The sequence below is a fragment of the Papio anubis genome, chromosome 11, assembly GCF_008728515.1.
Source record: "Papio anubis isolate 15944 chromosome 11, Panubis1.0, whole genome shotgun sequence".
Taxonomy (NCBI): Eukaryota; Metazoa; Chordata; class Mammalia; order Primates; family Cercopithecidae; genus Papio; species Papio anubis.
The window spans coordinates 39,817,012-39,889,100 of NC_044986.1; the positions used below are offsets into that span (position 1 = coordinate 39,817,012).

General features: G+C 40.3%; 1 protein-coding gene, 2 long non-coding RNA genes and 1 pseudogene across 4 annotated transcripts; 2 read left to right on the plus strand and 2 right to left on the minus strand.

Annotated features, from left to right (window-relative positions):
• Positions 1-7,515: 7,515 nt before the first annotated feature.
• On the minus strand, positions 7,516-11,555 carry LOC108580522 (annotated as a pseudogene).
• An 11,515-nt stretch (positions 11,556-23,070) lies between these two features.
• SLC35G1 (solute carrier family 35 member G1) lies at positions 23,071-31,843 on the plus strand. 2 transcript variants are annotated; one of them, XM_009214993.4, is made up of 3 exons: positions 23,071-23,313; positions 27,998-28,175; positions 30,800-31,843. In XM_009214993.4, exons 1-3 carry the CDS (start codon positions 23,136-23,138, stop codon positions 31,530-31,532), a joined length of 1,089 nt encoding a protein of 362 aa, XP_009213257.1. In that variant the 5' UTR covers positions 23,071-23,135; the 3' UTR covers positions 31,533-31,843. The 2 variants fall into 2 exon arrangements, with proteins under 2 accessions (XP_009213257.1, XP_003904068.1); XM_003904019.4 differs by having other exon boundaries at positions 27,995-28,175; positions 30,800-31,842.
• Positions 31,844-32,126: 283 nt separating this feature from the next.
• Positions 32,127-38,581, plus strand: LOC103887657. The gene is made up of 2 exons (XR_002524377.2): positions 32,127-36,769; positions 38,368-38,581. It is a non-coding gene; the product is annotated as an uncharacterized LOC103887657 (long non-coding RNA).
• A 6,002-nt stretch (positions 38,582-44,583) lies between these two features.
• Positions 44,584-45,982, minus strand: LOC108587656. Its single transcript, XR_001906521.3, has 2 exons — positions 45,580-45,982; positions 44,584-45,284 (listed from the first exon to the last, which is right to left on the minus strand). It is a non-coding gene; the product is annotated as an uncharacterized LOC108587656 (long non-coding RNA).
• Positions 45,983-72,089: the final 26,107 nt, after the last annotated feature.

The window sequence follows — 72,089 nt, forward strand, 5'->3', positions numbered from 1 at the left end:
ACATTGGGGACCATTTTAAATTACATTGTTTAGATACTGGAGTCTCTGCCTATTCTCCAGTGAGCCTGTTCGGAGTGAATTGCTCACCTGGCAATCATTTGTAACAGACAACCTTGGCAATTACGAATAAGATGGAAAGAGACATCTGGCTCCATTTTAACCAATCAGTAACCCTAGAAGCCAAGTTTAGTGGCTAAGCAATGGCTAGTTATTCTCAAGGTGCAGCTGGAAGTGAGGTGCACATAACTCCAGGAGCTGGGGTTTTTCTTCCACTCAATAGATAAGTAAAGAGAGGCAGCCTGAAGAGCGTGAAAAAAGAAGCAGATGGTCAGGGAGCCCTAGCATCAAGGAACCATCTGGCCCCAGAAAGAAAGAAGAGACTGAGAGGGTGGCTCAGCTCCAGACATTTCCTCACAGGCAGACCCTGTATCCCTGCCCTTGGGTTCTGGGACACACCCTGTATGTCCTTACTTACATCCCTGTCCACCCACCCCCCTTTCCTTGCAATATAAATATATTCATATTCACAAGTCCATTGTGTTTGGAAACCAGAATCATAGATTACTACATAAAATCTTAACATTTTTGTCTACAAACCCACTGTTTTCTTCTTTTTTAACCTTTTAAAAAATGTTCTTTAATGTAATTGACATGTAATACTTGAAACAATTTTGGGGGTACATTGTGATATTTTTATACATATGATGTATAGCGATCAGGTCATGGTAATTAGCATATCCACATCTCAAACGTCTATCATTTCTTTGTGTGAATGTGGGAACATTCAATATCTCCCTTGTAGCGAATTGAAACGATATACTATATTATTGTTCAAGTGAGTCCCATTACTTCCAATGAAAGGGTTTAAAGCTAAGATAATTAGTATTTGTATGCCTTTGTTTTCTGGTGGGGCAGCCAGTAACTGCTACGTGCCCAAGCAATGTTGCAAGATCTCAAGTTAAGATTATTCTCTGTTCAAAATGCATGCCTGTGACTCAGCAGTTTTCTTCTCAGAGTTCCTGCAAAGTCTTAGTAAATCTCAGCAAACTGCTGCCCTCTCTGTGTTCCCCAGTCAATTAGGTTGGCCACTTCTGCAGCCTTACTCTACCTGGCTTAGCGGACACACAGGTGAGTAAGTCATCGAACACATGAGGATTTAATGATGAAGACTGACCAAGTCTCTGTCCACTCAGAGCTTCTAGTTCTTGGGGGACACATTAATTAAAGACACAATTCTGTTTAAGTGTTGTTTAGCCAGGGGGAAGAAAGGATGTCAGAGAGGCACACGGCAGAGGGTGGCTAACTCAGTCAGGCGAAGTCAGAGGGGTAGGAAAGGAAGGGATTTGTTAAGAGGGAACACAATCCTGAAACATTCAAAGCCATCACTTACATAGAACTTACTGTCTGCCAGACATTGTTCTAAGCATTTTACACATGTAAGCTCATTTTATCCTCACATGGTAGTGTGGTAAATACTATTACTAGCCCTATTTTTGTAGATGATTCAAGTTCTGCACAGAGAGATTAATGAGTATGTCAAAGAACACACAACTGGCAGAGGCAGAGCCAAAATTCAAACCCAGGCAGTTTGAATAATGAATGTCTATTTATCAATTAAACAGCTACAAAATGGAAAAAGCATAACAATGCTTGTTCTCCATCCACCACCCATGTAGGTCATTTTTCTTCTGTTTTTGGTAAATCATTCAGCCCAAAATGTCACTATATGGGTCATTTTTATTTCTAAAATGTAAGTATCTTTGGCTTCAAAATGTATGTCTAGTGTGACCCAACTGTATCTGCAGAATCAATGTCAAGATTTTCAAAAAGAGCATTTTGAGGTAGTTCTGCCATGTTATCCTATCCAGATAATAATCAATAGCAATCACATTATTATCAGCAATGACCTCCACACATCGAGGAGGAGGAAAAATAAACAGGATCATTTCAAGGTTGCACCAGCTGCCAACTGAAATTACCCCATTAAAGAGAACTCCAGAAGAGTGGTTCCTGGGTGACAAGAGACGCTTGTTTACATCAAGTGCTCCTTTTAAGGAAAATCCTTCCATGCACATTTCTATTTCCTTATTTTTAAAATTGATTTTGTAGCTTCAACAGAATATGATTGCTCAGTTAACTCATTTAACAAAATGTACTACAGCAGTTACTTGTGAAAGTATTGAGAGATTAATTAATTCTAGTATGAAAGCTTATCCCTAGACATCTCAGTGCTTTAAAAAAAAAAAAAGAAAGGAGAAGCTTAATTACTAGAGTTTGTGTGGTATTTGGCAACACTATATTTTGTACTAAAAATAAGAAATCTAATATTTTTTTCCAAGGCAACCAGCCTCTATATGTTTTCTAAAAATGTATTTTTATAATTAAAATAAGGTATCCTACTTTACAGGATTTTCATTTGTTTCTGTTCTTCTTTCCTCCTGGTCTTATTTTCCTCTCCATCTTCTTTGAGCTAATATGAGTTCCATTCTTAGCCATTCTCTGTTCATTTTCCTGCTGGAAACTTTATAATATTTAAGTAAGAGAGAGTGGCCTGATTTGTGCATATGAACTTGCAGAGAGATAATGAGTCTATTTTGATGTAATCTTTCATCTCCCTTGGTATTAGCTGTGTGATAGTCGTTGTGATAGTCATTGGGGCTGCTCCCAAATGCCCAGTGCTCCTCTTTTTGGCACATGTTGGACTGTGCCTCCCATCTCCCTTGAAGCCAGATGTGATCATGTGACTTGCTTCGGCCAATAAAATGTGAGCAAGAATGATGTGACTGTATTAGGAGCATGCATAGGCAATAATAATAATAACAATAACTTTTTAGATGGAAAATAAGCATTGAGAATGTGGAGAAATTAGAACCTTCATATATTGCTGGAGGAAATAGAAAATGTTTTTTATATTAATTAGAACACTTTGGCAGTTACTCAATAAGCTAAACACAGACTTACCATATGACTCAACAATTCCACTCCTGGGTATACACCTGAAATAACTGAAAACAAGTATTACAACAAAAATTTATACACAAATATTCATAGCAGCTCAGCTCACAATAGCCAAAGATGGAAACAATGAATGTCAATCAACTGATGAATGGATAAACAAAATGAGGTATATACATACAATAAGATCTTATTCAGCCATAAATAGGAATAAAGTACTAATATGTGCTATAACACAGATGAAACTTGAGTATGTTATGCTAAGTAAAAAACACTAGAAACAAAAGGCCACATATTGTATGATTCCATTTATATGAGATGTCCAGAATAGGCAAATCCACAGAGGCAATAGAAAATTAGTGGTTGCTATTGTGGAAGACAGTGTGGCGATTCCTCAAGGATCTAGAACCAGAAATATCATTTGACCCAGCAATCCCATTACTTGGTATATACCCAAAGGATTATAAATCATTCTACTGTAAAGACACATGCACACGTATGTTTACTGCGGTACTATTCACAATAGCAAAGACTTGGAACAAACCCAAATGCCCTTCAATAATAAACTGGGTAAAGAAAATGTGGCATATATACACCTATGCAGCCATAAAAAAAGATGAGTTCATGTCCTTTGCAGGTACATGGATGAAGCTGGAAACCATCATTCTCAGCAAACTAACACACGAACAGAAAACCAAACACCACATGTTCTCACTCATAAGTGGGAGTTGAGCAATAAGAACACATGGACACAGGGAAGGAAACATCACACATGGAGACCTGTTGCAGGGTGCAAAGCTAGGGGAGGGATAGCATCAGGAGAAATACCTAATGTAGATGACAGGTTGATGGGTGCAGCAAACCACCATGGCACGTGTATACCAATGTAACAAACTTGCATGTCTGCACATGTATGCCATAACTTAAAGTAAAATAAAATAAAAAGAAAACAAAAAAGGAGATTAGTGGTTGCTGAGCTAGGGGAGGGGAGAATGGAGAGTGACTGTTTAATGAGTCATTTCCATTTGGGGTGATGAGATATCTCTGGAACTAGACAGAGGTAATGGTTGCACAACACTGTGAATACTTAATGACACTGAATTGTACACCTTGGTTAAATTGGTAAATTTTATATATATTGTGCCACAAACTTAAAAAATGAATATATGTGTGCACACACACATACACACACATACACACACACACACACAAGCACCCATAATTCTCCAGGGTGACCATAGAAGCATGAATTGATATGGAGTATTCATCAGCCTGACTGATAATAGCATGACTCAGAATTAAAGTTTTATTGGGTTTTACTTGTCACAGCAGCATAAACTAGCCCATCTTGACTGATGTAAGTTACTATATTGCACTTGGTTCACCTAACCTTTTTTCGATCCTCCTTTGTACAAGGCACTGGGAAAACAAATATGAAAAGCTTCAAGAAGTTGAAACTAGCAAGAGAGATAAATATGTTAACCAAAAGATGTGCTTAAGCATGATGGTGCCATAATAGAGGTAGATTATGAGTTACAACAAAAGTACAAAGGCTGGAATGGCCTGGAAACTCAGAGAAGTGTACTCAAGAAGGAAAAGCTTGAATTAAATTTTAAGAAGGTGTGTAGAACTTTGCCAAGTAGAGAAAGGGAGAAGTTCTCTCCAGATTGATGAAAGAGCTTGCCCTCTGTGCAATGATACAGACATGAAACAGCCTGGCATGTCACAGGAAATGCCAGTCATCAGACAGTAGGGTGTGAGGCGATGAAGATGGACTAGTGCTAGAGATGGACTAGAGAAGTTGGCAGGGGTCTGGAGTTTGGACCAAATCTTGTAGCCAGTCTTTTCTAACCATTCCATTCATACTACACATGGAAAATGGAAACACCTCTGGTACACTGGGCTGCAACACACCTGTCCAGCCATGGCCACCCTTGGCACATCTTAATCCACTGCAGCAAATTAGGGAACACCTTATGGTAATTACTACTATGGGTAATGGAGAGTCATTGAAGATATCTAAGTGAGAAAACAATATGATCAGATTTGCATTCTAAATCATGGTTTGGAAGATAGATCAGTATGAAAAACTAGATTAAAGTCAGAAAGATCCGTGAGAAGGCAGTGGCAATAATCCAGAGATGGCAGAAGCCTAAATCAGAATAGTGGCTGTGAAATTAAAAGAGTGGAAAGATTCAAGACATTGTTATAAAGTAAAATTAACAAGCCTTATGGTTGATTGGATGTGGAGGGTGAAGGAAGATATAGATTTTAAAATGGCCCCTAGCTTGAGTGACTAGTAGTGGCCCCACTGGGATAGAAAAGAGAGGAAGGGGAGGACTGCGTAGACAGCAGTCAGTTCTGTTATGTTCTTGTTGAACTGATGTGCCAGTGAAGCTACCTGATACATGGTTAAATGCCAGGGCAATTACATATGGACTCAGAAAGAAGACTGGAGTAGAGTTAAAGATACAGGGGTCATGGACAGATACAAGTGTTAGAGCCAAGAGAACAGATGAGCTTGTTGAGAGAAGACATAATTAAGAAATGAAAGGGGCTGAGGGTATTTAAGGGGAACACAGAGGAAGGAAAGCCTGTGGGAAATAACACTGGCATTTCTTTGATGCATAATGGGATCTTCTCAACTGACTGAACACTGAGACTGTTTGAAAAGAGTTACTCTCTGTAATCCTTCTAAATCTGTCTAAATGATCTTTAAAATAATCTCTGGGAATTCCAGAAGATTAGTCCCCTAATACAGGCTGATGCCTTTTGTGAAACTGAATATTTTTTAAATTACATCATTTAAAGTACTTTTAATGAAGCCATAGTTATGGTTTTCTCTAACATTTTTCTACAGTATATTGTGATTATCTACTTACATGTCTACACCTTCTCACTAGATTATTAAATCCTCAAGGGCCCCCAACCCTAGTGTCTTAGCATTGTACTTGGCACATAGTACACAGTTGATAAATATTTGTGAATTAACATAAATTTGAGTTTTAGAGTTCAATATATACAGAGTGTGATACAACAGTTTTTGGAACTCAGCTCCAACAGGCTTTCCAAAGTTTTGCAATGGAAATTTGTTAAATGGCCAAGAGACACTATAGTTTTACCGTGCAATGTCCCTTATAATAGTCAACATTGATAAAGATGCATGATATATTCATACACTCTAATATCATATAGATAAAAGAATGAATCAACTAAAGCTACACACAGTAACATGGATGAATCTCACAATCAGTGACAGAAGCTGCGTGAAAAAGAATGCATACTGTACAATTCCCATCATATAAAGCTTAAAAACAAGCAAATTTAATATCTAGTTTTAGAAGTCTGGTTAGCAGTTACCTTTGGAGGGGAGTGCACCAATGGGGAGGGTCACAAGAGGGACTTTTGGGGAACTGGTCATAAGTTCTATTTCTTGATTTGGGTGTTGTTTACATGGACACGTTCACTTCATGAACACTTATTGAGCCATACACAGGATTTGTGCACTTTTCTGTACCACTATTATACTTGTGTAAAAATTTACTTCACAAAAATAATGAAACATAATCCTATAACAGAAAGTTGTAACATAAAAGAATAAGCTCTACATGTAAAGTAGGAGCAGAGCATTAAGCAAATAGTTGGAACGACACTAATCTACCAATAAAAAAGGAGAGTGAGCCCAGGCACAGTGGCTCATGCCTGTAATGCTAGTACTTTGGGAGGCCGAAGTGAGTGGATCACTTGCAGCCAGGAGTTTAAGAACAGCCTGGCCAACATGGTGAAACCCCATTTCTCCCCAAAAATACAAAAAATTAGCAGGGCATGGTGGTGTGCACTTGTAGTCCAGCTACTTGGGAGGCTGAGGTCAGAGAATTACTTGAACCCAGGATGGGAGGCAGAGATTGCAGTGAGCCGAGATCACGCCACTGCACTCCGGCCTGGGCAACAGAGTGAGACCCTGCCTCAAAAAAAAAAAAAAAAAAAAAAGAGAAAGAAAGGAGAGTGAGAGGAATAAGTAAACAAAGACTTGAGAGGATCTTCATACATATTTCTGGCATGCTTTATAGTGAAAAGGCTGCAGAAATATGTATGAAGATCCTCTCTCTATAGAGAAAAGGCTCCAGAAATATGTATGAAGATCCTCTTGAGTCTTTGTCTCTATATACTAAGCTATACTCAGCATAGGGTAAGATACCCTAGTCTAAGCAAAAAGTAAATAAATAAATAACAAACCTACTGGGAAAAGAACAACTTCCAGGGAACTATGAACTGAGGAGCTCACAATGTTTTGGATGACTTACCACAAAATCACCACAAAGAGAAATTCCAGGCTTTTTTTTTTTTTTTTTTTTTTAGACAGAGTCTTACTCTGTTGCCCAGGCTGGAGTGCAATGGCGGGATCTCGGCTCACTGCAACCTCTGCCTCCTGGATTCAAGTGATTCTGCTGCCTCAGCCTCCTGAGTAGCTGGGATTACAGGCACCCGCCACTACGTCCAGCTAAGCTTTGTATTTTTAGTAGAGATGGGTTTTCACCATGCTAGTCAGGTTGGTCTCAAACTCACCTGCCTTGGCCTCCCAAAGTGCTGGGATTACAGATGTGAGCCACTGTGTCCGGCCCCAATTCCACGTCTTATAAATAAGAATATTTAGCTTTAAGGTAAAAGCCACTGTAGACCTATCCTAGAAGAGGTTAAATTCAAGCTTTAATAGGGTCAAACTGATCCACAAATTAACTACAGGGCAGGATAAACACTTGTTAAAGGAAGACAATAAAATCTAAACTCTATCTAGCAACCAATTTAAAGAAAACTTCACTAGACACGAAAAGAAGTAGGAAAATATGACCTTTAACAAGGAGAAAAATTAGTTGAATATAGGGACCCAAAAATGAAAGAGAAGCTAGAACTGGCAGGCAAGGACTTTAAGACTGTTGTTATAAATATATTCAACAATCTAAAGGAAAACATGAACACAATAAAGAGAGAAATGGAAACAAACCAAAAAAAAAAAAGAGATCCAATTGGAAATTCTACAGGTAAAGAATACCTGAAATGAACACAGGAAATAGAAACTATCTAAACTGAAGCATGGAGAGAAAAGTGGATTTAAAAATGAATAGTGTCTCGGTGATCTGTGAAACAAAATTAGCAGTCTGACTATTGTACGATTGTAAAATTAGAAGGGAGATTAGGAGGATGGAAGGGGGCAGCAAAGAAAATCCTTCACGAAATGACTACTAATTTTCTTTTTCTAAATCCCCCCATAACTGCTTATTAGAATGTGAATATGTTCCAAATTAATAACTAAAAAATCAAGTTACAGAGCATGCAAAAATATAAACTAGCAATTCACCAATAGATAATAGTATCTTCATAACCCATACACTAAAATAATAAAATGGCTACAGAAGAAAACCCAGGTGACTGACTACAACAATGCCTTCCATATTCCCCACACACCATGAGCAAAGCAAAAGACAAAAGATTAATCATGAAACACAGTAATCTAAGCAAGCCCACCTACATATATTTTTGGGGATATCCCACTAACCTGAATAGTAGTATCATTACAGCTGATACAACTTCCAGAAAACTGCTAAGTGCTTAATATTATCCACAAGAAAGCAAAACTAAATATTAGTATGCACATTTCTGAATGAGAAACTAATTGTCCCATTGATTTTAATAATGTAGTGAAAGAAAATTATATCCAGTCTCTACAATGCCTAAATGCATTCTATTTAAACTCAAGGTGCTATTTCATTTCATATACTAAGAGAATGCATGCCTTTAAGTGGTACCATTTGAGCAGAAATTCGTCATTGTATTCTTTAGCCACACCGAAACCAAAGATTTAACTGAACCATATTCCATAATATACTGCAAAACTCAAATATCAGCATTGTCAAAATAATTATCCATGCCTGCTGGTAGATATGGTCATAAAACTAGGTTTCATTTCACTTACTGGAAGGTTTTAAGACAAAATTAACACTTCAAAATTTGATACTACCAGTATTAAACCAGTTATTGCCTGAGTAATAAAACGCCACATAATCTACTGCTGGAAAATGAGATTGCTTAAATGGTTTGGGCTGCCTGATCATTGCAACAGAGGCACCTCAGATGGGATTCCACCAGTCTTACCAGTTCCCAGCCTGATGGGAAACATTATTTAACGTATGGCCCCATAAACATACTACTCACGAAACCATAACAAATCTTTTGTGTTTGTTTAGATAATTCTTCTCCAGAAAAAAACACGCCCCCCTCTCTAATCAACTTTGATGCTTACAAAAATTAAAAAACAAAATTTACTAAACTACATAAACCTATTAAGGCATTTTAGAAATTGACTTTCAGAATAACGGAACATTTTCAAGCTCTCAAAATCCTGCTATGTTTATAGTGCCACCTTACATTTGTGGAAATATACACTGTACTGAGAGAAGAATATATTACCTATAAGCTGTTCTGTGGCAAAATGATAGCTTATTTCTACTGTCTTCTTAGTTTGATTTGATCAAGACCAATAGGTCTGAGCTTCTAGTGATCAAGTTCTATTATGTCCTGTAGTGATGGGCTTCCAGAATGAAAAGTAAACAATAATTGAGGAATCCAAACATTCCACTGATTAAGCTAAGTCTAATGAAGCCAAAGCATGAAAAAGGTTGCAATCATTCTGGATAAGCGGATAATTTTATAAAACTAAAATCAAAGCACTAAAGATATGGAAAAATTCATAAGTATGAAGTAATAAGATACAAAAATGACACAGGAATTACAAAAATATTTGCCAGGCCAGGTATCAGAGCCCCAGCATCAAGAAGTGGTTGACTCATGGGTTGGTAAGAAGAATTTACTGACAATAGTATAGGTTTGAAAAAGGAAACCACTATTAGAAAGTTGCCAGAGAGTGCAGCAGGCACCTCAGTGAAAGGATGGAGTGCACCGTGGTGGATTTTTCCTTAGGAGTAGTTATGAACTTTAAGGCAGAAGCTTGAGGGTAATTGAGACCATACTAGCCACATAGGTCATAATAAATGATTACATTTATAGTAATTTTGGTGCCTTAATGTCAAGCAAGGATTACACAGTGACTTTTGACATGGCATTCTGGAGATGTATACAAAGTCTAGTTACTTACAAACTTTAAGTTGAAAAGAGACCTGGAACCAGATGCCAACTTTGGATACTAGGGAAGTTTAATTACTTCTAAATTCTTCAGATAAGTTTTGCCTGTTTTGTGGTCAACAGTTGGTCTTTGCTCCCTTCTAAATTCCTCAGTTAAGAAGTATTTGTCTCCAGGGCCTATTACTGGGTGGTTTTTGTTCTCCTCAATATTTAAATCTCAGACTTGAGAAACGGGCTATACATTGCCTTCCAGGGGAGAAGAGAAATGCCTTAGATGTTCTGAGAGCATTGCACTTTTGGTTTGTTTTCAGTGATTGGTGGAACATGAATAGGAACCACATTACTGCTTGGGGACATGTCGTTTTCCGCTCTGTCTGATATTTGCTTCTGAGAAACAATGTGGGATATCTCTGTTAGAATTGTCTGAAAAGTAGCTTCTACATTTGTAGAGTCTAGAGCAGATGTCTCATTGAATGACAAATCATTTTTTTCTGCCAAAGCTCTTGCTTCAACTATAGGAACTTCCCTGAGATGACGTAAATCACCCTTATTTGTCCATGATAACATGACGACAATGTTACTATCAGTGTGATCTCTCAGTTCTTTCAGCAATCGTTCTATATTTTCGTATGTGAGATGTTTAGCAATGTCTTAACCCAATAAGGCACCTACATCTCTATGATAATACGCTTATGTTATAGCTTGGTATTACTCTTGCCCTGCTCTGTCCCATACCTGTGCCTTTATTGTTTCCCTATCAATCTGGATGCTTCTTGTTGCAAACTACTCCAATGGTGCTCTTGCTTTCCAGATTAAACTCATTTTGAGTAAATAAAGATAGGAGATTATTCTTTCCAACACCAGAATCTCCAATAAGGATAACATTAAAGAGGTACTCATTCTCATTGTTGCACGTGCCCATTGCACAACTGAGGAGTGAAGGGGTCGGAGCAGCAGGGGCATCTGTGAGACTAGGGAGGCATTGCTGCTCCTAATTTTCTACATTTGATGAAAAGTACCAATCCCGAGATCCAAGAATCTCAATGATCCTCAGGCAGAATAAAAACAGAGAAAATTACAAATTATATCAACACATATTGATGAAAACTAATGATAAAAAGTTGCCAGGCAGTGACTAAAGACTTAGATTACAACACTCAATTCCCTTTGAATACTTGGAAAATTTTCTCAGGAAGGAAGGATATAAACAATCCTACACTGCAAGGATTAGAAAAAAATAAATATTTATTTAATGCCTAGCCATTGACAAACATTCACAAGCATCAGTACTATCCAGGAAAGCATGACCTCACTAAACAAACTAAATAAGGCAGCAGTGACAAGTTTCAGAGTGACAGAGATATGTAACCTTTCTGACAGAGAATTCAAAATAGCTGTTTTGAGGAAGCTCAATGAAATCCAAGATAAAACAAAGAAGAAATTCAGAATCCTATCAGATAAATTTAATGAAGAGACTAAAATAATTAAAAAGCAGAAATAATTGTCAGGCAGAAATTCTGGAGCTAGACAATGCAACTGATAAACTGAAAAATGCATCAGAATCTCTCAACAGCAAAACTGATCAAGCAGAAGAAAGAACTAGTGAGCTTGAAGACGGGCTATTTGAAAATACAGAGTCAGTGGAGTCAAAAGAAAAAAGAATAAAAAAATAATGAAGCATGCTTACTTGGTCTAGAAAATAGCCTCAAAAGGGCAAATCTAAATTATTGGCCTTAAAGAGGTGGTAGAGAGAGAGAATAGGGTAATTTAATCAAAGAGATAATAACAAAGAACTTTCCAAACCTAAAGAAAGATGTCAATATTCAAGTACAAGAAGGTTATAGAACACCAAGCAGATTTAACCCAAATAAGACTACCTCAAGTGATTTAATAATCAAACTCCCAAAGGTCAAGGATAAAGAAAAGATCCTAAAAGCACCAAGACAAAAGAAATAAGTAACATATAAGGCAGCTCCAATATGTCTGGCAGCAGATTTCTCAGTGGAAACCTTACAGGCCAGAAGAGTAGTATGATATTTAAAGTGCTGAAAAAAACCCTTTTACCCGGAATATTATATCCAGCAAAAATATCTTTCAAACATGAAGGAGAAATAAATACTTTATCAGACAAACAAAAATTGAGTGATTTTTTAAACACGAGACCTGTCCTATAAGAAATGCTAACGGGAATTCAATCTGAAAGAAAGGGACATTAATGAGAAATAAGAAATCATCTAAAGGTACAAAACTTACTGGTAAGTAACAATAAGTACACAAATAAAGAATATCATAACAGTGTAATTGTGGTGTGCAAACTACTTATATCTTGAGTGGGAAGACTAAAAAAGATGAACTATCAAAAATAATAACTGCAACAATTTTTAAGACACAGAGAGTATTATAAGGTATAAACAGAAACAAAAACATAAGAGAGGAGATGAAGTTAAAGTATTGAATTTGTATTAGTTTTCTCCTTGCTTATTTGTTAGTTTCTGTGTTCAATTTTGCAATCAGAGTTAAGTTGTCATCAGCTTAAAATAATGGGCTACAAGATGTTATTTGCAAGCCCCATGGTAACCTCAAATCAAATACCTACAACAGTTACACACACACAAAAAAGAAAAAATCAAAACACACCACCAGAAGAAAATCATTTCCAAAAAAAGCAAGACAGGAAGGAAAAAAGGAAGAGAAGACCACAAAACAACCAGAAAACAAATAATAAAATGGCAAGAGTAAGTATTTACTTATCGTTAACAACACTGAATGTAAATGGACTAAACGCTCCAATCTAAAGACATAGACTGGCTACATGGATTAAAAACACAAAACAAAACAATACCCAGTAATCTGTTGCCTAAAAAAAACACACTTTACCTATAAAGACACACACAGACTGAAAACAAAGGGATGGAAAAAGATATTCCATGCAAATGAAAACCAGAAAAACAGCAGGAGTAGCTATACCTATATCAGATAAAATAGATTTCAAGACAAAAACTATAAATAGAGACAAAGATGGTCATTATATAATGGAAAAAGGATCAATTCAACAACAGGATATAACAATTGTAAATATAAATACACTCGACACTGGAGCACCCAGATACGTAAAGTCAATATTTGTCTATTTATTTATTTATTGAGACAGGGTCTTACTCTGTTGCCAGGCTGGAGTACAGGGGTATGACCAAGGCTCACTGTAATGGGTCACTGTAGCCTTGACCTCCCAGGGTCAGGTGATCTTTCCACTTCAGCCTCCTGGGTAGCTGGGACTACAATCACACACCACTATGCCCAGCTAATTCTTTGTAATTTGTTGTAGAGACATGGTTTTACCATGTTTCCCAGACTGGTCCCAAACTCTGAACTCAAGTGGCCCACCTGCCTTGGCCTCCGAAAGTGCTAGCATTACAGGTGTGAGCTACCACATCCAGCCTAATGTCTTAAAACATTAAAAACAAAACAAAACAAAACAAAACTGAAATCATATAAAATATCTTCTCTGACCACAATCGACTAAAACTAGAAATCAATAACAAGAAGAACTTGGAAACTATACAAACACATGAAAATTAAATAATATGCTCCTGAATGACCAGTGGGCCAATGAAGAAATTAAGAAGAAAACTGAAAAATTCCCGGAAACAAACGGATACTCACTGTCACCACTGTTACTCAACATAGGACTGAAAGTCCTAGTAAGAGCAATCAGACAAGAGAAAGAAGTAAAGGGCACGAGAATTGAAAAGGAAGAAGTCAAATTATCTCTGTTTGCAAATGTTATAATCCTATGTTTAAAGAACCTAAAGACACCACCAAAAAACTATTGGAGCTGATAAACAAATTCAGTGAACTTACAGGATACAAAATCAACATACAAAAATCAGTAGTATTTATTTATTTATTTATTTATTTATTTATTTATTTATTTATAGAGACAGAGTCTCGCTCTGTTCCCCAGGCTGGAGTGCAGTGGCATGATCTCGGCTCACTGCAACCTCCACCTCCCAGGTTCACACCATTCTCCTGCCTCAGCCTCCCAAGTAGCTGGGTCTACAGACACCCACCACCATGCCTGGCTAATTTTTTTGTATTTTTTTAGTAGAGATGGCGTTTCACCATGTTGGCCAGGATGGTCTCGATCTCCTGACCTTGTGATCCACTCACCTCGGCCTCCCAAAGTGCTGGGATTATGGGCATGAGCCACCGCGCCTGGCCGAAAATCAGTAGCATTTCTATATGCCAACAGCAACAGTCTGAAAAAGAAATTGAGAAAGTAATTCCATTTACAACAGCTATAAATAAAATACTTAGGAATAAACTTAACCAAAGAAGAGAAAGATCTCTACAATGAAAACTATAAAACATTGATGCAAGAAATTAAACAGGGCATAATAAAAACAGAAAGATATTCCATGTTCATGGATTGAATGAATCAATATTATTAAAATGTCCATACTACCCTAAGCAGTCTACAGATTCAATATAATCCCTATCAAAATACCAATGACATTTTTTATAGATATAGAAAAAGCAATCCTAAAATTTATATGGAACCACAAAAGGCCCAGAATAGCCAAAGCCATCCTGAACAAAAAGAACAAAACTAGACGAATCATATTACCTGACTTCAAATTAAACTACAGAGCTATAGTAACCAAAACAGCATGGTACTTGCATAAAAATGGACACGTAGATCAATGGAACAGAATAGAGAACCCAGAAATAAGTCCATACATCTACAGTGAACTCATTTTTGACAAAGTTGCGAAAAACACACAATAGGGAAAAGACAGTCTCTTCAATAAATGATGCAATAAATATACAGAAGAATGAAACTAGACCCCTATCTCTCACCATATAGAAAAATAAAATCAAAATGGATTAAAGACTTAAATTTAATACCCAAAACTTTGAAACTACTAAAATAAAACTTTGGAGAAACTCTCCAGGACATTGGTCTCAGCAGAAATTTCTTGAGCAGTACCCCAAAAGCACAGGCTGCCAGAGCAACAAAGGACAAAGAGGATCACATCAAGTTAAAAAGCTTCTGCACAACAAAGGAAATAATCATCATAGTGAAGAGATGACCCACAGAATGGGTGGAAATATTTGTAAACTACCCATCTGGCAAGGGATTAATAAGCCAAATATATAAGGAGCTCAAACAACTTAATAGGAAACAAAACAAATTTAATAGTCTGATTTTAAAATGAGCTTAAGATCTGAATAGACATTTCTTGAAAGAAGACATCAAATGGCAAACAGGTATATGAAAATGTGCTCAAAATCACTGATCATCACAGAAGTGCAAATTAAACCTACTATGAAATATCATCTCACCCCAGTTAAAATATTTTTTATCAAAAAGACAGGCAATAACAAATGGGGGTGAAGACGTGGAGAAACAGAAATCCTCATACAACATTGGTGGGAATGTAAATTAGTACAGCCGCTATAAAAACAGTATGAGGTTCCTCAACAAACTAAAATAGAACTCCCATATGATCCAACAACCCCACTGCTAAGTTTATACCCAAAAGGAAGAAAATTAACATATCAAAGAGATATCTATACTCCCATGTTTATTGCAGCACTATTCACAATAGCCAGGATTTGGAATCAAACGAAGTGCCCATCAACAAATGAATGGATAAAGAAAATGTGGTACATATACACAGTGGAATATTTTTCAGTCATAAAAAAGAATAAGATTCTGTCATTTGCAGTGACATAGATGGAACTTGAGGACATTATGTTAAGTGAAATAAGCCAGGCACAGAAAGACAAACTTCATATGTTCTCACTCATTTGTGGGAGCTAAATTTAAAACAATTGAACTCATGGAGACAGACAGAGGAGGATGGTTACCAGAGGCTGGGAAGGGTAGTGGGGGCAGGGGTAGGAAAAGGGGATGGTGAGTAGGTACAAAAATATACTTAGATACAATGAATATGATCTCATATTTGATAGCACAAAAGGGTGACAGTAAGCAATAATTTGTTACACATTTTGGAATTACTGAGGGGGTATAATCGAAATGTTAGTAACACAAAGAAATGATGAATTCTTAAGGTGATGGATTTACCCTGATGGGAGTATTACATATTAGGTGCCTGTATCAAAATATCTCATGTACTCCATCAATATATACACCTACTATGTACCCATAAAAATTAAAAATAAAAAAGTTAAAAATATAAAATATACATGACACAAGGTTGATCACCTTTAAAAAAAAAGTTACCAGAGAAAACAGTGGGACAGAGATAATATTAACACTGATTTATCATCAGAGACAAGTCAGCCAGAAGAAAATAGAACAAGATTTTTAAGGTCTCGAAAGAAAAAAACTGTCAACCTGTAACTGTATATCCAACACATATATTCCTCAAAACACAAAATATAAATACCTTTTTTACTCTATAAGATCTACTCTACAAGAAATGTTTTAAAAGTTCCTCAGGCTGAAGGAAAATGATACCACATGTATCACATATAGTTCTAGACAAAGGAATGAAGAGTTTCAGAAGAGGTAAACATTTGAGTATACATAAAAGATTTTTCTCCTCATTTTTTAAATCTCCTTAAAAGGTAACTGACTGTCCTAAACAAAATACTAACAATGCATATATTTAAAGAATGCATATATTTAAAGAAACTTATAACCTATTTCCTCCTCTCTATCCTTCAAGCAAGCTATTGTTATATTTGTCATACATTTTATCTAAATGTATGACAAATATGAATACACACACACTATGGAAGCTGAAGGAAATATTGCCCTTGTCAAACCAGAATTGCCTAAAAGCATTGGTTGTTTTAGGGCAGTAATGGTTAAGAACTTGGGTTTGGGGCCAGTCACAGTGGTTCACGCCCAGCACCTTCAGGAGGCGGAGGTGGAAGGATTACTTGAGGCCAGGAGTTTGAGACCGGCTTGGGCAATATAGTGAGACTTTGTCTCTACAAGGAATTGCAAAATTAGCCAGATGTGTTGGAACGTGCCTGTAGTCCCAGCTAATATACAAATATACAAAGCAAATATATATGGTTTTGTATGTAAATGGAACTTCTTGAGTGCTTTCTATCCTTACTACCACTGAAGGTGAAATTGCTGCTGCTCCTTTAGGGGACTAGAACTGGCTTCTCTTATTGGGTTGTGGTAGCCAAGCACTGTGTGTGTGTGTGTGTGTGTGTGTGTGTACATATGTTTGTCTGTAGAGTAAATCATGCTTTGTAGTTTGGTATTGGAATTCTCTGCTCACTGACACTTGGCTTAAGCCTTCTTCCTCCTCGAGGTCTCATCTTAGTAGAAATTAACGTTTGCCCTTTTTGTTCCACAGAATCAGGAGTTGGAGGAACATCCAGTAATGGGTACAGAGAAATGGAGCAGAGAGCAAGAAGGAGCAGAGGGAGAGTAACAGAGTGCCTGAGGCACGCAGACGATTCAGGAAGGGACTAACATTAGGTCCGAGTTATACGAAGGTGTTTACGTTGCAAATTGCCTATGAACAGCCTCCATCCCCTGTGGGACCCAGCTGGGACCCACAGTTTGGACAGCAGAAGTGAGTTAGGAAGAGATCAGAGCTGTAGACACTGGAATATGACTGCTCTCATAGCAGGTTAAGACAGAGGTTGGCTTCTGTTAACATGATAAAAATTATTTTTCTTCTTTATTTCATAGCATTTTACTCTAGGAAAGTTAAGATGCTAGAGAGACACCATAAGCCTAGTGCACACCACACAGCACCACTATAGTGTGGAAAGTTGTCATTGAGTATTGCCATCGCAATGGTCTCAGGGTTCAAACCAGAACACTGAGTGAAAGAAACTATGCTTTAATGAGGTCCTCTCAGAAACCAGCAACCCTGGCAATTCAGCTCTCTGGGCAAAAAATAAGAGCAGAGTCATCAGGACCACCCACCTAGGCATCTGATGATCCTGCGTTTCAATCCTACCTATGCCCTTCACTATCAGTTTAACTTTGGGCAACTGGTTTAACATCTCTGAGTCTCAATTTTCTCATTTATAAAATGAGGATGATAAAATGCATACTTTTTAAAAAAGAGTACTTAGTGTCAGGTACTCTACAAGTATTATCTCATTTTATCCCCGCAACAGCTAGATACTATTATTATTCTATTTTATAGGTGTGAAAATAGAGGCTCAGAGCAATGGGCTGTCATGTGTCGGAAGTCACAAGGCTGGTCAGTGACTCCAGAGCTCTGGGCATTCTGACTCCAGAGCTCTGCTTTTAACTATTAAGCAAAACTGCCAGATAAAGCTCTCCTGAGTATTAAATGAGCTGATGAGCTCAACAGTGCCTGGCACATTTTGATTCTTTCATAAATGGTAATTATCAAAATGAGAGTTGAATGAAATCCAAATCTCAAGTCACGACAAATCTGGGGTTAATGTGAGTTCTGTAGCAACATCCAGGGCCAAGTCTAAAGCTCAGGCATCCTCACTCTCAGAGAATCTGTAAACAGAAAGTTCTCAAAGAAAAATACAAGTTCCCTGGGGTGTCAGAGATCATTTATACAGAAGCTGCCTTTTGCAGCATGGGAACAGATCAGAGAGTAGGAAAGCAACGAAGAACTGGAGAATGTCCTGGCCACATCGTCAGAGCTCCTTTGAAAGGGAGCATCCTGACTCCCAGCCCAATTTGTCCAACAGGAGAGAGCAGAAAGCCGGGAGCTAAACGAGTGCCACACCTCTGGTGCATGGATTTTGCAGGATGCTAGGTAATGCTAGCATCATTTCTCCATTTCTCCATCATCCCTCACCCAATCCCCATCAGGTCCTAAGCCTTGTCTCTTTTGTTCCCCACTCCACCACTGCTAAGAACTGTAAGCTGTCCAGTGTGTGCACTCAAACAACAGTAGCTGAATGCATTACATGAAAAATGGTATGAAGATAAAAGATATATTAGGGACCAGAATGGAAAATTGTCATACCTTTTTTAAAATAGAACACAGGACTTCAAAGAAACTTCAAAAATCTGATAAGGGCTTTAAACTGTCTGCACAGATTACTGTTCAAACTCTCAGAACTGTTTTCCCTGGCATTTTTAACCCCTTAAAAATTTTAATAAAATATACATAAAATTTACCATTTTAACCATTTTAAATATACAACTCAGTGGCATTAAGTGCATTCACATGGCTGAACAACCATCACCACCATCCATCCACCGAACTCTTTCACCATCCATCCACCAAACTCCTTCACCATCCCAAACTGAAATGCCACACCCATCAAACACTAACTCCCATTCCCTCCACATCCCAGACCCTGGGAACCATCATGCTACTTTCTGTCTCATGAATCTGACTCTGCTAGGCCCCGCTAATAAATGGAATCATACAATATTTGTCCTTTTGTGTTCGGTTTATTTACTTAGCATAATGTCTTCAAAGTTCATCCATGTTGTAGCATGTCAGAATTTCATTTCTTAAGACTGAATACTATTCCACTGTATGCTTTATACCACATTTTGCTTATCTGTTCATCCACTGATGGACATTTCAGTTGTTTCCAGCTTTGGCAGTTGTGAATAATACTAATATGAAAACGAATGTACAAATATCTGTTCAATTTCCTGCTTTCACTACATCTGGGAATATATATCCAGAAGTAGAAATGCTGGATCATGTAGTAACTATGTCTAATTTTTTGAGGAGCTATTCCTGGCATTTTTTTCTGTTATATTTTCAGAGTCAGTTCCTACTTATTTGAACAGTTTATTTTGCCTCTCCAGTGTTCTATCCTACATTTATCCTAAATGACCTCTCTTTTGCTGGTCCCATCTTTCATTTACAACCAAGATTATTTAGAAACATGATCTTATGTCCCACAGTACTGATTTTTCCCAAAACAAAACATTAGAGCTGTTTGGAACAAACTGCCATTTCCCAAGTCATAAGGTCCATTAGTTTAAAAGGTTAAGAATCCATGAATTTTTTGGGGAAAAAAAGCAGTCCTTCAAATCAGTACCAACATACCAGCTTGTTATGAAAGACAGTCCCTGACTTACAAACGTCTCACTTAGGAACATCCCTGACATGCAAAGAGCAGTGGAAACCAGGAGTCTGACTCCTCCTGGAAGTACCTGGAAGTCTCCACCTGCTGCCATGGGGATGGCGAGGATCTTGGACTTTCAGTGGTTAGCAGGGACAGGTAAAAAAACCCCACCTCTTCTCCACTTTCATCTTCCTTCTTCCTTCTTGACACCAGAACTATGGCAGTGCCATCCTTGCTGTGGCTACCTGGCATCACACTGAGAGCTCCTGTTCTCACTGGAAGATTGAATCACTTCGGAAGCAGAAGAGTGTGTGCTGGAACACTGCACGATTTTGCACACAGAAACAATGCTCTTTCACATCTAGTCATCAGGTTCTGCACATTCCATCTCGTAGCCACCTCAAGATCCATCTTTCCTCTTTGCCTTCTCTACCTGGGGTCAGAATCTCATCTGGGCCACTTCAATAGGCTCTGAACTAGTCTCCTCCACAGTGGGGATTTCTGGCCCATCCTGCACACTATGGAGATCTATCTCGCACCAGCTCAACATCATTATCATCACCAAAGACCTGAAATAACAATGTTCAAGGGAGACCTTAACGGCCCCACACCTCTGCTGGGTGAAGCTTCAGGACAGCCATGTCTTCTGACTTCTAGTCTGGTCCGCATTTTTTTTTTTTTTTTTGAGACAGAGTCTCGCTCATGTTGCCCAGGATGTAGTGCAATGGTGTGATCTTGGCTCACTGCAACCTCCACCTCCCGGGTTCAAGTGATTCTCCTGCCTCAGCCTCCCGAGTAGCTAGGATTACAGGCACCCGCCATTAGACCTGGCTAATTTTTGTATTTTTAGTAGAGATAGGGTCTCGCCATATTGGCCACGCTGGTCTTAGACTCCTGACCTCAAGTGATCCGCCCTCCTCAGCCTCCCAAAGTGCTGGGATTACGGGCCGGCCTGGTCCGCACTTTTCTCATTGGTTGCCTTTTATGTCAACATGGCTCTCAGCTAAATGGGAGAATGAATATAACTGATACCATTTATATATGAAGGTCAGCAGTGGAGGGGAAGGATGTTAAAGGGAATAAACTGCACGTATGAAACCATCTCACCACCTTTAGTCACCTGGTCAACACTGGTGTAGTACCCATTTTCTTCTCTTCTTCTTCTCCCTTTTCCAGGATGGTGTTGAAAGTGTTGAAAGTGGAGCAGTCAGGGTACTTCCTTCTCAAATCATCACACTTCTTTCTTCTTTACTACACTTCCTAGCCACCATTTTCACCATTTAAGAGGAGGGGATTCTTCAAACCCTTTCCACAACTGAATCTTTGAATGCAATTGTGAAACTGCACTTGACTTTCCAGATATTTGAGGAAGCTTCCTGGTTCTTGCTTTATAATCGTGGTCTACTACCCTCACCCTCCTTCCCTGAAATTTCCCTATCTAAAACAACGACAACAAAACCTGTTACAGATATTTTTGTAAGTAGCCTTAAATTCTTTTAAAAGTATTATTATGTTTTTTTTTTTGTTTGTTTGATAGAGACAGGGTCTATGTTGTCCAGGCTGGTCTCAAACTTCTGAGCTCAAGCGATCCTCCCACCTCAGCCTCCCAAAGTGCTAGCATGACAAGCTGAGCCACCGTGCCCAGCCTTAAATTCTCTTTAAGACAAGACAAAAGTATGTGTTAATCAAGTTAGAATTCAGGTGACCATTTGTCTCAGTTTGCCTAGGACAGTCCCAGTTTATGCCTATTCCCTTGCATAACTTTTAAAAGAGCTCCTCCTTTTACTCTCAAAAAACAAAAAAAGGTCCCGTTTGGAGGATAAATTATATGCTGACCCTAGTTTAAAACACACTTTGATTTTCTAGCATAGTGCTTTCCAGGTGATATTATGCTTTTGCCCACATCATTGCATTTTATTTACGTAACTACTCTGCGAAGCAGGAAGGGAAATACTTAATCTCTATTAAATAAAGGAGGTAATCAAGGCTTTGAGGGGTACAGTGGTGACTGAGGTCACACACTCAGGGCCAGAACCTAGGATTCCTGACTTTAAGTCTAAAACTGTTTCAGCTGTGGATCACTATGTGCAAATGTCTGAGTAAAGGCAAACTTCACTCTCCTTTGGTGATCTGCTTGGCATTGGACTTAGAAGTTTAGATACGTTCACCCTTGCCTAGAGACTGTTCTTCTACATATAAAGCAAGCAAAGAGATGGAAGAATTATTAGCTAAACAAAAAGAGGCTGTTAGTGAATCCCGGGCCAAATGACATATATCTTCTACCGGATCTAATTACATCAGATTACTTGAATCTTACATCTGGCCAATTAGGATATTTCCATTTAAGAAAAGAAAACCAACGATCAATAATGCACGCCTACTCTTGCAAAGAATGCAAAGAACATATAAATGGGTTCTGGTCAGACTTACAGACATATCTTCCTATAATTACACACTAATTCTTTCTTAAAAATATTTCCCAAACCAGCAAAATTCTACCCTCCTTGGTAAGCGGCAAAGAGACAACACGGGAAACAAAACCAAACCCTAGACCATTTAAAGAAAAGCATAGTGCTTTGTAAAATCTTCGGGGTATCCCAGAGGTGCTGAAAGCGTGGCTACATCAATAAATAAACGCCCACTCTTTGAGCCTCCTGAAAAGGCGGCCACATGACAGACAGGTTGGGAACCTAGCGCCCCTCCTTGCCTGTGCCATGACAGACAGGTTCAGTGTGACTTGCCAAGGATGGCTCCAAGCAGCTGGGCCGTCCAGCCTGCCCGCAGCAGAGGGTTGGACGCCTCAGGGCCAGCTGTGGGCACCACAGAACCACCAGGGAGGTGGCAGGTCTCCCCAGGTTAAGAGGCCAGCGGAGGACGCGCGCGGTCCACTTGGGGGAGGGTGCGGGAGGGCCGGGCGCGCATGCGCACGGGCGCCACGCCCGCCGGAAGAGCCGGCAGCCCGGGCGCTGCTGCTGGCGCCAGACTGCCCTGGCCGATGGTAGATCGCGAGCCCTGAGATGCGGCCTCAGGACAGCGCCGGGGCCATGGAGCTCGAGGAGACCGGGCTGCCGCTGACGGACGATGCACCCCCGGGCGCCAGTGAGGAGCCGGCGGCCGCCGAGGCAGCGGGGGCGCCAGACAGCGGCAGGTGCTGGCTCTGCCTTTCCTCGCCGTGTTGCTCCCGCACCGAGCCGGGTGAGTGCGCGGTGTGGACCGGGCTCTGGTCTCGCTCCGGGGTCCCGAGCGGGCGCCGGCGGATTGGGGTTCCAGCAACCCGGGCACAGTGCCCACCGCGCCTCCGTCCCCACCGCGCCTCCGTCCCCACCGCGCCTCCGTCCCCACCCTGCCCGGGGCTCGGGAAACCCCTGGAGCTGTGAGCTAGGGGGGCTGCAAAGCGGAATTCCCGGCGCCCCAGCCGGCGCCAAGACGGAAGAAACTTTCCGATTGCTTGCAGTCCTTTTGGGATTCCCAGGCTGTTCCTGTATTAGTGCCGGGGCAGGGTTGTGGAGTCAGATTGCAGTTTGGCGTGCCCTCCCCGAGGTCTTAGGTGGGGGGTCAGCGAGAGAGGCCATCCTGCAGTAGGGCGAGGTTGCGAGGAAGCTGACCCTGAAAAGTGATCCCGGTGGTTGAGGGTTCTCTCCGAAAAGGAAGCTGAAAAGCATCGAGTCTAGAAAACATGTTCGTCCTAGAGTTTTAGAATCTTGGAAAGGCAGAGATAAGTGGGACCACTCGTTTTTAACCTTTAGGGATACAAGGACTTTTTAGCGAACGATGCAGAACAAGGCATATCTTGTTAAGAAGCTCACAGCCCCGTCCCCAAAGCCAGGGAACCCTCGTGAAGAACACTTTATGTTCAATCTCCGTCCTTCGACACATGAGAAAAGTGAGGCCCAGGAAGGTGAGGGCTTTGGGGTTTCTATTTTGTCTCATCCAAGATGTGGAATGTGGGGGTGAGATGGGGCGCATGTCCAGGGAGCACCAGGGTTAGGATCCCAGCTTGCCATGTACCAGCCTAGGGCCCTTTCCACTGGCCACAAGTGCTTCTTCAAGCACATTCCTCTTAGAAGTCGACCATCTACCAGGAGCAGCTTCCTGCAAGAAGGGAATTGGCAAATCTCCTTTTAGGACAGTTACACGGCCTGCACCACCTTGTCCTCTGAGTCACCTCCCCTAAGTGTGACCCTGGATTTCTGTTCCTCTTGTCTCACTGCACTTTCCCCTCCTCCCTTTGTGTGCTTTCCACAAGTTAGACAGACTCTAGGAAGACGATTCTTGCTCCATTTCTGTCCTAAAGGCAAACCAAAATGATCAGACTTGTGATCATTTATAAATGGGCTGGTGCCTCTAGAACAGGGGTTACGCCAGGCTGAATTGAACAGATAAGCAACCTTTGAAAAGGTCAGTTTCTCACCTGTCACCCTCTGGCTGAATGTCCTTCTGGTGGCATGCTGAATCAGTCCATGCCAACTCTTAGGAGTTTCCCCTTTTTGTGAATGGAAGAGGAATACTCTACCCCCAGGCAGCTCATGGCAAGATGAGATACTTATGTGAGTCTATCTAAGAATCTTGTGGGTGTTTAACTTCAAAGAAAGTTTCTACCAGTAAGACTTATTGTAAGGTGACAAGATAGTATTTTGGAAAGAAAATTGACATGAAAACACTTTACTGTTGTCATTGAACTTTGTGACACCTCTTGTTCTAACTGCTTATCTCAACAAAGCTTTTTTCAAATTCTGGTTGGAACTGTTACCCATATGTCTTATATTCTTGGATGACCTTAACAGACAGCATACAGCTGTCCCAAGACATCTCCTTACTTTCTTCAGGGACAGTGTGGGTCTTAGACTGAAGCAAGGAGAAGTAGTTTCTTAGGCCTGTGCCTCATATTCTCTTAAAGGAGTTAGTGATTGAGTGTAGCAGTGGTTCTCAAACCAGTGGAGTCTTTTAGAGTTACAGATATTCTATTTCAGTGGGTCTGAGATGAGGTTTGAGAATTAATTTTTTTTTTTGGAGACAGGGTCTTACTCTGTCACCTAGGCTGTAGTGCAGTGGCATGATCACAGCTCACTGCAGCCGTGACCTCCCTGGCTTACTCGATCCTTTCATCTAAGCCTCCCAAGTAGCTGGAACCACAGGCACACACCACTACACCCGACTAATTTAAAAATATATTTTGCATTGATGAGGGGGTTTCCCTGTGTTGCCCAGGCTGGTCTCAAACTTTCGGGCTCAAGAGATCCTCCCACCTTGTCCTCCCAACGTGCTGAGATTACAGTTATGAGCCACTGCACCTGGGAATTAAAATTTTAAGTGTTATTCAGGTGATTCTAATTCCCAACCAGGATTGCGAATCACCAGCTTAAAGCAGAGGATAGAAAAGCTGAGCAACTTTGCGGTTTTCTTCTAAGTGAGGAAATTATACCATGGCCACTTACCTCATTTGAATAATTTGAGTTACCAAATTATTATATATGCTTGCAGTGAGATATGAACATGGAACATAAACAAATGCCTCTTTCCATTATGCTAGTCGTGCTCATCTCCATTGACAGGATTGAAATGATTCAGTAAGAGACTGAGGTTTGTCTGAGTGGAGCCAGTCCTCACCCTCATTAACAAATCATCAAATGCAGCGAAGCCTTCTAATGTCTGTCCCTTCCCAGTTGGAAAGCATGAGCCTTAAGTGTTTATAGGCAAGAAAATATATGTGTATGTGTTTTAAGGGAAAAGGTCACCAGGGCCAAGGGGGTGCAATTAATTTTTAAAGAGTTAAAATATTTAATGTTACGTGAAAATATTCCTGGGGAAAAATTAGCAAGTTTATGTTGGAGAAGATACTTGAAACGTAGAGCAGGGAGATGGTTTCTGTCCTCAATCTTCTCGTTCTGTTCTGTTTGAGGGTGGAGTTTCTATGTAGGGGTTGAGTTTCTTTTAAGAAAACACTGTTTTACTTGGAACTGAATTCTGAAATTTCAGAGGTCAAACCCTAAGGCTGACCACAACCAAGGCATGTATTTTGTGGTACTTCATTTGGAAGTCTTCTAAAGCTTCCTTCTCATGGGCTGAGTGTGTACAGTTTATTTCTGCAGTATATGAGCACATGGATACAGAACAGAATGAGGATTCTGGCATCTTAAAGGAAGGACGACTGCTAGTTCCAAAACAGTATCTTCAGTTGTGCACCTAGAACAGGAAGAGGTAGAGAATGGTGCCTTTGACCATGAGGCCAGGCTGTAGAATGCCCCAGAAAGCCTGTGCATCAGCATACTTTGGTCCCAGTTTGCAAAGTCATCTCACTGACCTGAAGATGTGTAAATGTATTACCTGGTGTTTACATTTATCAGAGAAGGGCATTTTTAAAAACATTACACAACACTGTTTTATAGCTATCACATTGTAAAGTCCTAGATTGGAATGATAACATGAGTTTTCCTACAAATTGCTCATATCCACTCACCCTTCAGTTCCATTGTGCTCTTAATCAATGAGGACCACTTGTGTTTCCTTTTTTTTTTTTTTTTGAGACGGAGTCTTGCTCTGTTGCCTGGGCTGGAGTGCAGTGGCGCAAACTCAGCTCACTGCAAGCTCCGCCTCCCGGGTTCATGCCATTCTCCTGCCTCAGCCTCCTGAGTAGCTGGGACTACAGGCGCCTGCCACCACGCCCGGCTAATTTTTTGTATTTTTAGTAGAGACGGGGTTTCACTGTGTTAGCTAGGATGGTCTCGATCTCCTGACCTTGGGATCTGCCCGCCTTGGCCTCCCAAAGTGCTGGGAAACGTAGGCCACCATGCCTGGCCTATGTTTCCTCCTTATCCTCAACCCTGTTTTTGTGTTAATTTCAAAAAAGAATATATCCCGCAGTGTGTGGCCTTTGTTTGTGGGCATTCTCTGCCCACCCTGCTGCTTTTGCTCTCCTCTGAATGACAGAGGAGTAAGACTGAAAGCAGGTTCTACTCCTGTGTAGGAAACTAAGACATAGAAAGTGGCTAAACAGAAGTTTAAAGCTCGCACAGATTGTCATTAATGACTGAATACTTGATGCCCTGGAGAAAGCACTGGTTTCCTGGTTCAGATCAAGCCAAGAGTAGGGATTAGATGGCAGTTCTGTATAAAGCACTTGGGATCCAAAGGGCTAGATAACCTGCACCCTCCCCTTGAGGAGTTTGTGCTCTGAATGGAAAGATCAGTTGTGAATCATGAAAAGTTATATATAGATCTGATTAACAGTTCAAAATAACAAAATGGAGAACCTTCCCAGACTATGCTGTTGCCAATAGTGTTAGACTCTTGAGTTTTTCCCTGAAGTTCTCTCACCTTTCATTCACTGAATAGTTATCCAGTGTCTTCCATGTGCCAGGCATGAACAAGACAGCAAGATCCCAGCCCTGGAAGAGCTCACAGACTTGGGAGAAGTCAAATAATCAACAGATAACTGTATAACCCAATTAGAACCCATTTTCCAGAAAAGAACACTTTCTTCATAAAGCCAGTTTCACCAGTGAGATGGCATAAGACATCATTTGGAAGGATTTTTTACTTGCCATTTTGACAAGTTTTTCTTAAAGATTTCTCTCACCATCTTGGCAAGCATTCTACTTCTTGACTTGTAAGTGAGGAATGATTCTTCAGTGAGCCATAGGAAAACCATTTGATAGGGTGAAATGGCATTTTAAAAATGCAGGTTTAAATTGTTGTCCTCATCTATGGTTCTTCATAATTGATGATGAAAATGATACAGGCCTAGAGAAATGATATGCTTAGGAGGTAATATAGCCTATTAACCTTTGACACGGCTCCATTTTTCCCAGTATCTAAGCGAAGAATGATAAAACATACACTTGGAAGCAAGGACTAACCAGAATTTAATCTTTTTCAGAAGCCAAGAAGAAAGCACCCTGTCCTGGACTTGGCTTGTTTTACACATTATTGTCTGCCTTCTGTTTCTCAGTGAGCTCTTTATTGGTTAAAAAAGTGCAAGACGTCCATGCTGTAGAGATTAGTGCATTTCGATGTGTGCTCCAAATGCTAATTGTTCTCCCTTGCTTAATATACAGAAAGTAAGTATTTTTTAACTACAAAGTAGAAGATATAATATGTGTGTGTATCTTTTCACCTGCCTATAATTACTCTACAGTATCTGCTTTATCCCTCTCATACACTTACCAGTTCCTATGCCCCTTGGTTCTGCTTAATGAAAAGTCATAAGCATCCACCCATAGAAGATTCTACCGTAAGCATAAACCACATACCCAACAAAGTGGGGAGAAAGAAATTTTGTTGTTCACCACCTCCCCTTTTGAAAACAGAGCTTTCTTTGTATAGTTCCTCCTGTCTTGTATCACCCTCCCTTCTTTCCTTTGGCATAACTACTGTTTGGAAGAAAAAGATGAATGAAAAGAAGTAATAGTGTATCCTAGTGTCAGAAGTTTTTTTAGAACGAGCTGCTTTCTTACCAGGGCAAATAAAATATTATAATAATAATATTTAGGTATTCCTCAAAAGGTGACGGGGTAACCCTGAGCAAGGTTACCTTCATATTCAGTTTCCTCTTTTGTAAACTGGAGGGAATGATACTGTGTGACCTCTGCCCTACAAGGTGATAACAAGGGTCCAATAAGATTTATTACAGGGCGGAGTGCCTTGTGTACAACGTAACAGCATATGAAAATTGTCTCTGGCCGGGCGCGGTGGCTCAAGCCTGTAATCCCAGCACTTTGGGAGGCTGAGACGGGCAGATCACGAGGTCAGGAGATCGAGACCATCCTGGCTAACACGGTGAAACCCCGTCTCTACTTAAAATACAAAAAAATTAGCCGGGCGAGGTGGCGGCGCCTGTAGTCCCAGCTACTCGGGAGGCTGAGGCAGGAGAATGGCACGAACCCGGGAGGCGGAGCTTGCAGTGAGCGGAGATCGCACCACTGTACTCCAGCCTGGGTGACAGAGCGAGACTCCGTCTCAAAAAAAAAAAGAAAAAAAAAAAAAAGAAAATTGTCTCTATTCCGCCCTCTCTCTTCTCTCCCAACCCAATTCCTCTTTTCCTTCCCTGTTGTACTCCCCACCCTGCCTGGGTTAAAATTATACTTCCTTCAACCATTGTAACCTCCATATACCTCAGTGTATTTAGAACCCTGAGAGAGAGACCAGTTGGGTCCTTGGTGGCTGCCTGGCTCTTTGTCTCTTTGGGCAAAAAAGCCTACACCCCAAATGAAAAGCTTTAGTCACTTGTCACCAAAGTCTGCTTGTATCTCTAACATGGTGCAGACTCGCTTAGAAGAGTTTTACTCCATATCCTAAGGATTTGGTGGGAAAAGTGAAAATCTGCTAATATCTGCAAATTTCTCTCAATGTGGACAAGTCACACTATTTTAAGAAATGATGGTAGGGCTTTAGAAATTTCTAAGGGTAGCAGTACAACACTGATGCCAACATAATTATCTTCCCCATTTTGAAATAAAGATATTGTCAGGGGAAGAACAGTGGAAGAATGTTGTTAAAAATCCTTGGTCCTAATCTGTTTTGACCCATTTTATGTTTTATTATCATGGAAGACTCTTTGCTTCTCAAAGTATGGGCCAATTGTGACCGTGCTTTTATTTTAACTCCAAGATACCTGGGGTAGCCTAGATGATGATCTAATGAAGTCTAGCCCTGCAACAAGTCAGCAAGTTGCACCTAGACAGGAACCTACACAGAGTGGGTACTTAGTAAATATTTATTGAAAAGAATTTGAATAGCAGTAAGCATGGTTTTCCAAACACTACATGTTCTTTTTCAGTGCGTTTTGACTCCTCATGAGAACGATGAAAACTTGTCTCATATTCAATGACTAAAATAAATTTTAGCAGTGTTTCAAGTTTTATAGAAAAATTCATGAGATTGAGAATCAGCATTAGCTGGGTCTAAGTTTCCTTAAACAAGGCAGCTGAATCTTGACCTTGTATTTATTGTAAAAGTGGTATGTTTTCTTTATAGAAAATTCGGAGAAAACAAATATAAAGAAGGAAAATTACCTATGAGTTTATCTATTAAGAGATGTTATGATTAACATTTAGTTTATTTTCCTTTTTGTCCTTTTTGCAAGCATATATGTATACATATACATGGGATACATATCTATATTAATTGAATTACAATTTTACTATGTATGTAATTCACTTGCACTGGTATTGCTTTTACTGTGAATGCTTTACTGTCATTTTTTTTTTTTGAGACAGAGTCTTGCTCTGTCACCCAGGCTGGAGTGCAGTGGCCGGATCTCAGCTCACTGCAAGCTCCTCCTCTCGGGTTCACGCCATTCTCCTGCCTCAGCCTCCCGAGTAGCTGGGACTACAGGCACCCGCCACTTCGCCTGGCTAGTTTTTTGTATTTTTTTTTAGTAGAGATGGGGTTTCACCGTGTTAGCCAGGATGGTCTCGATCTCCTGACCTCATGATCCGCCCGTCTCGGCCTCCCAAAGTGCTGGGATTACAGGCTTGAGCCACCGCACCCGGCCAACTGTCATTAACTATACTTAGAAAATACTATTTTAAAAGATATAGAATATTCATTTGTGGATATTATAATTTACTATTCCCTTATTTTTTGATATTTAGTACTTTTAAAATAATGTTTAATTACAAATTGTAATTTAAAAACAAATGTTAATTTCATTTAATATGCATTTCTTCATTTGAATTTACAGAACTGGGTTTATAGGCCCAAAAAGTCATCGAATTTTCCTCATTCTCAGAGGAGTCCTTGGTTCTACCTCCATGATGCTTATATACTATGCTTTCCAGACAATGGCCCTCGCTGATGCCACAGTTATCACGTTTAGCAGTCCAGTGTTTACATCCATATTTGCTTGGATATGTCTCAAGGAAAAATATAGCCCTTGGGATGCTCTTTTCACCATGTTCACAATCGCTGGAGTGATCCTTATCGTGAGACCACCATTTTTGTTTGGTTCTTCGGGGATCGAAGAAAGCTATTCAGTCCACCTTAAGGGAACATTCGCAGCAATTGGACACGCCGTGTTTGCTGCATCGACTCTAGTTATCCTAAGAAAAATGGGAAAATCTGTGGACTACTTTCTGACCATTTGGTATTATGTAGTACTTGGCCTCGTTGAAACTGTCATCATCCTCTTTATATTAGGAGAGTGGAGTCTGCCTTACTGTGGGTTGGACAGGCTATTTCTCATACTCATTGCGCTCTTTGGTTTGGGGGCTCAGATATTTATCACAAAAGCACTTCAAATAGAAAAAGCAGGGCCAGTAGCAATAATGAGGACAATGGATGTGGTCTTTGCTTTTATCTTTCAGATTATTTTCTTTAATAATGTGCCAACATGGTGGACAGTGGGTGGTGCTGTCTGCGTAGTAGCCAGTAATGTTGGAGCGGCCGTTCGTAAATGGTACCAAAGTTCCAAATGAAGCATCATTGCAGAAATACATATTTTTTTCAAGTACACCATCACCTAGTTCACAGACAGCATATGCACACATCTGGAAAATCTGCATATGCTTCGTTGGTTATATTTAATAAATTTCCTAAAGTACCATTTTTGAATATAGTATGTCTTTAATTAGTTAAGAATAGCTAGTCTGTTTGGTGTAACAATATTTTGGTAGCTTTGGTTTTGTTTTTTTGTTGTTGTTGGGGTCGAGTTGCTGAGAGGAGAGCTCATTGTTTGAAGAAAAACCAAAAAATTTTATGGCTAGTAATATTTTTTTTTTTTTTTTTTTGAGACCGAGTCTGGCTCTGTCGCCCAGGCTGGAGTGCAGTGGCCGGATCTCAGCTCACTGCAAGCTCCGCCTCCCGGGTTTACGCCATTCTCCTGCCTCAGCCTCCGGAGTAGCTGGGACCACAGGCGCCCGCCACCTCGCCCGGCTAGTTTTTTGTATTTTTTAGTAGAGACGGGGTTTCACTGTGTTAGCCAGGATGGTCTCGATCTCCTGACCTTGTGATCCGCCCGTCTCGGCCTCCCAAAGTGCTGGGATTACAGGCTTGAGCCACCGTGCCCGGCCTGGCTAGTAATATTATATGTAATTTTTAAAATGTATTTTTGGTACTGATGGGATATGGGTGGGGAGGCTATTTTAGATATTCTTTTAGCAGTGTAGAGCCTAAGAAACTTGGTTCTACCACCATGATCTTTATATACTATGCCTTCCAGACAATTGATAATGCTGCTATAATTAGTATTATGTTGATAATTCATTTGCAACCTTATTCTATTTAGGAGGACGAAGTTGAAGCTTAGAATAGGTGCCTGCTTAATGGTGTTAATAATACAAATGAATTGGCCTTATTTTCAAATATTTTATAAATGATTATCATACTTATAACTCATATTTGTGCCTTTTCATTTTAATGCTGGAATTTTTATTATGTCACCTCTAAAACACTTAAATTGCCAAATTTGGCAAGTAGTTTTCTGTTTCAGTCGCATTAGCAACTGCAGCTAGCATTCTATAATTTTAATTGTCCTCAGTTTTTTTTGAAACTGCTCTAAATTTTTCTTAACATTCCAGGATTTCAGATCTTTAAATCACAAAGAGAAATCTTGGCATGACCAGTGTGCACATTTCCATCCTGAAGTGTTTTCTCTTCACTAGAAATGTGATTTTCTATAAATTCCCCTTGAATTTATAGTGTGATGCCAAATAAAATTTTCTCAGGATCTTATTAGGTTGAACCATATGTAATTGCCAAGATTTTACTATTTTAACTTAAAAAACCATAGTTTCATATGGTTCACCCTAATAGATACCTCCCTTATTCTCTAAATGAAATAGAAGACTTTGGAGTATATGTTTTTAAAGTAATTTTTAAAAATATGATAATGTATTAAACTTATTTTTATAGTTATGAAATTATATGTAATAATGTTTTATGTTATACATTAAAGACTTGTGAATCTATGTTTGATTGACTTTCATAGTTTCCTGCATTGAAATAAAAATCACTATAAATTCTAGTTTATCAGCATGATGCTAAATGTCAGTGCCATACCTTGATGCAGCACCATGACACTAATGCCACGAATTCAAACAGCACATTTTACATCTGGAACTTCATCAGACCAATACTTTGCACTTAGAGAGAATTTAATATCTAGAAAAGCTTGGGAGGTTAGTGAGGACTTAGGGAGTACACAAATGATTCTTTGTTGTAACGAACCCTTTATTGGTGAGGTTGCAGTAGCCTCCAGCTCTTACTGTGTCAGATGAAGCATCTGTCATTATCTTAAGCCCGCAGAGTTGAAAGGTTATAGGCTCTTTCGTACCCTCTCATCATCATTTTCCCAAAGCAAAGAGGAACTTGCCTTCTAGGATTCGTGCCTTGGTGAGAAAGGATCTTTTCCAATAGTTCAGTGGGGGAATTTTTGGCTTGCTGATTTTATCAATTGCCTTGACACCTGACAAATCCTAAATGAAGTCTATGTAGGTAAGTCATCTCTATTTCACCTAATTTACAGTGTTGGAATTTAGACTTGCAAAAACATCACTCTGCAAATACCTTAGATAATTATAGAATCAGGAGCATTTGAGAACTCGGAGGTCTCAGAAATCATCACATAGGGGCCGTGCTCCATAGATAGGGATGATAGAGAGGAGACTGCCCAAGTTGAATTTCCATGGTCTTCCTCCCTCCCTTAGTTCCATGATAAAGTATGGACAGTAAACCACTACTTGAGCCACCTAAGGTGAATTAACTCTCAGGGAACCCTCTTCCAGTTCTTTACCTTGCACAATGAAAGAACCAATGGCACCTAGAAAGTTAAATCCCTTTAGGCCCATACACTAGAGCATGTTTTATTTCAACAATGTGGTTTAAGTACTTGAATGTCACACTATATGACCGAGGTTAGAGAAAATGTTTCTTCTAGCCCTTGCAGGTATGATTCTTAAACACAATGTCCAAGGTGTATACAAGGATATGTATTGTAACAACTATGGGTATGTATATTTTCAGAGTGTAGTTTCCGTATCTTGAAAAGTAAAATATTTTCATAAATTGTTTTTATAAGTACTAATAAAATAATATGAAAGAAAGCTATATGTTGGTTGTTATGATTATAGCAAACATGTAAGTTATTTCCCTTTCAACCCTGTGCTTCAAAATTTATTTTCTATAGGGGATTGACCTCTAGCCATCCAGCTGGGATATAATCTCAAGGTTTAAACTGTTTATCTGACCCGCTTGTACTATCAAGAGGGTCAGATGAACAGTGTAATCTGTTTATCTCTCCAAAATAAAGGCATTAATCTTCTGTCAGTGAGACCTTCATTCTTCTAGACCCTGAGAACTTATAAAGCAGCTTTGAACTCTGTACTTTTTGTTCCTGTAGCAAATCCGATACTAAATTCTGAAGAGTCTTTCTTGTCTTACTGTCTTCTTACTGTCTTGTGGATTCATTCTTTCCTCACCATTTCCACTGCTACCATCTTAGTCCAAGACTTAACACCTTACACCTGAATTGCCACAACAGTACACTGGTTACCTGCTTCTAGACTCTTTCTTCTACTCTGATTTCTGTCTCAGTGCCAACTCAGTGTTCCTAAAACCCTGCTTTCACTGTTACTCTGGTTCTCATGAAACCACAGTGATGCCTTATTACACACCATATCACATCAAATTACTCATCTGGCCCTATTCCCACTTCTCCCACCTGATTTCTACATCTCAACAAAATTGGATACTCCAGTCAGCCTTACCACTAGCTCCCGTGTTTGCCAGTAGAGTCCTTCCTCTGCATTTCCCGCCTGTCCTTACCTTCTCTTATTTACCCTCTAAGGCCTGTTAGCCTCCAATGCCTCAGCTTGGGCTTTTGTTTCTTCTGGACTCTAGCTTCTCCTACCTACATAATCCATCTTGGAAGAGTGGGTAAAGCATTGGATTAGGATCTGAAGATCTAGTATGGTTTTATCACTTTTCAGCTGGGCAAATCACCTAATGCACCTGAGCCTGTTTTCCTCACTTGCCCAGTCCCTCTTGCAAATGAGTGCCATAGAAGGGCTTGTAGACCATTAAGAAGGATGAAAACATAAGTATTGAACCGTGGTTAAGAATGTAGAATTGAGTATTCACTCTCCTCTTCAAAATGAGGCTTATAACAGAGTCGTTACTCCTGAGCAGTCTCACCAGGAACCATAGGAACATGCCTATCAGAATGCAAACTTCATTTGGCCCCCTCCTGCTAGCACAGAATTGTGCTGCTGTTGGAAAGCTTTCACTTCCTAGCTGATCTTCCCAGGTAGGGCTGCCAAGGATCACCAGTCCTTTCATGCACAGGTGTTGCCACCTTTCCAGTTCTGGCCCTAGCTCTGGTCTTATATGGGTATTATACTTGGCTCTGACCTGGGGAATGGGCCTGAATCTTGTGTGTTTCCCGTGCACTACGTACTCAGCATGCTTCTTTTAGCCTCTTATCTATTGCACCCAGTAAGCATAATTAGTCTCTTGAGGGCATTCTAGTAGGAAGAGAGCCAGATGTCCTTGATAACACCCTGGTGTCTGATCTGGTGTGTATGGATCCATGGTCAATAATGGGCATTAGAATTTGGCTATATGGGTGAAGGCTGGATATACGAATCCTGGACACTACCCTAAGCATGCTGTTTTATGCCCCCTTTGGTGCCTTATATCAAATCTAATACAGCTACCATATTCACCTAGAATTCTGCAAGATAACCTATTAGGGACTCTGATCCACAAAGATGGATCCACGTTTTAGCCTATTTGAACATTAAGTTTGGAGCTGGACCTGGGAAAACAATTCACAGCCCATGAACCTTGGCACTTCTCATCTCCTGGAAATTGGGGGGTGGGTTTTATAGCAAGAGGGTAAGGAGAAGACATAGCTGTTTTCAAGGGAGGGCAGGAAATGTAGCAGAGATGCCCAGTACACAGGAAAATGTTCCACTGGGCCCAGGAAATGTCACTACTAGAGGAAAGAGCCTGGGTCTCTTCTACTAAACTTTCATGGTTCTAGAAACCATGTGAGATTAATACCAGTAAGCCTGATGAAGCAAAGGAAGTAACCTAGATTCATGATTAGTTGCCAGAGTGGGGTCAGGAAAGTATAAAACCATAGTTGAGCAGAAGTAGACTTGAGCAGAAGGAAATGTGTTCAGGTGAATGGTGCAGCACAAAAGTACCATGCCAGGGGTGGGAACTCTATGGTGCAGCAGAAGTAGATGGAAAGGCCAGGTCAGAGAAGTGCATTACTAACCAGAAGGCCTGTATCTGAGGATATAAGAACCTGGCCGTTCTTACAGCTGTTCCAAGTATACTTGGCCATGATTTAAGATTAAGCTGTATGTGCCAAGAACACACCAGAAAGAGAGAAACCAATAATACAACTATCTTTGATTTTTTCTATGATTATAGCAGGTGCTAGCTCAATAATATTAGAATTGAATTCAAAGCAATAGCAGAATTCAGAATGGACTAACGTTTTCTCTCTTCTGATACTCCCCCTGGGAAGTCAGCCACATTGCTGTGAGGAAGCCTGGGTTACATGGAGAGGTCCACATGGAGAGGCCCATGTGAAGAGGAACTGAGGCCCCAACACTTGGCCCCATCTGCACTACCAGCTGATAGCCAGCACGAGCCTGCCAGCCCTGTGAGTGTGCACGCTGGGAATGGATCCTCCAACTCTCAGGTGAGCCGCCCCAGCTGATGCTGTGCGGAGCAGAGACAAGCCTTCCTCCCACCTCCTGAGCTCTGCTCAAATTGCAGATTTGTGAGAAAAAGAAACCAGTTATTACTGCTTTAAGCCACCAAAAAATAAAAATATAAACGATATAACTGTCTTGGATATGTATGTACCACAGTATACACAAGCACCATTACGTAAAGCAAAACGCCTCAAAAGAACAAAAATCAACAAAAGGTAGGACATTTTCATGGGCTTTTCTTAGCCTGTGACAGATAAAATTCGCAAAAATTAAATATATAGGGGATAAGAATAATAAAATATAATAAAGTTGGTCTAAACCAATTGTTTTCAAAGTGTGGTTTGGATACCTCTGACAGTCCTCAGGACCCTTTCAAAGTGTTTTCAATGTCAAAACTATTTTAATAACAATACTAAGAACATTATTAGCCTGTTTCACAATCATTCTCTCATAAGTATACAGTGGAGCTTTCCAGAGGCTATTGGACATGAAATTGCAACAGCTTGAATGCAGAAGCAGATAGGAGAATACAGCTATTATCTATCAAGCCAGGTTTGCAAAAATATAAAGCAATGCCACTCTTCTCACTAATTTTTTTTTGAAAATAGTTATTTTTTATTAAAGTTATTTATATTAACATATAATTACATTATCTTTCAAGGCCAGCAGAGTGGCTCACACCTGTAATCTCAGCATTTCGGGAGGCCAAGGTGGCCAGATTGCTTGAGTCCAGGAGTTTAAGGCTGCAGTGAGCTATGATTGCGCCACTGCACTCCAGCCTGCGTGACAGTACAGGATACAACAGGCGAACACACTTCCTGTTTATGTGCTTTAGTTCCTTTGCATGTACATTTTAGAAAAGTCAGAAGTCTTTGATACTTTGCAGCATGTGTGCATTGGTACAACTTCTAGAAAGGGCAATTTGGCACCATCTATCAGATTTACTTATGTGCAAAATGATATGTACAAGATTATTCCAGCCTGATTTGTAATAGCAAGAAAACATGGAACTAGCCTGAATGTCCCTCAATAGAGTACTGGTTAAATAAGTCATGGTATATACCCAAAATAAAATATAATGCAATTAAAAATAAATTTAAGAAGAGCAAGGAAGCTTTCCATATATGGATGTGGGATAATGCCCAAAATTGTTACGTGAAAAAGCAAAATTCATATCATGGTTGAGTACGTGCTCGTTTGTATAAAAAGAGGGTAAACAGAATATTCCAGGAGGATATGCAAGAAACTGTTAACATTGGTTGCCTTTGGCAGCTGAAGGGCAAGGTGAGAGGAGACTTTCCACTGAATCCCCTTTTACACCTTTTGAATTTTGAACCACGTGGGTAAATAACTTAGTCAAAATAAAATAAAATAAAATTGGTGGAACAAAAATGAAAAGGTGACTTGATGGAAAAGAAAGGAGAAAGAAAAGGAGTAAAAGACATAGGAGCTACATACGTACATTACATCATACATACATACATACATGCCTGCATAGAGGGATGTTTACTGCTGTAATCTGGGATGTCACCCTGACTCACCTTACTGACTTCCTTTTGCTCCCTCCTCTTTTGCCTCATAGAGTCTGCAGACCATATTTAAATTCCCACATGCTCCATGATTGAAGAGACTACAAAAGATGAAACTGAAGTTCACCATTTTAATAGGACTATATTCTCCAAGATCCCAGAACGCATGTGTGACCCTGATTCAGATGTCTGCCTTCCTATGGCACCAAAACAATTTTTACTTGGAAAGGACACTAACATTTATTGAATAAACCTCATCTCAGCCAAGAGCTTCTTAATCTTTGTCTCGTTCCCTCACCAACCCTGGGAGATAGACTGATTGGGAACTGAAGTTCAAAGAGGTTGAATGGGGTTACCCACCTGTTAAATTCTAGTCCCCTCACTAGTAAATGATGAGGCTGGGCCACGAGGTCTGCCTGACTCCAAAGACCTTGCCCTTTCGAGTACTTCATGCTGCCTCCATACTTGAGGGTGGTAGAATGCAGAACAGGGAGTCACTGTAGCATTTGTCACTGTGGTGGTGAAAGGATTGTTTTTTGACTTTGGGATTTAGGGATACATATGTCCTCCTTCCTCCTTCCCCTCCTAGAGCAAGAGCTAGATGTGAAAGAATAGGTGATGACAACACTGCATATATTTCAGTTTTATTTCTTGCAATCTGCTAATCAGCATTTGTTGGAAAGTAGCCGTAAACAATCTTAGCCAATGCAAGGAAACACCAAATATTGTCAAGCCCTCACATTGGTCATAATTGGAAGCAAACATGACATATACGGACTATATAATCAGTTTGTGAGGGCTACAGCAAGATGTTGCCCAAAAGCCTAGGCATAAGCTGGCTTCCTACGGCCTCCAAGCAGGAAAGAATGGAGCTATACACAGTCATCTGAATATACAGAAGTGAACCCTGGGTCAGCCACATTCAGCTATAACTTCCCCATACTATTTCTACAGGTGTAATGTGCCAATCGGAAGAAAGGTGGCCAGCCTCAGGAGAAAGAAAAGGAGAGTGACTCTGGCAGGCCTGCTCCATTGTAGAGATGAGATACACCAAGAGAGTGAGTTCCCAGCTTTTCTCCCAAAAGCACCCCTAATAGCTGAGAAGAATCTGGAGGCATAGCTACCATCACAGCTACACTAACCACCATCCTTTACTGTGTCCTTCAGGTATCTGTCCTAGCTAGTTTTGTGGTCTGGCTCCTTGAGTCCCTGAAACAAGTCTGTTTATTTTCATCATATTGATGAGGTTATAGAGCTTGGACAAATTACATAACTTTTCGAAGGTCACATAGCTGGTAAATGTCAAGAGTCTTATTCTCAAAACCCTGGTTTGTCCAACTCCAAGCCTGTGCTCCTGACTCCACTATTCTACTGCTCACCCTAAGCCTAAAGCCGCCCAATTGAACCTCAAATCTTCTTGGAGGCTTCATGCTTTAAAATAAAAATCCATGCAATTTTTTTGCATCCTAATTAATAATATATCTGTGTGTTTTAGTGTAAAAATTTTTTAAAATTACCAATTCAGTTATTTAGCTTTTTATTCCCCAAATCTCGGGTACCCTAGGCAGATGTGTCATATTTATCCTGGGCTTTATGTACCTCTGGTTTGAGGGACTCTTGAAGAAACATGGCCCAATGAATACACAGTCAAGTCTTCATGCCCCTGAACACTACATTATAAAATCAGCACTCCTTGTTCTTTGTATATTTGTGTTATCAAGTAACTATGTGATTATAATCTGGCTTCTCATATACCATAAGCATAGAAGAGAATCAAAAGATTGAGTACCTGATTCCCTAAACTGTTAAATTTCCCATTATATTAACAAAATTTGTATTGCTTCACAAATAAGACTCTATGTTTTTGGTTATTGTTGCTCTTCCTAGAGAGATAGAATGTATTCCCAGCTTCCCTCATCCCCTTTCTTCTGAAATAATATCCCTGTATTAGAGTAATTATGCTGGCTGCTATAACAGACAACACCCCAAATCTCAGAGTCTTAAAAAATAAAGCTTTATATCTCCATTCCCTCACAGTCTGATGTAAGTTGCAAGGTCTCTACAGTATCCCTCCCTTAAGTGGTGATTAGGCTCCAGACTCGCTCCAGACTCCTTCCCTCTGATGACCCTGACTTCTCATGCAGGTAGCCTCCAAGTTTACCAAGATTTTACGTCAACAGTCTTGACAGAGAACATCGTTTCTACCCAAATGCCACTGACTTTAACCTAACTTAAAAGGAGGGTAGGAAATAAGATTTTCCTTTGTGCTCAGGAAGAGGAAAAGAACAATAGCAACAGAATTTGATGAACCTAAAGCATTGTTTCTGCCATAACCCCTTCCTTTGGGGAACTGTTGAAATCTAAGTCCCTAGTTTTGGTGGAGCTGGCAATTCAGAATTCTACCCCCAGTGGCCTAGGAAGTGGGCAGACCCATGACCTGAGCTCAGCCAAGTCAGGTTTATCTCTCTCTGTAATTTGAATCATGAGCAAGGTCTCAAGCACAGAAGGTGCACCCTTGAGCTGTCCAGTGGCAGTGCCCAGAGAGAAAGGCCTTGGGTGCTGGCTATAGAAATCCTGTAGACAGACTGGGTCCTGTCCCTCCTGATGCTCAGTTGTCCAGCTCTTCCACCAAGTCTGTGAGATCCCCACTATCCTTCCAATTAATTCCCTACTTGTGATTAAGTTAGAATTTGTTTATGGGCTGGGCACAGTGGCTCACGCCTGTAATCCTGGCACTTTCAAAGGCCAAGGCAGGCTGATTGCCTGAGCTTAGGAGACCAGCCTGGGCAACATAGCAAAACCCCGTCTCTACTAAAAATACAAAAAATTAGCCGGGCATGGTGGTCATACCTTGTAGTCCCAGCTACTCGGGAAGCTGAGGCAGGAGAATCGCTTGAACTCAGGAGGCAGAGGTTGCGGTGAGCCAAGATGGTGCCACTACATTCCAGCCTGGGTGACAGAGCCAGACTCTGTCTCAAAAAAAAAAAAAAAAAAAAAAAAAGTGTTTCTCTTACTTGTACCCAAATACAATTATTAATTATTAACCTTAATTAATGCCCAATATTTGTCACCTATGTGCTCACAAGCAGATTTCCCATCTCTTCATGACTCGACCCTTGGGGATATGATGGGATATCTGTCCACCTTTTTCAGATGACATCTCTTTATGTTATTAAGATCTTTAATCTTCTAAGTGCATGAGAAAAGCAAGACACAGTACAAAGCAGATGTTTAAGGCCAAAGAAGTGGTAAAGACAACACGCCATCCTCTGCAGGGATGTCAGGTGGACAATGGGGTCATATCCAGGAGTGATCTCTAAAGAAAGATCCCATACATCAATTTGTCAACCTATTTCACAAATAAGAATCAGGATTCTAAAATAACGCTGTCCAGTAGAATTACACTGCAGGCTACACACGTAATTTTTACTTTTCTGGAAGCCATATTAAATAATGTAAAAAGACAAGTGAGATTAATTTTAGTAATATATTTTTTTAACCCAGTACATCTAAAATATTACTGTTTCAACATGTTATCAATATAAACAATTATTAGTGAGATACATTCTTTCCATCATCCCAAGCCTCAAAATCGAATGTGTGTTTTATAGTTACTGCACATCTCAACTGGGACCAGCCGCATTTCAGATGCTCAGTGGGTACATGTGGCTAGTGAAATGACCTAATAGTCCCATAGACAGTTGTTTTTGGATAAACGTAGAAATTGGCCCTTCTAGTCTTAAAGTTTGAAACTTAAAGCTGTAAGTTGTTTCGGATGGTTGTACATCCCCATCTCCTCCATCATGGCATTGGTTCTTCCGAGAGTTCTTTTCCCCTCGTCTCTGCAGGTGATTCAGGTAAACCCTGACCTGGCTCCGGGCTTTGGTTCGTCCTCCTCCCAAGAGCAACTACAGGTGGAACTTGTGGCACCCACCTCCACTAGCTAGTGAAACCGACTAACAGTCCCATAGACAGTTGTTTTCAGATAAACATAGAAATTGGCCCTTGTTTGTATCTGAGTTCCTTCCTCGGGAAAGGATCCCCAGGCCTCTCAGGAAGTACCAAAGAACTGAAACCACGTCATTGCATCCACACAATGAAACGCCAGGCCCCTCATTCATCATGATTGCTTCCTTACGCCTCTGGAGTTCCTGTTTTCTCAGACATAGTAACATGTCTTCCCTGCTATATAAACCCCTAATTTTAATCAATCAGAGAGATGAATTTGTGACTGAACCCCCATCTCCTTGGGTGCAGCCCTCAATTAAAGCCTTCTTCCTTGGCAATACTCATTGTCTCAGTCATCGCCTTTCTGTGAAGCAAGCAGCAGGACCTAGACCGGACCCCTGGTGTTTCAGTGACACTAGTAGTTAGCATGTTTGACAGCATCATTCTAGAAAGTGCTAGGAAGAAAGGAGGGTTATAATAGCAGGCACGATTTCTTGAGCCCTGCCATGTGCCAGCACATGTCAAAGCTCCTTACATATTTCTTTCATTTGATCCCTGGAAAGCCTTTTGAGATTCTTATTTTCTCTATGTTACAAATAAGAAAGATGACTTAGTGAGTTTAAAAAACTTGTGTGAAGTCACATTGCTAAACAAGGACAGAGGACAAAGCACATCACACACACAGTCTGTTTGTCACACACACAGTCTGTTTGACCCAAAGCAAACACTTTCTAATTGATCTCATGCTTTTCATTTGCAGATATGAGGACATGAATTGCCTTGGACTTTTACCCTAAAGGTTGTGGATCAGGAAAGGTCCTAAACAAAGCACAGGGGAATGGCAGTAATCTGACCAGTAAGGTGTGTAGCCAAAACAGCTATTCCCTGTTAAGGTAGGAGGCATCTAACATGAATTAGAGAAACAGAAACAGGTGCTAATACATTTCTCCAGCCAAAAAATTCTATGAGAAGCAATGGTGAGGTGATGAGCAAGGCGAAAACACAAGTAAAGCTCCAGTAACCAGAAAGAGATCAGTGGGTTTGAACATTAACAAAGGGCAGAATTGGTGATAAAAAGTATTGAAAAACTTGGAAGGTAAACATGCAATTTCAGTAAAGCCAGCTTTTACTTCAGTAAAAGCCATTTACCCCGTATAGTCAGGAGTCACAGTTCTCTCTCTCTCTCTCTCTCTCTCTCTCTCTCTACATATATATATATGAATGAATGAAAGTGAGAAAGAAGAACGTACGGGGAGGAGGAGAAGAAGGAAGGTAGACATATATTTTATGGTGCCACAGCTCCACTTGTAAGTTTGCCCTTGGGAGGAGGAGGAGCCGGAACCTAGAGCCAGATCAGGGCTTACCTGGATCACCTATAGAGGTAAGGGGAAGTGAGCCCTCGGAAGAACCAAAGTCACAATGGAGGAGATGGGGATGTACCACCATCCGAAGTGTGTGTTTGAGAACATCCCTCTTCATCAGGCTTCGCACAGATTACCAGGGTAGACACAGGGGCTTATAGATGCTCAGCCAAGACTGACTTAAAAAGCCAGAGTCCATAAAACAGTCCTCAGTGAAATAAGAACACCATGCTAAATCTAGTAAATGTTTACATTTTGCCTTTTATGTATTAGTGTTCACCCTTTATGAAATTATGGTAACAGTGGATAGTGGATAGTCATTGGGTGGCTGTGTGTGTGTGTGTGTGTGTGTATGTGTGTGTTTAAAGTCTTCACTTGGCAAATATAAAAGTCAACAACTTTATATTGGTCCTCCAGTTTTACTATTAAAACAAATTAATGGTATATAAAATTTAAGAAAACACTGCTTGCTTAAGATCCCATTTGTTTCTCTCTGATATTATTTCAAGTATTCACTCAACCCTAGCTCCATCCCCTGTGTATAAATATGCTCAAATTTCTTCAGATTAAACCAAATCAAACAAAACCTTCCTTAAAACTCTCCTCCCTTCCTCTCTAGGTACACCCAAGCACTTGTTTCTTCTTTATCGACCATTCTTTCCTCAACCCACCAGCTGTTGCTTTTTTCCCCCATTTTCCACATTGGCAGTTCAATATTAAACTGTGCAATCGTTTTTCCACCCAAGTAAAGGTGAAATAAAATTTGTTACTCAATCTCAATGTTTTCCCTTCTGGTTGAATCACTGTTCAAACAGTCTTGCTTTCTTCCTATTTAATCCCTGTGAGAAGGCACACTATTTCAGCTACATTATGTGTTAAATGGGCGTTTGTCAGCTACCTCGGGAATGTAGACAAGTTTATATGCTTGGATATAAGAGAAAAGCTATGTTCCAAACTGTATTTCAAATAAACATTGCTGTTAACTTTTAATTTTGACATAATTTCAGAATTACAGAATCACTACAAGAATTGTACAAAGAATTCCCATTACCTTTCACCCAGATTCCCCTGGAGTTAATATTTGAGAATAAGTTGAAAACATGATGCCATTTACCCCGTATAGTCAGGAGTCACAGTTCTCCACATATATATATATATGAATGAATGAAAGTGAGAAAGAAGAACGTACGGGGAGGAGGAGAAGAAGGAAGGTAGACATATATTTTATGAAATGGGCTTATGGGATTGTGTGGGTTGGCAGGTCAGAAATCTATAGAGCAGCCTAGCAGGCTGAAAATTAAGGTAAAGGTCAATATTGCAATCTTGAGTCTGAATTCCACAGAGCAGCAGGCTGGAAATTCAAGCAGGGTTTCTATGTTGCAATTCTGAGGAGAATTCCCTCTTCCAGAAACCTCAGTCTTTGTTCTTAAGGTCTTCAGTTGATTGGATGAAGCCCACTTACATTACAGAGGGCAATCTGCTTTACTCAGAGTCTACTGAGTTAAATGTTAATCACATCTAAAAAATATCTTTCCAGCAGCATCTAGTTTGGTGTTTGAGCAAACAACTGGGTGCCATAGCCTAGCCACATTGACACGTAGAATCGACCATCGCACTTCTGCAGTCCTGCAGTGTACATTTCCTTTAAAAGGACATTCTCTCTATAAGAACAGTAAAATGTGCAAAATTGGAACATTAACATCAATACAATGTTATCATCTATTATACCAACCTTATTCAGATTTTCACAATAACATAATGGACAGCCAAAAAAAAAAAAATCTGGAGAAAGTCAACAAGAAGAACGTTTAAAAGCCAGAAACTGAGAAATTAATGGAAATTAATTGTAATTACTTTCAATTAATTGTAATAGAAAGTAACTTTAAGAATTGTTAAGATTTTTTTTAAGCCTCTGATCAAAGAAATTAAAAGTTGGCAATTTTCTGATGGACTCACCCATTTTTTTGAGATTTGATCTTCTAAATCCCAAAGTCTGGTACCTCACTGGAGATTCCATTCTTTCTCATCTGCTCTGGGAACTTGTTTTTCTGAGTTCTCAAACTCTTCATTTCTACTGACCCCCCTTCTACTTATAAATATGTTCAGGTCTCTTCTAGATTCACACCAAACAAAATCAAACAAACCCTTCTCTCGCTCCAGCATTTCTCTTGGGTTAGCATCCTCGTCCTTCCCATCCAACCCAGATTTCTAGAGACCCACATCTGCCTCATTATCCTCCCCACACATTCACCTCTTGATTGTAGTAGACACCATTGGTTCTTTACCCAAATTCATCTTCCTCCCTTTTTCCTTGCTTGAATCTCCCCAGTTTTAAGTTATCATGCCACGTGCTGATCAAAGTGCTCCCAACCCAAACCCAGAGGAGGGGCTAAGGTTAGGGTGAATTTCAATTAGTCTCTAAACCAAACATTCCAATCCTCTTGCCAGTGATTGACTTAGAAAGGGGCAAAGTAACCAGTTCTGACCAATGATATGTGAGAGGCAGTTTGCAGGCAACACCCCTGGGAAAGAGTTGCTTGTTCTCACAAAGAGGCTTCTGAAGAATGTTTTCTGCTTGTGTAAGGAGGTGATGCTAGAGCTGCTTCAGCCTCTTGCTGCCATGAGGCCATCTAGCCAAACGCATCTTGATTGATGAAACTCATTGTCACCAGCAGACGTAGTTAACATTTTGCAAGCTAGCAACCAATTACTGGAGAATTATATAGTTGTTTCTCTCCCAGATTTCAAGGTAATTAAAAATCTATTCTTAAAAAAGCTTTATTTTTCAATTTTAGAACATATAATTTACTAACATTATAAAAGCATTTTCTTATTCCTTCCTGCTTTTTTTCTTTTTAGCAAATGCACAGTATTTATGTTGTGTTGAATGTCCTGTTGATGGATACCTCGAGAATTTAACAACTGAATACTGCATTATATGTAAAATAAAATCCCAAGCTTGACCAATGACTTCTTTAATACAAGAATCCGGTGACCTTATCTATCTGCCACATGGCATACAAATTAACTTTCAAATAATAATTCATTCATGACCTGAAATGTCCTGGAATCCATCGGTTCATGGCAATGCTGTGTTAGCCGGGGCTCACAGTCATTCAATTCTACATGAGTTACTTTAATACAATATCTTTCTAAGGTTCTGTGCACTTTCTTAACTATGGTCCTTTCAAAAAGCTGCCTGGCAGCTTGGTCTGTGATTCTTCAGCAAGGACAGCGGTAGTATTTTAAACAGGACAGCTTTTAAGATTCAGAAATCATTAGCAGGAAAGTGACTTTAATGAAGTGGTTTAGTAGTTCTCATTATCAAAGACTTGATTTGGACATCTGCCTGGACCACACTTAGGGAAAAAAGAACTGTCAAAAAAGCAGGCTAGCTGCTTATGATTCCTTTGGCTTAGAGCTCTGTTTTACCAGTAGGTGTCACTATAGTCAGACATTATTTTAAAGCATCAAAAAGAAAAAGGTAACCTCACTGGAGTTTGAAGGATCTGAGGGGGAAAAAAGCAAACAAGTTCTTCTATGGCTAAATACGTGCTCTTCTTTTGTAAAAAGCACAGTAGTCATTGAATAAATGTTTACTAAGTGAACCGACAGTCAATGTATATGGAATAGTCTGCCCCGAAATCTTTGTGATTGAGTTATGCTCCAAACGAGCTTTAGAGTCTGCAGAACAAAAATGTTCTCTAAGATGCAAGCAGACAGGTACAGAAGTCAGCAACTCTGTCCAGAGTCCATTCGTGAGAAGGGACGTGGGGATTCCAGCAACTCAACTGTGTGGACTGTTGCGCCCCACCCCATGCCAGGCACTGAGCTCGGGTCTACTAGAATCAGAGAGGGAGTCGCGGTACACAGAGTCGATGGCGAAGTAAAGCAGAGGTCATGTGTTCTGTCCTCCATCCTGGAGTGGGGGAGGGGCAGGTTTTCCTGGCTTTGGAGGTAGATCAAAGTTCTAAAATCAGGGTGAAGGAGCTGAGAAACAATTCCCATCTCTCTCAACACCCCCTTTCCTTTTTTTAAACTGAGATTTGCCTGCATAAGGCAGAAAGAGATTAGGAAAACAGTTTGCAAACCTGGCAAATTATTCAGAGGTTTGATATATTGATGCTATATGACAACATCTATTATAGCTATTTTGAGCGCTTATTAAGTGGCACATTCTGCACCAACTCCATTCTCTGATTTAATCCTCCTAAGAGCTCTAGGAGCCAGGAATTTCTATTATCCTCATGTTTTGAGATGAAGTATCTGAAGAATGAGGGGGAGCAGGGTTGAGAGGTTAAATAATTTGTCCAGGATCACCCAGTTAATGAGTGGTAGGACCAGGTTCTAACTTAGGCCTGTAAGGGGCACTCTGCTGTGTTCCTTCCTTAGTTCATTATTCCAAGGAAACTGACTCTAGTCAGGGTCTGACTACCAGCAAAATCTAGGATCCATGTTGTTTAAGTTGATTTTGCCGCAATCATTCCTTTTTAACCTCTTGATTAGTGAACGATTCTTATGAACAGGGCACTCCATTTTGGACTGGGAGAAGGGGAGAGTAAAGGAAAGACAGCGGGCTGTCCTAAAAGAACTTATGGTTGAGCGGGAGTAGACATGGGGACATTTGGAGATGGGAGGAGCTTGGACAAGGAAGGTCACCCAGCATCTGCCTTCTCCATACGGCTTAGGAGGGTTTGGGGAAAGTGGAAAAGATTTGGAACAGCTGCTGTAAGGAATGTGCTAGGTTAAATAATGTGTCTGGAGAAGCGAGGGGTATTTCAAGATCCTTCTTTCCACACCTCAGAATTAATGGAGCTCATTTTCTCAGATTTTCCAAAATAAAGTTCACCTCTGGCTAGAGCCCAAGCTTGAAGAATTTCAGTACAGAATTTAATCTTGTCTCTTGAAAAACTGTCAGCATTTAATTTTTTTAAATCATGAAAACATAAATGATAACACTGCACTGAGACGGAGGCTAAAACGCTTGCTTGACTTGCAGTGTTGATTATCTATCCAATTGGATTTTTCTTAGTGTCAACCTTATTTCTGAAATAAGAAAACAACCAAATGAGAAACATTTTTAAAACCACAAGTTGAAATCCTAAGATAAACATAACATTAGGGATGTCTGAATTTGTTAGTATCTTCGAGGCACATGGGTTACATTGCCCTAACCCTTGCATTTTGAACAATGTCATCTGCCCACTTTGTGTTTTTTCATAAATGTGTAAGTGTTTTCATTTCTGCCTCCATTCCACTTTAAATATTTTGTTTAATTATCACATTACATTTTATGTTTAGAAATCCTCTCTTAAAGACATTCCATCTTGCCTGTAGCGAGGGAGGTAAATTTGGTTGAGTGTTAATTACTAATGGAATTTCTCCAGACTCAAATTTTTCCCCATACACTTTGCCACGGAACAGGTAAAAAATGTTGCTCTGGAGAAATTATAGCATAAATATCTCTAAATCAAAGACTTAGTAACAAAGTCCACAACTAGTATAATATTTTTCCAGAATGGCTGCCAAAAACTGTACAAATTCATTATTAAAGGCCTACACAAGGGGAAAACTCCCCCAAACAGGAAAAATAAATGGCTAATAAAGACATGAAAAAACAACTTTACTGTAAACAAAGAAAGATAAGTTAATGGAGCAGTGAGTTCTTTTCACTTTAAGTCAGAGTTTGGGGTTTGTTTTTATAAAAATAACACTTGATATTGGCAAAAGGATTCAAATTGCCAGACGGCATTGTGGTTGGGAATGTAAGTTGGTAAAAAATTTTTTGAAAAATTTGCAATACATATCATACCCTGTGGCCCAGTAACTCTATTTCTAGAAGATTTTTCCTAAGGAAAAAAAACCCTGAAACACAGAAACAAATATTTACATAAAGACATTCCTTTTTATAATTTATAATAATAAAAATATAAATAACTATTCCCCTATTTGAGTATATTAGGTTTAAAAAAGGTACCTTCATAGATTAGAATATTATGCATCTTTTCACAAGTATGTTTATAAAGACAGAAGTAAAGGGAAATCCAAAGGAATAGAAATCGTTCTATCATAAAGACATGCACACATATGTTCATTGCAGCACTAGTCACAGCAAAGACATGGCATCAACCTAAATGCCCATCAGTAGTGGACGGTGTCAGGAAAATGTGCTACGTATACACCATGGAATACTATACAGACTTAAAAAAACAAGATCATGTTCTTTGCAGGAACATGAATGGACCTAGAGTTCGTTATCCTTAGCAAACTAACACAGGAAGAGAAAACCAAATACCACATGTTCTCACAAGTGGGAGCTAAATGATGAGAACACATGGACACACAGAGGAGGAACAGTGGACATTGGAGCCTACCAGAGGGTAGAGGGTAGGAGGAGGGAAAGGATCAGGAAAAATAACTAATGGGTACTAGGCTTAATACCTGTTTGATGAAATAATTTGTACAACAAACTCCCAAGACACAGGTTTACCTATATAACGAATCTGCACACGTATCCCTGAACTTAAAAGTTTTTTTGTTGTTTTTGTTTTGTTTCGTTTTGTGATGCAGTCTTGCTCTGTCACCCAGGCTGGAGTGCAGTGGCACCATCTCAGCTCACTGCAACCTCTGCTTCCTGGATTCAAGCGATTCTCCTGCCTCAGCCTCCCAAGTAGCTGGGATTACAAGTGCCCCACGATGTCCAGCTAATTTTTTTTGTATTTTTGGTAGAGACAGGGTTTCACCATGTTGGCCAAGCTGGTCTTGAACTCATGACCTCAGGTGATCCACCCATCTCAGCCTCCCAAAGTGCTGGGATTACAGGTGTGAGCCACCACACCCAGCCCCAAATAAAAGTTCTTTTTACAAAGCTTATCAAAAGGAGCCACAAAAAAAGAAGTAAAGGGAAATCATTGTGATATGATATTAAGTGGAAAAAGCAGGAGAATAAATATATAAATATTATAAAGTATATATTTACATATACACACATATATATACGTACATGTCCTCACCTGTAAAATGACTAAATGATCTCTGAGGTCCCAAGTATGATTGTATAAAGTGAAGAGAGCAGTTAGGTATCTTATTGGTGTATTGTCATCACATATTATCAATGTCTAGAATCTATAAAATGATGCCAGTGACACTTGGCACTTGTATGAGGTCAGATTCCCTAGGAGAGCCTCAGACAGAGGTTGAGGTGTGTGTGATTTACTGGGCATATGCACTTCAGGAAAAGCTCGTGAGGAAAACAGACCAGGGAGGGGGAAACAGGCAAGCAAGGATGTACTTTATTTATGTATGTATGTATTGAGATGCGGTCTCACTTTGTCACCCAGGCTGGAGTGCAGTAGCACAATCTCGGCTCACTGCAACCTCTGCCTTCAGGGCTCAAGTGATCCTTCCACCTCAGCCTCCCCAGTAGCTGCCACCACACCCGGCTACTTTTTAAATTTTTTGTAGAGATGAGGTTTTGCCATGTTGCCCAGGTTGGTCTCGAATTCCTGAGCTCAGGTGATCCACCCTAATGGGCCTCCCAAAGTGCTGGGATTACAGGCTTGAGCCACCGCACGTGGCAGAGGATGTGCTTTCAGGAGCATAAATCACACCACTACATTGTAGGTGGTTCTCACACCCAGAGCAATTCTTGGGGATGGGGAATCTGTGAGCCATTAACAGCCAGGCTCGGTGGCCTTAATTTCTAAACCTTGTTCTCCTGGGTAAAACAAGGTGATTGAATTAAATCAATGAAGGATCCTTCACGTGGGCTTGGGAATCTCCGGGAATTGTATTTAAAAATCAGCTTTCCATGCAGTTTTCTGGGATTAAGGTGTATAACTTTTGTCAGATTCTTTGAGGACAGGGTGACTTCAAGCTTCCTTCCACCCCAGCACTCTGAATAGGAAGGAGCGTGAGACTTAGGTCAGAGGAGGAAGCAAAGCACTGAATTCTTAGTTCTAGTTTTAGAAATATAATCGACCAGAACAAAGATTCTTCAGTCTCACCTTATCCCAACCCCCATTCAAATTTAGGAAAATTAAAGGCAGTCTCCCAGAACTCACTCAGACCCACTCGCTTTCACAGCCACATCGTTTCAGCTCTGCCACTTCCTGGTGAGGAGGGTGTCATTCTCGTTTTACAGAGGGGAAACTGAGGTGCCAGTGATGTGACTCATTCAGAATCCCACAGCACCCCCTTGTGGTGTGGATCAATGGTCAAGACTTGCTGTGGAAACCAACGGCTTGCATTTCTTAATTTTTTTTTTTTTTTTTTTTTTTAGACAGGTTCTCACTCTGTCACCCAGGCTGGAGTGGAGGGGCTTGATCTCAGTTCACTGCAGTGTCAACTTCCCAAGCTCAGGTGATCCTCCCACCTCAGCTTCCCGAGTAGCTAGGACCACAGATGCATGACACCAGCCCAGCTATTTTTTGTATTTGAGATAGGGTCCCACCATGTTGGCCAGGTTGGTCTTGAACTCCTGGGCTCAAGTGATCCGTCCGCCTCAGCTTCTGAAAGTGCTGGGATTACAGGCATGAGCCACCATGCCTGGAGAAATATTTTTATTTTTAAAAATACTGTTTTTATCTTTCGAAGGTGATACTTTAAAAATTCAACAAGTGAGAAAGTAAAGAAAAGGGAATCCTTCTACTTGAAAAATTAAAAATATGATATGATCCAGAAATCCCACTTCTGGACATATATTCAAAGGACTCAAAATCAGTATACTGAAGAGATATCTTCACTCCTGTGTTCACTGCAGCATTATTCACAATAGCCAAGACATGGAAGCAACCTAAATTTCCAAAGGACAAATGGATAAAGAAAATGTGGTGTATATACATAAAATGGAATACTATTTAGCCTTAAAAGAGAAAGAATCTTGCCATTTGCAACAACATGAATGAACCTGGAGCATATTATGCTAAGTGAAATAAGTTTAACACAGAAGGACAAATACTACATGATACCACTTATATGAGGTATCAGATATAGTCAAACTCATAGAATCAGAAAGTAGAACGGTAGTTGCCAGGGCCATATGGCAAAGGAAGATGGGGAACTATTGGTCAAAGGGCACAAAAAATTTCAGTTATGCAACATGAATAGGTCCTAGACATCTGTACAACATAGTGCCTAGAGTTAATAATATCGCATTTTATACTTAAAAATTTGCTAAGATGGTACTGTTTAGTGTTCTTATCACAAATTGTAATGAGGTGGGAGGAAATTTTGGATGTAATTGATATGTTTATGGCATAGATTGTGGAAATGGTTTCATGGATGTTTACTTATCTCCAAACTCATCAAGCTGTATGCATTAAATATGTACAGATTTAAAATAAATAAGTAAGGTTGCAGCAACAGTCAGAGAAGACTATATATTCCAAGGACTGCAATCACATTGCTCTCAGATCATATTTTCAAAGCAAGAATCTGTATAGTACATTGACATCTGGAGTTCTGATGCATTTCTTGTACCTTAAATCAGGGATTGCATCATTAATAAACTCCATGTAGTCAAAAAATTAGCAACACAGAAATGTAAAATATAAATGGAAGGCTCAATTCCCCTGGCCTTTACGTAGTATAGTGGATTCTTTTATTTTTCTCCTCTTTTTTTTTTTTTTCTTTGTTTGTTTTTTTAGAGATGAGTTTTCCCTCTCTAGCCCAGAGTGGACTGCAGTAGTTTGATCTTACTGCAGCGTCGAACTCCTGGGCTCAAGCAATCCTCCTGCCTCAGCATCCTAAGTACCTGGGACTACGCGTGCACACCACCATGCCCAGTTGGATTCTGTTTTCCATAGATACATATAGATAGATTTGTTTGTTTAATTGATTAATTTTTACAAAATGGAATCATATGGTACATTCTGTCCTGAAACTTCTGTCCCACTAGACAGTATATCACGAACATTTTTTATGTCAAAATATAAAGACGTACCTCACTCATTTAAAAACAATAGTAAAAACAACATGTACATATATTACAGACCATCAATATGTTAATTTAAATGACCAGATTAAATCATCTTGGTAAACAATGTGGAGTGAAACTTATGCCATCTTAGAGCAATTATTCGAACTTCCTGTAAACTGATTATGAAGGTTGTAGTTCTGCACTATTCAAAAAATTCAGGAACTTTTCCAGACCTCTCACAAGAAAGTGTTCAAATAAGTATGCTCTCACAGCCCTGAGGGCTGCCCTTCAGGAAATGTTAGATAACGTTCAGGTCCATCTGCTTTGTGCAGGTGCCCATCACATCGTAATGACAAACTGCAATAGCAAGAGAACATGCAAGCTGCCTTACCATAATTATATTATATTATATACAGTTTTAGCTCTTATAATTTTGGTGTCCTGCCTGTCTGACCCCTTATACTTATGACAGAGTTTTTATAAAGTTTGAGAACTTATGGTTTACCTTTTATTTTTACTTTTTTTTTTAGAGGTAAGGTCTCTCTGTCTTTCAGGCTGGAGTGCAGTGGTGCAATCAGAGCTTGCTGTAACCTCAAACTTCTGGGCTCAAGGGATCCTCCTGACTCAGGCTCCTGAGTAGCTAGGACCACAGACACACATCACCACGCCTGTCTAATTTTTAAATTTTTTGCAGAAACAGGTCTATTTTGCTGAAGCTGGTCTTGAACTCCTGACCTCAAATGATTCTCCCATCTTGGCCTCCCAAACTGCTGGGATTACGGCTGTGAGTAACCATGCCTGGCCTACCTTTTAATTTTATAAATGTTATTATATTTCAGTAGAAGTAAAATAAGTAGGCTAAGAACTAGAAGCCAAATGGTGTATTGATAGCTAGACAGGCATAGATATAGATGTATAATTACCTGACAAATCCTATTAAAATCAGAAAATCTAAATAGCTTCAAATTGAGTTAACTGAGCTTAATATGGCAATGCAGAAACATAATTGTACCAACCTTACAATGCAGATAAAGTTCCAGGGCTGAAATTTTAAATATAACATATTTTACTTAACCTGTAAAACAAATAACAAGTGATGGTCTTGAAACTTTAAGTAAATGCTTGACTATGATAGCACCAAGTATCTGATTTTTAAAATTTGTTTCTTTTGAGACAGAGTCTTACTCGGTTTTGCAGACTGGAGTGCAACGGTGAAGTCACTGCAGTTAGCACTGCAGCCTTAAACTCCTGGGTCAAGCGATCGTCCTGCCTCAGCCTCCTGAGTAGCTGGGACTACAGGTGCATACCACCATGCCCCCCAGCTAACGAATATTTTCTTTTTGTCTTTTTTGAGGTGGAGTCCCCCTGCATTTACCCAGGCTCTTCCTTTGTTGCCCAGGCTGGAGTGCAGTGGTGTGATCTCAGCTCACTACAAACTCTGCCTCCCAGGTTCAAGCGATTCTCCTGCCTCAGCCTCCTGGGTAGCTGGGATTACAAGTGTGTGCCACCACGCCCAGCTAATTTTTGTATTTTTAGTAGATATGGGGTTTCACCATGTTGGCCAGGCTGGTCTTGAACTTCTGACCTTAAATGATCCACCCACCTCGACCTCCCAAAATGTTGGGATTACAGGCGTGAGCCACCACGCCAGGCCAATGAATATTTTCAAATTGGATTTATTGAACACCTCATAATGTTTCAGTACACATCTAAAAAGTGCACTATACTGGAAAAAACAGTCTGGCATGGTGGTTAACAGACTGGCATTCTGGATTCAGACCATCCTGGGTTTGAATTCTAGCTCTATCTATTTCTAACTAGCTAGGTGACTCTGGGACAGATAATATCACCTTTCTGAGCTTCAGTTTCCTCATCTGTGAAATGGGTTTATTAGTCTCCATTTTACAGGAACGTTGCAAGAATTAAATGAGATCATGGAGTTAAAGAGTTTAGCACAATGGCGGATGCCTAATAAGTGTTAGAGATTATTATTGTTTTAAAGAAAGGAGAAGCAAAGGCCACTCAGGGCCAAGGTGAAGGATGCTTTTCTCTGAGGTCTTGCTGAGCCACAAGTAGCCTGTCAGGATCTCGTCACATCAGCCTAACCCCTATGTCGTGTGTTCTCAGCCACCTCACTGCATGATCTCACTCCCAGTGAGTACTCACCTGCAGTAGGCAGATGCCCTCTGTTATACATTTTTTTTTTTTCTTTCTGACATCTGCATGGAAAAAGAGAAGAAGCTCTTAGAGTTAAGTATGAGAAAAGGCAAGTGACAACAGTCAGAGAAAAGAGTCCTGCTGCTGGCCTCTGAAGAAAGCGACGAGAGGGGCTTTGATGCTAGCCTAATCTGAAGAAAGGACATCGTTTCTAGGCTAAAAATTCAGAGTGAATTTATTTTTTCTTTTTCATGTAATTAATATAATTAATATGTATGCTTTGTTTAGGGGGGGGAAGAAAAAAAACAACACTGCATAGTACAGACAAATGAAATGTTACATCTCCTGTCCCAAACACTTCCAGTCCCAGTTTCTTGCTCCTTTTAAATTACTGGTTTCTGGGCTTTTGGGGATCACCTTTATTGCAGGTGAATTTGAGTAGAACACTCTGATACAAGCACTTTTAGGGTCCTGAGTCAGGGTATGTTGAACCTAAGAGAACAAGAGGATCCTGTGTCCTGGTTGAGGCCAGTGTCAGCACTAGGCATTAGCAGACATCATCCTCACAGAATCTGAAAATGAAATTTTGAATAAATGAGCAGACAATGATCAAACAAGCCAGCAGGGCCAGAAGAACTTTTCAGTTTACATCTTACTACAACCATCACCAGAGTGCCTGGGTAGAGCAAGCAGAGGGCCATTAATAAACCAGACAAATGTCCACAGCTTGTCCAAGGAGCAAGGCTCAAAAATCAGACCAGGAACCCGATTCTTCCTGTCACAACCAGGCACCTGGGATGGTGATAGAATGAACTCAGCTGTGAATGGTCCAGACCTGGCACCCAGACAAATCCTTGAGAAGAGAGATAGGAATAGTCCACCTACTGGGGTACAGGGTTCCCCCAGTCAAGCCAGCCACATGCAAACCCAGAACAAGTCAGGACTCTACTCTTCTCATAGACATGCCAGCCAACTTGTGACTTACCTAGCAGGAATTTAGAAGTGGATTAAGGAAATGAGAGCGATCCAAGTTGATTTCATTATGGTCAGATGCCAGCAAAATAAATCTAGATCATCATTATGTATTTATACCCACAAAGAGAAGAACTTGGCATGGATCACAAGGTATTTAATTACAATTTAGACATATTATGGCACTCAGTGCTTTGTTTTATTATACCTTTCATGTATTGACAGGCCAATGCAATCACAGAAAATTTAACCTTCCTGCCAGTCCTTCTCCCTTACCTCCTATATTGCTAGGAAGAATGAAAATTAGCTGTATAGTAAAAAAAAAAAAAAAAAAAAAAAGATTAACTTTGATAAGTAGCCCACATGTGCTGTCGTAAAGATTCACTCTCATAAGTAGCCCACAGGTAATGTCGTAAGCATAGTGAATATAGGGAAGGAGAGCTGAGTCTCTAGGCACACAAGCTCTTTGAAGCATCTCTGCTTGGCAAAGGCTCTTCTCACTACTTCCAAGTTATTCTTTAGGCTCACCTCTCTTTAAAACCTTCACCTCAGCCAGGGGCAGTGGCTCATGCCTGTAATCCCAGCACTTTGGGAGCCCGAGGCAACCGGATCATGAGGTCAGGGAATCGAGACCATCATGGCCAATGTGGTGAAACCCCATCTCTACTAAAATACAAAAAATTAGCTGGGCATGGTGGCAGGCGCCTGTAGTCCCAGCTACTTGGGAGGCTGAGGCAGGGGAATTGCTCGAGCCTGGGAGGCAGAGGATGCGGTGAGCTGAGATTGCGCCACTGCACTCCAGCCTGGTGACAGAGCAAGACTCTGTCTCAAAAAAACAACTTTCACCTCACAGTTAGGGTGAGTTTCTTCCCCCTTTTTCCTTCTGGGGTGCCCTGTCCTTACCTCAGTAATTGTTCTAGTGATGTGTTCCAATTATTAGTTTAAGAGTCTGTCTCCGTTGTACCAAGACGGCCGAATAGGAACAGCTCCAGTCTATAGCTCCCAGAGTGAGCGATGCAGAAGACAGGTGATTTCTGCATTTCCAACAGAGGTACCGGGTTCATCTCACTGGGGCTTGTTGGACAGTGGGTGCAGCCCAGGGAGTGTGAGCCGAAGCAGGGCGAGGCATCGCCTCACCCGAGAAGTGCAAGAGGTCGAGGAATTCCCTTTCCTAGCAAAGGGAAGCCATGACAGATGGTACCTGGAAAATCAGGACACTCCCACCCTAATACTGCGCTTTTCCAATGGTCTTAGCAAATGGCACACCTGGAGATTATGTCCCACACCTGGCTCGGAGGGACCCACGGGCCCACAGAGCCTCGCTCACTGATAGCACAGCAGTCTGAGGTTGAACTGCAAGGTGGTAGCGAGGCTGGGGGAGGGGCGTCCGCCATTGCTGAGACTTGAGTAGGTAAACAAAGCGGCTGGGAAGCTCGAACTGAGTGGAGCCCACTGCAGCTCAAGGAGGCCTGCCTGCCTCTGTAGACTCCACCTCTGGGGGCAGGGCATAGCTGAACAACAGGCAGCAGAAACTTCTGCAGACTTAAATGTCCCTGTCTGACAGCTTTGAATAGAGTAGTGCTTCTCCCAGCACGGAGTTTGAGATCTGAGAACGGACAGACTGCTTCCTCAAGTGGGTCCCTGACCCCCGAGTAGCCTAACTGGGAGACACCTCCCAGTAGGGGCCAACTGACACCTCATACGGCCAGGTGCCCCTCTGAGACAAAGCTACCAGAGGAAGGATCAGGTAGCAATATTTTCCGTTCTGCAATATCTGCTGTTCTGCAGCCTCTGATGGTGATACCCAGGCAAACAGGGTCTGGAGTGGACCTCCAGCAAACACCAACAGACCTGCAGCTGAGGGTCCTCCCTGTTAGAAGGAAAACTAACAGACAGAAAGGACATCCACACCAAAACCCCATCTGTACATCACCATCATCAAAGACCAAAGGTAGATAAAACCACAAAGGTGGGAAGAAACCAGAGCAGAAAAGCTGAAAGTTCTAAAATCAGAGCACCTCTTCTCCAAAGGATTGCAGTTCCTCGCCAGCAATGGAACAAAGCTGGCCAGAGAATGACTTTGACAAGTTGAGAGAAGAAGGCTTCAGACGATCGGTAATAACAAACTTCTCCCAGCTAAAGGAGGATGTTTGAAGCCATCGCAAAGAAGCTATAAATCTTGAAAAAAGATTAGACGAATGGCTAACTAGAATAAACAGCATAGAGAAGACCTTAAATGACCTGATGGAGCTGAAAACCATGGCACGAGAACTACATGACCCATGCACAAGCTTCAGTAGCCAATACCATCAAATGGAAGAAAGGGTATCAGTGATTGAAGATCAAATGAATGAAATGAAGTGAGAAGAGAAGTTTAGAGAAAAGAGAGTAAAAAGAAGTGAGCAAAGCCTCCAAGAAATATGGGACTATGTGAAAAGACCAAATCTACGTCCAATTGGTGTACCTGAAAGTGACAGGGAGAATGGAACCAAGTTGGAAAACACCTTCAGACATATTCAGGAGAATTTCCCAACCTAGCAAGCAGCAGGCCAACATTCAAATTCAGGAATACAGAGAATGCCACAAAGATACCCTTGAGAAGAGCAACTCAAGACACATAATCTCTGTGATCTCACCAAAGTTGAAATGAAGGAAAAAAAAATGTTAAGGGCAGTCAGAGAGAAAGGACGGGTTACCCACAAAGGGAAGCTTCCATCAGATTAAACAGCAGATCTCTGCAGAAACTCTAAGGCCAGAAGAGAGCAGGGCCAATATTCAACATTCTTAAAGAAAGCAAATTTTCTAAACCCAGAATTTCATATCCAGCCAAACTAAGCTCATAAGAGAAGGAGAACAAAATCCCTTTACAGACAAGCAAATGCTCAGGGAGATTTCGTCACCACCAGGCTGCTTTACAAGAGCCCTGAAGTGACCACTAAACATGGAAAGGAACTACCAGTACCAGCCACAGCAAAAACATGCCAAAGCGTAAAGACCATTGATGTTAGGAAGAAACTGCATCAACTAACGAGCAAAATAACCAGCTAACATCATGACAGGATCAAATTCTACATAACAATATTAACCTTTAAATGTAAATAGGCTAAATGTCCAAATTAAAAGACACAGACCGGCACATTGGATAAAGAGCTGACCCATCAGTGTGCTATATCCAGGAGACCCATCTCATGTGCAGAGACACATAGGGCTCAAAATAAAGCATGGAGGAAGATCTACTACAAAATGGGAAACAAAAAAAAAGCAGGGCCAAAATCCTGGGTCTCTGATAAAACAGACTCTAAACCAACAAAGATCAAAAGAGACAAAGAAGGCCATTACATAGGGATCAATTCAACAAGAAGAGCAAACTATCCTAAATATATATGCACCCAATACAGGAGCACCCAGATTCATGAAGCAAGTCCTGAGAGACTAAAAAAGAGACTTAAACTCCCACACAATAATAATGGGAGACTTTAACACTCCACTGTCAACATTAGACAGATCAATGAGACAGAAAGTTAACAAGGATATCCAAGAATTGAACTCCCAAGCAGACCTAACAGACATCTACAGAACTCTCCACCACAAATAAACAGAATATACATTCTTTTCAGCACCACATCACACTTATTCCAAAATTGACCACATAGTTGGAAGTAAAGCATTCCTCAACAAATGTAAAAGAACAGAAATTATAACAAGCTGTCTCTCAGACCACAGTGCAATGAAACTAGAACTCAAGATTAAGAAACTCATTCAAAACCGCGCAATTACATGGAAACTGAACAACCTGCTCCTGAACAACTACTGAGTAAATAACGAAATGGAGGCAGAAATAAAGATGTTCTTTGAAACCAATGAGAACAAAGACATAACATAGCAGAATCTCTGGGACACATTTAAAGCAGTGTGTAAAGGCAAATTTATTGCACTAAATGCCCACAAGAGAAAGCAGGAAAGATCTAAAATTGACACCCTAACATCACAATTAAAAGAACTAGAGAAGCAAGAGCAAACACATTCAAAAGCTAGCAGAAGGCAAGAAATAGCTAAGATCAGAGCAGAACTGAAGGAGACAGAGACACAAAAAAACCCTTTAAAAAATCAATGAATCCAGGAGCTGGTTTTTTAAAAAGATCAACAAAATTGATAGACCGCTAGCAAGACTAATAAAGAAGAAAAGAGAGAAGAATCAAACGGACACAATAAAAAATGATAAAGGGGATATCACCACCGACCCCAAAGAAATACAAACTACCATCAGAGAATACTATAAATACCTCTATGCAAATAAACTAGAAAATCTAGAAGAAATGGATAAATTCCTGGACACATACACCTTCCCATGACTAAACCAGGAAGAAGTTGAATCCCTGAATAGACTGATAACAGGCTCTGAAATTGAGGCAATAATTAACAGCCTACCAACCAAAAAAAGTCCAGGACCAGACGGATTCACAGCTGAATTCTACCAGAGGTACAAAGAGCAGCTGGTACCATTCCTTCTGAAACTATTCCAATCAATAGAAAAAGAGGGAATCCTCCCTAATTCCTTTTATGAGGCCAACATCATCCTGATACCAAAGCCTGGCAGAGACACAACAAAAAGGAGAATTTTAGACCAACATCCCTGATGAACATCAATGCAAAAATCCTCAATAAAATACTGGCAAACTGAATCCAGCAGTAGCACATCAAAAACTTATCCACCACGATCAAGTTGTCTTCATCCCTGGGATGCAAGGCTGGTTCAACATTTATAAATCAATAAATGTAATCCATCATATAAACAGAACCAAAGACAAAAACCACATTATTATCTCAAAAGATGCAGAAAAGGCCTTCGACAAGATTCAACAGCCCCTCATGCTAAAAACTCTCAATAAACTAGGTGTTGATTGGATGTATCTCAAAATAATAAGAGCTATTTATGACAAATCAACAGCCAATATCATACTGAATGGGCAAAAAATGGAAGCATTCGTTTTGAAAACTGGCACAAGACAGGGATGCCCTCTCTCACCACTCCTATTCAATATAGTGTTGGAAGTTCTGACCAGGGCAATCAGGCAGGAGAAAGAAATAAAGGGAATTCAATTAGGAAAAGAAGAAGTCAAATTGTCCCTGTTTGCAGATGACATGACTATATATTTAGAAAACCCCATCATCTCAGCCCAGAATCTCCTTAAGCTGATAAGCAATTTCAGCAAAGTCTCAGGATACAAAATCAATGTGCAAAAATCACAAGCATTCCTATACACCAATAACATACAAACAGAGAGCCAAATCATCAATGAACTCCCATTCACAACTGCTTCAAAGAGAATAAAATACCTAGGAATCAACTTACAAGGGATGTGAAGGACCTCTTCAAGGAGAACTACAAATCACTGTTCAGTGAAATAAAAGAGGACACAAACAAATGGAAGAACATTCCATGCTCATGGATAGGAAGAATGAATATTGTGAAAATGGCCATACTGCCCAATGTAATTTATGGATTCAATGCCATCCCCATCAAGCTACCAATTACTTTTTTCACAGAATTGGAAAAAACTACTTTAAAGTTCATATGGAACCAAGAAAGAGCCCGCATTGCCAAGACAATCCTAAGCCAAAAGAACAAAGTTGGAGGCATCACGCTACCTGGCTTCAAACTATACTGCAAGGCCATAGTAACCAAAACAGCATGGTACTGGTACCAAAACAGAGATATAGACCAATGGAACAGAACAGAGCCCTCAGAAATAATACCACACATCTACAACCATCTGATCTTTGACAAACCTGAGAAAAACAAGAAATGGGGAAAGGATTCCCTATTTAATTAATGGTGCTGGGAAAACTGGCTAGCCATATGTAGAAAGCTGAAACTGGATCCCTTCCTTACAACTTATACAAAAATCAATTCAAGATGGATTAGAGACTTAAATGTTAGACCTAAAACCATAAAAACCCTAGAAGAAAACCTAGGTAATATCATTCAGGTCATAGGCATGGGCAAGGACTTCATGACTAAAACACCAAAAGCAATGGCAACAAAAGCCAAAATGGACAAATGGGATCTAATTAAACTAAAGCGCTTCTGCACAGCAAAAGAAACTACCATCAGAGTGAACAGACAACCTATAGAATGGAGAAAATTTTTACAATCTACCCATCTGACAACGGGCTAGTATCCAGAATCTACAAAGAACTTAAACAAATTTATAAGAAAAAAATCAAACAACCCCATCAAAAAGTGGGCAAAGGATATGAACAGACACTTCTCAAAAGAAGACATTTATGCAGCCAACAGACACATGAAGAAATGCTCATCATCACTGGCCATCAGAGAAATGCAAATCAAAACCATAATGAGATACCGTCTCACACCAGTTAGAATGGCCATCATTAAAAAGTCAGGAAACAACAGGTGTTGGAGAGGATGTGGAGAAACAGGAATGCTTTTACACTGTTTGTGGTACTGTAAACGTGTAGTTCAACCATTGTGGAAGACAGTGCGGTGATTCCTCAAGGATCTAGAACTAGAAATACCTTTTTACCCAGCCATCCCATTACTGGGCATATACCCAAAGGATTATAAATCATGCTGCTATAAAGACACATGCACACGTATGTTTATTGCAGCACTATTTGCAATAGCAAAGACTTGGAACCAACCCAAATGTCCATCAGTGATAGGCTGGTTTAAGAAAATGTGGCACATATATACCATGGATCACTATGCAGCCATAAAAAGGATGAGTTCATGTCCTTTATAGGGACATGGATGAAGCTGGAAACCATCATTCTGAGCAACTATCACAAGGACAGAAAACCAAACACCGCATGTTCTCACTCTTAGGTGGGAACTGAACAATGAGAACACTTTGACACAGGAAGGGGAACATCACATACCGGGATCTGCCAGGGGTGGAGGGAGAGGGTATGGATAGCATTAAGAGGTATACCTAATGTAAATTACGAGTTAATGTGTGCAGCACACCAACATGGCACATGTATACATATGTAACAAACCTGCACATTGTGCACATGTACCCTAGAACTTAAAGTAAAATAATAGTAAATACACAAAAAAAGAAAATGTGGCACATATACACAATGGAATACTATGTAGCCATAAAAAAGGATGAATTCATGTCCTTTGTAGGGACATGGATGAAGCCGGAAACCATCATTCTGAGCAAACTATCACAAGGACAGAAAACGAAACACCATATGTTCTCACTCAAAGGTGGGAACTGAACAATGAGAATACTTGGACACAGGAAGGGGAACATCACACACGGGGGCCTGTTGTGGGGTGGGGGTAGAGGGGAGGGATAGCATTAGGAGATATATCTAATGTAAATGACAAATTAATGGTTGCAGCATACCAACACGGCACATGTATACATATCTAACAAACCTGCATGTTGTGCACGTGTACCCTAGAACTTAAAGTATAATAATAATTAAAAAAGAAAGAAAACACAGAAACTACCAATACTATTTAAAAAAAATAAAATCTAAAAGTCCTGTAACAACAACAACAACAACAAAAAGAGTCTGTCTCTCTCACTGGCCAATGAGCCTTCCCAGAGGGCAAAAGACTGCAAGAATTGCCTTGTTCATTTTGGTACATCCACACAAAGAAGTACTGTGCTGTAGTAAAAGAGAAAAAGGAATTACCAGGCATCAGCGAAATGAAAATGAAATCCACCATGCGCTATCACTTTACATCCACTAAGATGGCTATAATCAAAAAGTCAGATAATAACAAGTGTTGACAGCGATGAGGAGAATTCGGCACCCTCATACGTTGCTAATAGGACTATAAACTGGTGCTGCAGCTGTGGAAAACAGTGTTTTGGTTTCTCAAAAGATTAATCATAGAGTTACATATGATCCAGCAATTCCAATCCAAATGACACAGCCAAGTATATAGTGCTCCCGGGAGAACCTCCAACGGGCCTCTGTACCGGGAGAAGTGCGCACTGCGGATGGAGCCTCAGGAAGTTTGTGCTGTTTGCAGGCGGGAGGAGTCTGGCCTCTCCTGTTCCGGGTGGTATCTGGGATTCCAGTCTGTGAGTCTGGAAGCCTACCAGCAGGACCCTTGCTTTGCTGAGAGTCCCTGTTTCCCCCTTTTTCCCCTTTTGATCCAATAAATCCTCCCTGTCTCACCCTTCAAAGTGTCTGCGAGCCTAATCTTTAATGGTCGTGTGACAAGAACCTGGCTTTTAGCTGAACTAAGGAGAAAGTCCTACAACACAGATATATACCCAAGAGAATGAAAACTGCACATCCACACAAAAGCTTATGCGTGAATGTTCATGGCAGCATTACTCATAAAAGACAAAATGTGGAAACAACTTGAGTGCCCAGCAACTGATGAATGAAGCAATAAAATGTGTTATATCTACACAATGGTATATTATTTGGCAATAAAAAGAAATGAAGTACTGATACATTTTACAACGTGGATGAACCTTGAAATTATGCTAAATGAAAGAAGACGGGGGCAAAAGATGACACACTGTATGATTCCACATACACGAAAAGTCCAGAATAGGCACATCTATAGACACAAAGCAGGTTGGTGGCTCCCCAGGGCTGCTGGAACTGGGGGGAAATGGTGAGTAACTGCTAATGGGTACAGAGTTCTTTTGGGGGTGAGGAAAATGTTCTAAAATTTATTGTAATGATGGTCACACGACTCTGTGACTATACTAAAAAGCATCAAATACTTTAAATGGATCAATTTTATGGCATGTGAATTATAGCTTAATAAAGCTGCTATTTAAAAAAATAAGAACAAGCTCTTTAATACTGAAAGGTGTGGTTTCTGCCATATAAAGTTAACCAGAAAAAGGCAAGGTGTAAAAGAGTACAATTTATAATTTATATTTCTAAAGGGGGGTGCATGTATGTGTGTGTGTATGTGTGTGTGTGTGTGTGTGTGTGTATATATATGTATATATATATATATATAAAGTTTTTTTTTTTTTGAGACAGAGTGTTGCTCTGTCACCCAGGCTGGAGTGGCAGTGGCGTGATCTTGGCTCACTGCAAGCTCAGCCTCCTGGGTTCACGCATTCTCCTGCCTCAGCCTCCCGAGTAGCTGGGACTACAGGCGCCCACCACCACGCCCAGCTAATTTTTTGTATTTTTAGTAGAGACGGAGTTTCCCCGTGTTAGCCAGGATGGTCTCAACCTCCTAACCTCGTGATCTGTCCGCCTCGGCCTCCCAAAGTGCTGTGATTACAGGCTTGAGCCACCATGCCCAGCCAAGAGAGGGTATATTAAAATGTGCATGCACCAGCTAATTCTTGCAAAAAGAATCACAGGAAGGATAAATCAGAAATTAATGATAAAGCCGGGCACAGTAGTTCATGCCTGTAATCCCAGCACTTTGGGAGGCCAAGGCGGATGGATCACATGAAGTCAGGAGTTTGAGACCAGCCTGGCCAACATGGCAAAACTCCGTCTCTACTAAAAATACAAAAATTAGCCGTGTATAGTGGTGGACGCCTGTAATCCCAGCTACTCTGGAGGCTGAGGCAAGAGGATCACTTGAACCCACGAGGTGGAGGTTGTAGTCAGGAGGTGGAGGTTGCAGCTAGCCGAGATCATGCCACAGTACTTCAGCCTGGACTACAGAGCAAGACTCCATCTCAAAAAAAAGAAAAAAAGAAAAAAAGAATTAATGATAATGTTCCCTACAGACGGAGTATGAAAAGGGTGGAAGGGAAGGGGGAAGAAGAGGTAGTATCACTTCTCTAACTAAACCTTTTTGTATAGTATTGACTTTTGGAATCACGTTAGTGTTTTTACAAATTCAAAAAAGTTAAATTAACAAAGTTGGCAGAAAAACAAAAATTGAATACAAACCAAAACATGAATTGAGCTGTATATCAAATGAATAATATAAACATGCAAGGGGAAAGAAAGGACTGTGTACACATAAACAGCCTAATGACAGAAAGAACTGCAAATAAATCTTGAACTTTGCTTAGTAGTTTTGTTATTGGCAGTGCTATGGGCATAGGAATTCTGAAAGTATTTTCTGAATATTGTAGGATAGAGTCAATGACTACATTTATACTGAAATTTTTTGAAACTACAGCTTTTGCTGTTGCATTTCATATGCAAATATAAAATGGGGGCTAGAGATGAAGAACCCTGTGCTGAAATCACTATGAAGTCATGATTTTAAATACATGGGTATAGATTTCCTGTCTATATTGGCCAAAAGTGTTTAAAAGCAGTCACAACCCGGTAGCAATATCCACACTTAGTGTCCAGATCTTGGTTTCTAAATTCCATTTCCCATTAATAGGAATGAGTGCTTCTTAGGAAAAAAGAAAAAAAAAAAAAAAAACTGATTCCAGCACTGGGCCAGGGAATACAGAATGAATATCTTGTGTGAAGGAGTGCCCAAAAAATGATGAGGACCTGTCAAAAGGTCTCTGAAGGGACTCCCACTGTCCAAATCAGGAGCAACTTGAGCATCAAAATAAATGTCATCCAGCCTGGGCAACATGGCAAAACCTTGTCTCTACAAAAAACACAAAAAATTAGCAGGGCATGGTGATGCGTGCCTGTAGTCCCAGGTACTTGGGCTGCTGAGGTGGGAGAATCACCTAAGCTTGGGAGGTCTAGGATGCAGTGAGTTGTGATCACGCTCCACACTCTAGCCTAGGTGACAGAGTGAGGCCCTGTTTCAAATAAATAAATAAATAAATATAATTAGTAACAGATTATAACATATTAAATAAAATGGGAATTCATAAGCCCATACTGATACAAATAAATGAATAAGTAAGTAGGTAGATAGATGATAGATAGGAAAATTTTCTTTACATTGGAAAGTCAATTGAGGCCAGGTGTGCTGGCATACATGTAATCCCAGCACTCTGGGAGGCCAAGGCAGGTGGATCACCTGGGTTCACTTTGAGACCAGCCTGGCCAACATGGTGAAACCCCATTTTCTACTAAAAATACAAAAATTAGCCAGGCGTGTTGGCGCACGACTGTAGTCCCAGCTACTCTGGAGGCTGAGGCACAAGAATTGCTTGACCCCAGTGGCAGAGGTTGCAGCGAGCCAAGATCACATCACTGCACTCCAGCCTGGGTGACAGAGTGAGACTCTATCTGGAAAAAAAAGAAAAGGAAAGTTAATTGATAAAAGTAAACACAACGATGAAATTAGAAAAATCACTATGTGGCAATCATCACAGTAATAATAAATTCAACTAAAAATATCAACAAATGATAAAATTAGTGAGTGAATGTTTAATGAGGAACAGGATACTTACATGGAGTGAATGTTTGATGAGGAACGGGATACTTACTGAGTATAAAGAGAAAGACAGTAACTATAAGCAGTAACTTGAGGCAGAGAGCACTTTAATCAAACAATGAAGGTTACATCAGCGTGTTAGACAAATTGAAATCATACACCACGTCATAGGATACATTGAGGACACACAGCCTCGCTTCCATGATATCTTACCAAAATGCAAGTCATGAACTACTCACAAGGAAGCATAAGGCAAAGACAAACTGAGGGACATCCCACAAAATAACTGACCTTTAAGAGGGTCAAGGTCATAAAAGCCAAAAAAAGATAAGCAGATATGGCAACTAAATGCAACACGTATTCCTGTACTGGATCCACTTGCAATAAAGGACAGTAATGGAACAACTGGAGAAATGAATGGGGTCTGTGGATTAGACGATAGTAATTATCAGTGTTAACTTCCTGATATAAATGGTTGTATCATGGTTATGTAGGAGAAAGTCCTTGTTTGTAGGAATATTCTAAAGTATTCAGGGATATTGGACATGATGTCAACAACTTTTCGTCAAATGGTTCAGAGTGGGGAAGCTCTTTGTTCTATTTTTGCACGTTTTAAGTTTGAATTTATTTCAAAAGTGAAAAGGAAAGATTCCATGAGTCCACACTTACACTAAAAACAAACATAAAAAAGGAATAGAAAAAGAAAGTTTTTATTTATAGCAAAAAACCAACTGAAAAAATGTATAAGGAACAACAGAGTTTTAAACATTACTATTTTTCAACTGCTGTGTTAACTGATTTAGGCAAAAATCATCAGTGGATCCTAAAATTATTGGGTGATAGTTTGTTGACGAACAAAATACTTATACAAACTCAAAGCATCTTCTCATATTACTTATTAATTACAAAGGGGAAAATGGTACCTTTACCTAAATCTGATAGATACTACTTCAGCCAAGTGATTACCGTCAACATCACCCATGATGGGATGAACTGACATCAGATGATTCCTGCCATGATGCACCAAAAGAGACACACATCATTTACATTGTATTCCTGCCAAGAATGCATACTCATAATCAAATCACAAGAAGGCACTCGGACTAACCTCAAGTGCCCAGATCTTAGTTTCTACATTCTACTAATCAACATTCTGTAAAACAACAGGCAAGTACTCTTTCAAAATGTTAAAGTCACGAAAAACCATAGAAGGCTGATAAATCATTGCACATTAAAGGACACTAAAGAAACATGATAAAGAAATGTAATGTGCGATCCTGGATTAAATCCTAGATTAAATAAATACAAAGTCGTTATATTCTTTTTTTCCCCCAGCTCTGTCACCTAGGCTGGAGTGCAGTGGGGCAATCACAGCTCCCTGCAGCCTCAATCTCTGGGACTCAAGTGATCCTCCCACCTCAGCCTCCCGGGTAGCTGAGACTACAGGTGCATGCCACCACAACCTGCTAAATTTTTTTTTATTATTATTATTTAGAGATGGGGTTTTGCCATGTGGCCCAGGCTGGTCTCATACTCCAAGCCTCAAGGGAATCTATCTGCCTGCCTCAGCCACCCAAAGTATTGGGATTACAGGCATGAGCCACCACATCTGGCCTAAACATTGCTATATTCAATATTAGTATAGTAGTAAAATTTGAATAAGGGCTGTATAACAGGTAACATTAGATCAATGTTAAATTTTCTGAATTTGATAATGAGACTGTCCTGATTCCAGTTGATCTTTTCGACTTACTCTCAAATGTTTCAGAGAAAAAAAAGAATAAGAAGAGTATGTGTGTGTGCGTGCGAGAGAGAGTGGGAGAGGTAGAGAAAGAAAGCACAAATGTGTCAAGGTGCTAATAAAATGTGAAGTTTTCAAATTTTTAATTTATAAAGAAAGGAAATTATCTCATTCAAATTTGTATCCTCAGCACATCCTAGCATTGCCCTGGAATATAGTAGATGCTCAATATATGTTCACTAAATGCTTAAATGAAATGACAAAGTCTAATCTGGACTCTTACTTGCAAGTGATAAGACATTCAGTTTAAACTGCCTAAACATAATAGGAACTCAGTACATTAAACTGTAAAATCAAAGGGTATAGCAGTTGGCATAGCTGGATCCAGGTGTTCACTTGATGTGATCACGATCTGGACTCCTCTTTTTCTCTCAGCCCTATTTTTCTTTGTGTTGGCTTTACTCTCTGCTATGACTTGAATGTGTACCCCACATTTCATATGTTAGTATATTTGGAGGTGGTGAGGGCCTTTGGGGGTAATTTGGATTAGATAAGGTCATCAGGGTAGGGCCCCCATAATGGACCAGTGGCTTCATAAGAAGAGGAAGAAAGACTTGAGCTGGCATGCTCTTGTCCTCTTGCCATATGATGCCCTCCACCATGCTATGATGCAGTAAGAAGGCTCTGACCAGATGTGGATCCTTTGGCCTTGGACTTCCCAGCCTCCTGAATTGTAAGAAATAAATCTTCCTTCTTTCCTTCCTTCCTTCTTTCCTTCCTTCCTTCCTTCCTTCCTTCCTTCCTTCCTTCCTTCCTTCCTTCCTTCCTTCCTTCCTTCCTTCCTTCCTTCCTTCCTTCCTCCCTCCCTCCCTCTCTCTCTCTCTTTCTTTCCCTCTCTCTCTCTTTCTTTTTTTTTGAGACAAAATCTCACTCTGTCACCCAGGCTAGAGTGCAGTGGTACAGTCCTGGCTCACTGCAGCCTCCACTTGTGTTCACTTCCTAGGCTCAAGTGACCCTCCTACCTCGGCCTCCTGAATAGCTGGAACTACAAGTGTGTGCCGCTACACTTGCCTAATTAAAAAAAATTATTTTTTTTTGTAGAGATGAGGTCTCACTATATTACCCAAGCTGGTCTTGATCTCCTGGGATCAAGGGATCCTCCTACTTTGGCCTCCCAAAGTGCTGAGATGATAGGTGTGAGCCACCATGCCCTGCCAATAAATAAATTTATTTTATTTATAAATTACCCAGTCTGTGGTGTTTCATTATAGCAACCGAAAATGGACCAAGACACTCTCTCAAACTGGCTCTTCATATAGTGGCATCATACAGCTCTCTAGTTCAGCAGAAATAAAGATTCTTTGGTCCGATTGTTTCATAAACATCCACTACTAATCTCATAGAACTGATTTGAGTTGCCAGAGAGGATGAAAAATGCTAATGAGCATATCTGAGACTTGTGACTTTCACCCAATCCATGTGGAGTAAGAAAAGGATAAGTGTAGTTCTCTAAGGAAATCAGGTGGTAGAATGAGGCAAAGCTAAGCCACGCTGGAACCAATGATGTTTCATAGCTGGCACAGAAGGGGAGGTGAGTGAGCAGTAGGTGGTACACATGTAATAAGCCTTTAGGGCAGTGGTCACAAGTTGGCAGACCATGGGCCAAATACAGCAGACAGATGTGTTTTGTTTGAACTCCCTGCTATGATTTGAAAGTGTCCCTTCCAAAATTCAGGTGTAGCCAATGCAATAATATTAAGAGGGTATCTTTAGGAGTCAATTAGGCCATGAGGGCCCCTGCCTCGTGAATGGAATTAAGGCCCTTATAAAAGAGGCTTCATGCAGCACTCAGCTCACTTGCCCTCTCACCTTCTGCTGTTCCTCCCCTCTGGAGGATTCAGCAACAAGGTGCCATCTTGGAAGCAGACAGCAGCTCTCACCAGTCACCCAAATCTGCCAGTGCCTCGATCTTGGACTCCCCAGCCTCCAGAACTGTGATAAAATAAATTTCTGGTTCTTTATAAATTACCCAGTCTCAGGTCTTTTTGTTATAATAGCACAAATGGACTAAAGTATTCACTGTTTTAAAAACTGGGAACTTTTTTTTTTTTATATAGCATCCAGATTTCTGGCTTCTTTTGAAAACTCAAGAAGATCTGGCAACACTGAGTTCACATTCTCACACAGGAAGAATTGGCTGGAGCTGAGTAGCCTTAAAGAAAGGACATCCTCTGTAGAACGACATCCCCCTCACTCCCAGTTTTCTCACGCCTGGCCCAAGTCTCTCATTTTCATGACCGGTGGGATCTATGGGCACTTCAGCCTGTGACAAGTGAAGGGAAGCTCGCGAACTCCCAGCAGGTTCCCCGGAAAATCCACTTAGCCCTTAG

What these genes read in the sequence shown, in the direction of transcription:
- SLC35G1 (XM_003904019.4), top strand. Translation starts at nt 23,136, where the DNA reads ATGCGGCCTCAGGACAGCGCCGGGGCCATGGAGCTCGAGGAGACCGGG. An exon ending in TTGCTCCCGCACCGAGCCGG is followed by an intron (nt 23,314 to 27,994) that starts GTGAGTGCGCGG and finishes AATCTTTTTCAG; the next exon opens with AAGCCAAGAAGAAAGCACCC. An exon ending in CCTTGCTTAATATACAGAAA is followed by an intron (nt 28,176 to 30,799) that starts GTAAGTATTTTT and finishes TTGAATTTACAG; the next exon opens with AACTGGGTTTATAGGCCCAA.